This window comes from Amblyomma maculatum, chromosome 8 (genome assembly GCF_055883805.1).
Source record: "Amblyomma maculatum isolate TAMU_Amacu chromosome 8, ASM5588380v1, whole genome shotgun sequence".
Taxonomy (NCBI): Eukaryota; Metazoa; Arthropoda; class Arachnida; order Ixodida; family Ixodidae; genus Amblyomma; species Amblyomma maculatum.
The window spans coordinates 85,418,263-85,490,351 of record NC_139351.1 but is presented as its reverse complement, the minus strand read 5'-3'; the positions used below and the strand labels follow the sequence as shown (position 1 = coordinate 85,490,351).

Genomic DNA, 72,089 nt, shown 5'->3' with positions numbered 1-72,089 from the left:
AACATTTTGCTGACAATGTAGGCTTAGGCGTCGGCACTAGGCCTCACAGTCACTACTGATGCATCGTGGGCAGGATTTTACGCGCAACCAAAAACAAACCCCGTTCCGCTCAATCACTAGAGGTTAGGTCGCTCTATTACTAAACCAGCCGACCCGGATCGGGTTGCGTCTGTGTCGGCAGCGGTTTGATGGAGGCTCAATGCAAGGTGCCTCAGTCGCGCGATGTTCCTGAGCGATAAGGAGCACCATGGGGTTGAAGTTATCCCGAAGAGTTCCGCTACAAGAACGCTTGACCCCATAAACAATTAACGAAAGCAGAAACGAACTCACTGTATCGCAGAGATAAGACGCAGATGGGACACCATGTATGCCCTTACCTTGTTTAGAAGCGGGTCGTCGTCGTTCCAGAAGGACCGCTTCTCAGGGCCAGCCATCTGGGAAAGTTGAACCTCGCGGACTATGGGCTCCATGATCCTCTCCAGCAGGTTCGGGTGCCGGTGTGGCAGCAACCCGTCCGCAACAGCGGTGCTGAAGCCGGCCGCCATGGCCAGCACTGCGATGGCGGAGCTCAGGAACGCCCTGCTGCTTGCCGGAGCCATCACGGCTGCTCAAAGGTATGGCTGCTCTCGCGCCCTGATGTTCGGGGACCGCGAGGCTTCTACAGCTGACAGCCGCCCCTGAGCGTCCTCCCCGCTGGCCTAGCCCCTGGCACTGCTGTCGTTGACAGGTGGCTGCATTCCTTCTGAGACCCCAGGCCTAGTGATGTGCAACCGAAGGCAGACGGAGAGCGAAGAAGCACGAGACGCTTCTTCTTCTTGCCTCGGTACAGAAGGCTCATTCCGAAGAGTGTTTCAGCTGCTTCTTTTTATGCTTCAGCGCTTGCGGCTAGCTCTTCACGCCGCAATACAAAATTCTGTATTCGATTCAAACCGGCTAAGTTAGTTTTAGTTTAATATAGTGTTATCAAATGGTTTCAAGGTCCTTTTTTTGTCTTTTGTGTTGTGCTGTTGTTGTTGTTGTGGCTGTAGGGAGAAGGAAAAGAAAATGCACGGGCCTGGTACTGGCTCTGTAGCTCAGCCACCCTTATGCAAACAGAAGAGAAAATAGAGAAGAAAGAAAAGAAAGAGGGAGAGAAAGACGCGCGCCGCAACGAGAGCCGTCGTCCACCACCTAAGCGGTGGCGGGTGCAATGACGGCCTGCAACATATAAACATTCGGTGGCTGGCTAGCCCGCGTATTTGGGTTTGCTCGGTACGGTGGCTCCGCAAGGGACAAAACGACAGAAGAGACGAAGAAAGCGGGTTGTTCCGACTAGCATCTACCGCCCCCAGGAGACGAGCAGCCTAGTGATTAGCGGTGCATGCTTTTTCAATGGGCGTCATATTAGACGCGGCACTAGCTTGAGAGAGCCTATAATACTATGACTACTACTACTACTACTACTACTACTACTAAATAATAATAATAATACACAAAGTAATATTTCTCTGCTAATGATTATTATTAATATTATTATTATTATTAGTAGTAGTAGTAGTAGTATAGAGGAAGACTCGTTTCACGAAGTTGGCACTGAATTGTCTGTAGGTAACGGCCGAATTAACTGGCTAAATATTATCTTCACAGTTTTAATTATTAATAACAATAATTGGTTCACAGGAAGGGAAAGGCGCAGTATCTGTCACACTTGTGTCTGTGGACACCTCAACTACTCTGTAGCCCGCGTCCAGCATGACGCCCATTGAAAAAGCATGCGCCGCTAATCGCTAGGCTGCTCGGCTCCTGGGGGCGGTGGATGCTAGTCGGAACAACCCGCTTTCTTCGTCTCTTCTATCGTTTTGTCCCTTGCGGAGCCACCGTACCGAGCAAACCCAAATACGCGGCTAGCCCCCGCCGCAAGCGGCATTGACCTACCGTCCCAACCCCGTAGGGCCTGGAACTGCCACCCTCTTTTTCTGTGTGTGTGTCCTCATTCTAATCGCGCAATTCTGCAGTGGAAACTAGCCACCCATTTATTGGCGCTTATTAATAAGTATTTATCGGCTAAAGTTTTGTGTTAGTGCAGCGCTCACCGGCCCATGCTAAAGGTTTAGTCCGCTTTTCGGCGAAAAGCCGTCGGCGTCGTAGTAGTAGTAGTAGTGGCAGTAGTAATAGTCTGCACCGCGTGTAAGAAATAATTTGGGCTGCGTAAAAATTTTATCAAGGTAATTTGTGGATCTAGTGACAGATTATTGTTTGGGATGTGATAGCCGATCACGAGTTAATAAAATAGCTGTAAATATTTCATTCATGAAGTAAGGGAATAAAAACAATAATTGGAAAAGGTGGTTAAAGGTGTCAAATGTTCAGAATAAAACGTCAATGTTTAATCTGGCTATTTAAAAAATTTAGTGTGTGTGAGTGGTGGGTTACAAATTTAAAAAATGACAATGTCAGTGCACGTTAAAGAACCCCAGGCGGTCGAAATTTCCGGAGCCCTCCACTACGGCGTCTCTCATAGCCTGAGTCGCTTTGGGACGTTAAACCTCACAACCAACCCAACCAACATTCGAAAAAGGGGATAAAGGTCTCAAAATGTTCAGAATGAAAAGTCAGTGCTTGATGCTAATTACAAAATTTAGAGCGTGTAATTTACCAAATCAATATTTGCAATAATTGAGAGAGAAAGAGAGAGTATAACTTTCCATTTAGACCAGCGCATGAATGAGGTCCACCCCATTGCTTGGGCCGGATGGCGGAGAGCCCCGCCATAGACGCACGCCGGCAGACTTTGTTGGCCGGCGGCGTCCCAGACCACTTGGACAGCGGCTACCTGGATCCCAGTGTCCGCGAGTAGCTCAACGCAGTCTTTCAGAGTTGCTACGTGAGATCTATGCCCCTCCCGGGAGAAAAAAGGCAGTCGCAGATGATGTGTAGGAGTGTACCTCTCGAGTCACAGTTTATGCAAAATTCTTATCTTTCTCCTGGCATCAGTATACAGAGGAAATGATTACGTACCCCCATTGTACGACTCTAACGCGCGGCGGCATATCTCATCTACTGTAAGATCGCCCTGGTTTTTCTACTGGACGCTCCGAGATCAAACCCTACCGCCTGAACTACCGTTCCCTTCTAGAAAGTGATGCTAACACACAGATATTTTCCATGTATGGCTTCCTTAATGGCCTGGTCAGAGCAATATGATTTGAGTGACGACCTGTGCAATAAAGATTCTGTCTACTCCCCTTTACCCTCATCCATGGCCATGAGCCTTCCCCTTCATTAAAGGGCATTCAATCAATCAATCATGCAATCAATCTCCTGGGAGCATCTTTCTCCTTATGGTGTTAGGGATGCATCTTTTTGGCAGCAGGGGTACCATAGATTGTCCCGTACAACCTAAGCAATTTCAGATTCGGGCTAGGCGCCCCTGCAAGTCTTGACCCTTACTTTTTTCCAGTATGAATCTGCTTGCGGACATTAGGTGCAGCCGTTCTATATTTTCGAAGTACGTATCGCTTCCGCGATCTCATCCCACGTGCGATGGATGCCCAGTTGCAGGAGGCTAGCGGTGGAAGCACAGCGCGGGAAACCTAGGGCCCTTTTAATAGCTGTGTGAAAGAGGCTCCTCAGTTTCTCTCATTGTGCTGCCTTGAGAGGTAAGTAAGGCTTAAGTTAGGCTTATTCTACTAACGATAAAAGCCTGTATTATGCGCCGAATATTTTTTCCTTCAATTATCTGCCTTTCCTCGAAACACGGCGGATGAAGCTAACTGTTTGAGAGACATGTCGCTGAATTCACTAAATATTTTCTCCGTTATAATCATTGTCTTGGAGGAGGAAACCTAGTATACGGATCTGCGATACCCGGGGAAACTGTTGTCTTTATACTGAAATCTGTACGTCCCGTTTGTCACTGTTTACGACGCACGCACGCGGCACACTGTACAAAACACTACCGGCCGACGTGGGCGATCGGCCGTTATCGTCCGGAATAGTACACAGGGAGCGTTCGGTCACAGCGCATCCTACCTGGCCAGGTGAAATAGGCTGGACATCAACCCGCCTGTTCGATATATTCACACAATCACGTGTGTTCGCTCGCGGACGCGCGCACTTCCCGGCGGCCACAGGAGCAAAGTTACGCGATCCGAGATTACCCCTGCGCTCTGTAAGCCACCAGCAACTCACGGCATGGTTCGGCTAGCGCGGCACAGTGCAGTAGATGTTCGAGAGTTTCTACCGCGCCACAGCCGTCACACACGTCACTGGTGGCGAGCCCGTGGCGCATCCGTCGTTCTCCAGGCCACACACATCCAATGCGCGCACGGAGGATCATTGCGCGCTGCAGCCGAGTCAGCGAGCGGCCGCTGACACTGTGAGCGCTTGAGGAATCGAACCTCAAGTGGAATAAGTGCAGTATTTCGGCATTACGTATGATGCTAATGTGAATTGGACGCCTCACATCAACATTAATGTTCAGAAATGTGAGCGTGTACTTGTTAAGCTCATACCCATAAGTAACAGGAAATTTGGAATACACCGATACTGTCTTCTACTTCTGTACAAAGCCTCTGTGAGGCCAATTCTGGAATTTGGATACATGCTTTTTTTTTACGTTCGAAGAGCTTCGAATGTTCAAAGAGGAGAGCTTCGGGCTCTCTGTGCCGACGTGGGAGCTGCCCTCCGCACCTGGCGCCTAGCCGAGTGTCCTTCAGGACCCCTACTGTGGGAAATAAAGTTTTACCAAACCAAACCAAATCAATTGGATTCCAAGGGAAGGTAAGCGTGGCAGGGCGCGTCAGAAAATTAGGTGGGTGGATGCGACGAAGAAATTCGCAGGGGTCAAGTGGATGCAGCTAACACTGGATCGGGTTAATTGGAGAAAAATGGGAGAGGTCTTCGCCTTGCAGTGGGTATAGTCCGGCTGGTGATGATGACGATGATGATTATGATGATGATGGTGGAGGTGATGGCATTGATGAAGGTTATGCATGTGTCACTTTGTTTTCACGCAGAGCATTTTAGCAAACATTGGTGTCGGCCTGGGTCCTATATGCCCTATTGGTTGCTCAACGTCCTTTGTGGATATAAATTATGATTCTATATTTCCATCTAATGTGAAGCCCTACCTTCAACTCTAATGTCCATACTCCTATCTGATCACCTTGAAAAGTTCCCGGATCACACTGTAATCGCCACTGATGCGTCTGTGACCGTACAGGAGGCAGCAGTTGGAATGCTTTCAGTCTCTTTACTGGAGCTTTTTGGTGCACGTTTCCTGTAACCAGTTAGAAATAAATTTACTATCAGACTGTCTCTCGGTATTGTTGCCATTGGAGTCAGCACGGGATGCTATTTAAAGGCCCGCTGTCCACCCTCCAGTCGAAAATATTTTCTGTCCCGGTGACTGTGAGGCTTCGCCCCCAGAACGCAAGGCCGCAAAATGTTTTTGAAAGGAGTAATAACGCAGTTACAGCCCCCGCAATCTCCCGATTATGTCGTGTTTCTCTCCTTCCGTTCCCTTGCAAAGGTTTTTCACTCTCCTGCCCGGTAGTCTAGCCTCCGTAAGACAAATTCCTCTTCTTCCTCCGCGTTTGGCGGGAGGGGGGGAGTCACCTACGCCCATCCTTCACCCGTCAGTCAGCGAGACGGACCAATGAATGCTGTGCTGCTCTGACGTCAGCCACGCGACCCGACAGGCCACCGTAGAGAGCGGGGAAGCTGGTTTCCCAAAGGAGAGGATAACAGAACTTTGATTTGTGTTTTTGCTGCTTTGCGGCGCGCGTGCGTATCGCTGTAGCATTTTGCACATGCTATGCCGGTACCTGATCGAAACATTGGGCTCCTTTGACTAAAACGTCATACCCTGGACAGTGGCCTTTAAAGAGCCACCTCACTATAGTATTGCATACATAGGTGGGGAAAAAATATACGCTTCATCTGGGTCCCAGGCCACTGGGGTATTTTCCATAATGAAGCAGGAGACTTCTTGGCTAAATCAGTTCTTGATGCAGCTGTTCTATGTGCCATTCCTAATATCATAAATTTTTAAATGTCTCGTTTTCAACGCTATCAATACATAGCCGCCTCGTGCAATGATCCCTTTTTACCTGTAACAGCAGACTATCAACATCTCATGTACTCATGGAAAGTTCGTTCATGTAAATTACGGCAGTGTGAGGTAACGCTGGCTCTTATGCGATACAGGATCCCACGCCTAAATCTTAACTTATGTAGATGCGTTTCAGTCCCACAAGCCTTTGTGATGCTTGAGGCGAGATTACTATTGAGCATTGCTTGCCGAAGATTTTCACATCAGAGAAGGGTACATTTAGAAATTATAATAGCATAATTGTTAATTACTTTGTCGGTCCCGCTTTTTCTTTATTTCTGTGCGAGTGTAAAAGGATTTGCGTTGCCTCAAATTTGTCATTATCTACGTAACTACGTCACAGCTACTGACATATTTCCTTGCTAATTGTATTCCAAATTCACAAACTTCAAAAACTTCGCTCAGTATTTTATTTTTTCTTTTATTCAACAAGGTCGACGACTGGGCAAGTTGGTAAGGGTTCCTATTTAACCAGCCAAAGGTCGAGACACAGGAAAGAAGAGGACAGGAAGAGGCTGGACTAGCCACTGAATGTTTATTGAACAGAAGAAAACAATGAAGACTCCTTCCGAAAGGCACGCGCGCAACCCAACCGGTGGAATGGCAAGAAATTGAGAAGAAGATGAAAAAGAAAATTCAAAGCCAATTCAAAGTCAAGACCTAACTAAAGACTTTTCTAATAGAGCAAATTTCTTACGGGTGTAGTTTACAGCAATGGTAATCAATTCTGTAGAGAGTTGGTTGAAGCATATTACATTGCTAAAGCTGAGGAATTTGCTCTATTAGAAAAGTCGTTAGTTATTCCTTGACATTGAATTGACTTTGAATTTTCTTTTTCATCTTCTTCTCAATTTCCTGCCATTCCACCGGTTGGGTTGCGCGCGTACCTTTCGGAAGGAGTCTTCATTGTTTTCGTCTGTTCAATAAACATTCAGTTGCTAGTCCAGCCTCGTCCTGTCCTCTTCTTTCCTGTGTCTCGTCCTTTAGCTGGTTAAATATGAGCTTTCATTCAATTCCATGATTTTTTAGTTAATTCGAGGTTAATTTTATTTAGTCGGTAATTAGTTTATTACGTTAATTCAGTATTTTTACTACAGTTGGCAGTCCACACTTAACCCTGGCGAGTTTCCCTTCGTGGGTACGTGCAATTTATTAAGGTAGAAGAATAAGAAGAAGAAGGAGGAACGCCACCGATCGCCATTGCCCCGGGGCTCCCGTTGCTGAACCGCAAAGAGCCTGATCCTCCCAGCGCTGCATATTGGAAGCCGGCGCCCACCAGGAGGAAATGAAGCAAGATTCAGATGTCCTGTCTGAAGGCGAGCTGAGCCCGTGAGTTCAGTGGTTTAAAATGTCATCGACTCAATACACGGCTCAGCCAGCGGGATCTCATGACTTATGCAAACTAATTTATAATCTTCTTCGGTCGATGACACCGATAGAAATTATTGGCACAGTGAAAAGTGAGGAATCATTAAAAAAACGTAACCTTGCTTTTCAGTAGACATTTTTGCTGTTTTTGAGACGTTTTGAGGAGTGGAGGCTATGACAGGAGCGGGTAAGTAGACTTCGTGCATAGGAATCACTGTGTGTGGCGAGGTATGATGGCCAATGTTTTAATTGTAAAGGGAAAATACCGCGTCATCTCCTCTCCAAAGGTAGTATCGTCTGCTATTTTTGAGAAGTTTCAGGAGTTGAGGCTATGACAGGAGCGGATAAGTAGGCTTCGTGCATACAGGAATCACTGTGTGTGGCGAGGTATGGCGGCCAATGCTTTATTTGTAAAGAGAAAATACCGCGTCATCTCCTCTCCAAACGCAGTATCGTCAACGTGGGCCTACATCATGATCCATCTACCATAAAATGAGTACATAACTTGCATGCTGTCATTGTTATTGCACAGCCTGCGTGCTTATCCATGATCTGCATCGTCGTTGTGTGCGAAAAATTAGGGGTCTGGCGCTGGCAGCTGGCAGCTGCCATGACCAGGCACTGATTCTTCTGTTGTTTCATGGGGCCTAAAGAGAACACACAGAATCAGAAATGGTCCGAACTGATGGTTATCCAGAACAATATGATTGGGCGTGTTTAGGAGAAGTTCTGTAAGATTTGAATTGCCGCCCTGGGGTGCTTTCGCATTAAAAAATATTGAAGCAGAAACAGCGTTTGCCCCGTGTTTTCCACTCATAAAACCAATTTCAAACTTTGAATGTTTTGACGCCATCTGTCTTCGCAACGACGCATTCGATGTAAATTAGTTCTAGCAACTGCCGCTTGACGGCGTCAATTTTGCGGATACGTCTTCGGAATTCTGATGCACAGCGTGATGCAACGCAATGGCGGCACGTTTTCGACCAAACGAGCTCTATATACTTTCCACTGCACTGTACTGGTCAGCGGCGATCATGGAGACCTTTTTTCATGGAAACACTTCTTTCCTTCATTTTTCACTGCAGCTTCTCGGGAGAAATCCTAAGCGGGGACCAGAAGCGAAAGCGCCGACAGCCGAACGACGTGCCACCCTTGAGTCTGGCAGTCAACCAAGGCATTGCACTGGTCGCCCTCGGAGCGCTCGCCTCTCTCGGAGCTTGGCTGTTCTCCGAGCGAGCTGTCATAGGCTCGCCTCCGCACAAATGTCCTGCCTGCGAGGTAAGGTTGGCCCTGTGACGCTGCTTTCAGGACGAGAATATTTTTATTTCAAGCAAAACCTTGTAGAATATGAAACGCAGAGCAGAGGCAAGTGGGACGAGTGCAATAATTTCAACTAGAGTTTAGTATGTACAACAATACCTGCAGTGAAGGAAAGAAAGCCAACAGTCGGCGAGGCCAAGGAAAGCGTTGGGGATGTTACATTATGTCTTTTTTTTTAATGTTTCCTTGGATAATCACAGAAATTAGTAATGTAATCTTGTTTAGGGGAATGTAATCTTGTTTCCCCTAAACAAGATTACATTACTAATTTCTGTGATTATCCAAGGAAACATTAAAAAAAAAGACATAATGTAACATCCCCAATGCTTTCCTTGGCCTCGCCGACTGTTGGCTTTCTTTCCTTCATGTATTATAACGAGCACCCTCATTTCCCCTTAATTGATGTGCTTGTAGCTTACGGGGGTCTCGGTTCTGGCAGTCTTGAAGCCATAGGTAGCGTAAGAGGGTTCTAGCACAGCTTCCGCCCTCGCTCTTGATCACGTTCTACGTGACGCTGGCGGTAACAAAGGACGTACTACGTCCGCCGCTATGGTTGAGGGTGGCGCTGGTGAACACTCTCAAGGTTCGTATACAGACAACATAAATACCCAAAACAAGTAGCAGGGGGGACAGCGGCCGATGTAGCTCAGTTGGAAGAGCACCGGACGCGATATTCGGAGGTCGTGGGTTCGGTTCCCACCATCGGCACGTTGTTTCTTCTTCTACTCTTCTACTTTGTGTTTAATTATCTTTCCCCTAAACAAGATTACGTTACTAATTTCTGTGATTATCCAAGGAAACATTAAAAAAAAGACAATGTAACATCCCCAACGCTTTCCTTGGCCTCGCCGACTGTTGGCTTTCTTTCCTTCATGTATTATAACGAGCACCCTCATTTCCCCTTAATTGATGTGCTTGTAGCTTACGGGGGTCTCGGTTCTGGCAGTCTTGAAGCCATAGGTAGCGTAAGAGGGTTCTAGCACAGCTTCCGCCCTCGCTCTTGATCACGTTCTACGTGACGCTGGCGGTAACAAAGGACGTACTACGTCCGCCGCTATGGTTGAGGGTGGCGCTGGTGAACACTCTCAAGGTTCGTATACAGACAACATAAATACCCAAAACAAGTAGCAGGGGGGACAGCGGCCGATGTAGCTCAGTTGGAAGAGCACCGGACGCGATATTCGGAGGTCGTGGGTTCGGTTCCCACCATCGGCACGTTGTTTTTTCTTCTACTTTGTGTTTAATTATCTTTCCCCGAAACAAGATTACATTACTAATTTCTGTGATTATCCAAGGAAACATTAAAAAAAAAGACATAATGTAACATCCCCAACGCTTTCCTTGGCCTCGCCGACTGTTGGCTTTCTTTCCTTCATGTATTATAACGAGCACCCTCATTTCCCCTTAATTGATGTGCTAATACCTGCAGTGGTGGCTCAATGGTTAAGATGTCCGACTACTGAACCACAGTTCCGGATTAGAACGTGACCGCGGGGGTCACGATTCCATGGAGGTGAAGCGGAGAGGCCTTCATGTGCTGTGTGATATCAGTGAATGATAAAGAACTCCAGGTGGTAGATCTTATTCCGTAGCTATCCACTATGGCACCGCTTTCTATCTTCAATTTTTTCACTCTTACCTTCGTTCTTTCCCACATGGTGTGGTTCAAATATCCGCCCAGAATTAAGACAGATGCAGCACCATTCCTTCCATATAAGCCAATTTCCATTTTTCTGCTCAATAAACACACTCGACAGTTAAATCCACCACCACAACAAACTCCTCCAAACAGGAAACTTCAACTTATCAGTTAAACACGTGGAAATCTCGCACTCTTCCGCCACTGTATTTGCGGCTTAAAACTTTTTACACCGTTTTATCCCCGTCGTAGGCGGCCAGCTCTGTCAACCGTAAAAGCACTGCAAGACCTGTCTTTCCGAATTTTCACTATTCTAGCAAACGCTTATCGGTATTCTAATCCAAAGACTGTTTATGCTCTCGAACATTCCGAGGAGAAAACTAAGTGATCTAGCTGGTTTATGTAACAATTCCCGGCTATTATCAGTTGATTCCCAGTTGAGTTCTATTGCTAAGAATTAAACTGGGACAATTGTGCACCGTACTGTATCCTTCGATCGGTATGGTTTGGTTTGTGGGGTTTTGGGGGGTTTAACATCCGAAAGCAGCTCAGGCTATGAGAGATACCGTAGTGGAGGACTCCGGAAATTTCGACCACCTGGGGTTCTTTAATGCGCACTGACATCGCACAGCAGACGGGCGCCTTGTTTTTCTCCTCCATCGAAAAGCTGTCGCCGAGGCCTGGATCCGATCCCGCGTCCTTGGGAACAGTAGTCGAGCGCCGTAACCACTGCGCCACCCCGGCGGGGCTATCGTATCCTTCATGATCCATCACCCAACTAATAATAATAATAATAAGCGGAAGCACGAAAAATTCGAGTGTTTTGCTGAGCACGTACTTACTCCTAGTTCCGCAATCAGCGCTTCTTCCTATACCCCGCTACGGTGGCGAAAGGTTAAGATGGCCGACTACCATCCGAGTATCCGAGCTGGAACCCAGCACCGGCAGCTGCGTTTTGATGGAGGCGATACGGAGAGGTGCCCGTGCACTGTGCGACGTCAGTGCACGTTAAATATACCCAAGCGGTAGAAATTACTTTGAAGCCCTCCACTACAGCTCCACTTTCTATCTTTCCACTTTCACTCCAATCTTCCTTTCATTCCTTACGGCGCGGTTGAGGTGTCCACAGAAAAAAAGTCGTGACTGATACTGCACATCTCATTTCTTGTATACCAATTTATTTACGTTTCTTCATATACAGTTGTCGGTTAAGAATTAAGCGCCAACAAGGCAGTCTATAAGCCTAGTTTACTTATCAATCTACATATCTCTGCTGGAAATTTTACTTTTAACTCGTGGTCTACTAGTTGCCTTGTCAACGCACGCTCGTTTATTATTATTTGCTTTGAAATCGCGCTGATAGCCATTTCTCCTGCAACGGTAGCTGCCGGAATGATATCTTGGCATGTCTTCATCGAAGAACGATAGGCTGGTTTAGCTCCCGCCAGAGTTGTACGTTGGTGATTACTAGTAATTAAATAATTTTCGAGCAGTTTCGAAACCAAATAATTCATTTTTCAAACAAAAGCGTTTCGGGCAAATGAATTATTTTTGTTAATTGATCCCCACTTCTGTGTACAATACTCTACAGAAGGAAGCAGGTGTGATATGACAGCGTCAAACTGTTCAAACGTATGACACTGTGCATGGCTGCTTGGCGTGTTGCGCTCCCCGCGTTACGTTGGTAGCTTTTGTTGACATCCTTTGCAATTCCTCCATTTAGAGAAAAATGGGTTTCCAATGGATGACGACGTCAGGAGCACCAACGCCTTTTAGCGGAGGATTTGAACCGGCCTTGCTATGTTTCCACATGAGAATCCGCCGCTAATATTCCAAAGAAAAGGATGACGCGATTTTTTCACCTCTTGAACGACGTTACCAGCAGTGCATTTCCAGTGCCAGCAACGAAGCACGGCGCATCATAAAGGATCTTTGGTTTCGTTTGTTTTGGCTTGTAGAGTTTAACGCCCCAAAGCAAATCAAGCTACGAGAGACACCGTAGTGGAGGGCTCCGGATATTTCGACCGTATCGGGTTCTTTAACGCGCACTAAATCGCACGGTGCACGGGCGCCTTTTCGCTTCATCTGAAAGCGGCAACGCTGTCGGGATTCGATCCCACATTCTTCGACCCAGCATTCGAGCGCCCTAACCGCCAAGCCACTGCGGCGGGCCTTACAAGATGTAGAAACTGGCATGGAATCATTGCGCTACACTCTTAATCTGGTTCCACATACCAAATGGAACTTTTAAAAATGTTCCACTTATAAGCGGAACATTTTTAAAAGTTCCACTTATAACTGGAACCTATGTGGAACCAGATTAAGAGTGTACTAGGAGTAGGTGCTCAATGTGTTCGTACGGGATAACAGCACCCTATCATCTATCACTTCCATGTAGAGTGTGTTCAGTGTAGTAGCAGCCGATGTTTTCACGAGGAAACCTGGAAAATAGAGGCGACAACTAAAAAAAAATAGCTCACCTCGAAAGTTTTGTGCGAGTAACCAAGCTTAACCACGGCGTATTAGTTTTGTGCACTTTGAGCGAATTTGTGTCATGGTACTGAAGTCCGAAGAAAAGTAGCGCGATTGCAATCGCGTACAGCTCCGTAATTATCAGTTACTTTTTGTAGCTATTATGACCGCTGTAATCTGTTAAATTTACAATGGAACTTTGGGTGTTGGTATGGGGTAATTGTAATTGTTTACTTATTTCCGCTAGCGTGTGCAAGTCTGGCATCTACTAGTCTTACAGCCAGGAACTTTCCCTGCTTGTGTTTCGGTCCGCTTCACAACACGAAGGGGAATCCGCTAAAAACGCAGGAGGCCGAGGCGTACCTAGGCCGGGTGTCCGAGCCACGTGTGTCGCCGTGCGACGACTTCTACGAACACGTCTGCGGCCGTTGGGGCGCCGCGCCGTCCTTTGAAGACGCGCTGAAGACCGAGGGGCAGCGTGCACTGCGCGACAAGCTGACCACCTACCTTACCAGCTTACCACCCAAGTACGCGACGTTCGAGAAGCTTTCCGCTTACTACCGCTCCTGCTACAAGGTAAGCTATTACCACGGGTCAGTGTTGTCACTATTAATGCGTAAGCATTACGTGGCTATGCTTGAGAAGCTCGTCATTAAATAATTCTCGGCAGGATTGCGTCGAAGTGAGGAGACATAAGAAAAAGCGAATGGTTTTTGTCGATAGAGGATGAAAAAATGTCGGCAGGGAAAAAGATTGGTGCATATGGAATCTTTATTTAATTAAGTAGAGCCAATTAATTCAATTAGACGTCGAAATAAACAGTCGGGATAATGTCGATTACGTTCAAAGTGATCGCGTGGTACCTCACTTCCGGTCACGAGACATGTGAGGACGGTGGAACAGTGACGTAGTCATGTCGACATCGAACGTGACATCAGTGTGTGACGTCATAAAACCGGAAATTGGCCTGCTTAAGCTTTTCTCCAATGCGGATCGTTGCGGTGTTCTCATTCGAGTCTTATACATGAACGCATAAAAACAAGCACCCTGGCAATTTTCTATATATCAGTGAAAATAGAGACCCAGAACTTGAGCTGTTGTTGAAGAGCATGCACGCGGGCCTCACGTGTACAGATCTTCTACTTTACTTAGATCCCTATATTATTAGACAAAGTGTAATTACTTCGCTGAAAACTTACAACCACTAACCACAGCAATCAAATTCCTTGAGCCCCGCCGCGCTGTTGCAGTGGTTATGGCGCTCGACTTTTGTGCCTAGGGATGCGGGATCGAATCCTGACCGCGGTGGCCGCTTAGCGATGGAGGTGAAAAGCAAGGCGCTCGTGTGCTGTGCGATGTCGGTGTACGCTAACAACTCCATGTGGTCGAAACTTCCGAAGCCCTCCACGACGGCTTCTCTTATAGCCTGAATCCCTTTGGGATATTAAAACGTTCTAATCCAAACCAAACCAAATTCTTATAGATTGAGGAATAGAGATTGAGGACCAAATGCTCGAAGGGGGAAACTTTCCGCCAGCACAGAAACATGTAAAGTCACTTTTATACCGAAACCTGGCAAAAAGCTTAACATCGAAAACCTTTTACCTATTTCCCTTACGTGTGCCTGGGTAAGCTAATGGAGCACTTATTTCTCACGCGTTTACAGAACTACGTGGAAACCCATCGCCTCATGAAGTACACAATGATCGGATTTAGGCCACATCTGTCCACGCAGGACGTGATGCTTCAACTCTCTAGAGAAATCATAGACCCGGGGAATGGCCACGGTACGCGGACCATCCTGGGGTTGCATTTGAAGACAGCGTTCGATAACGCCTCCCACCAAGTTATATTTTCCAACATCTCGGAGCTAAACGTAGGGCGACACATAAACCTACGAGTATATTAGAGATTGTTTGTCCGACGGGACTGCAGAGCTTACCATAGGGGAACTCAAGTCAGAGCGCATACCGCTGAGAAACAGGGCCACTACGTACGGATCGGTGCTTTCCCCTTTTCTCAGAGCCACCCGGGTCACGCTCCCTAAAAAAGCTTGACGCCATAGGTAGTATTAGATACATCCTATACGCTGATTTCGTCACGATTTGGATGAGTCAGGGATCAAACTGGCAAATCGAGGAAGCCCTGCAAGAGGCGGCGGACGCCGTAGAGGCCCACGCCCGTTGTTCAGGACTGGAATGCTCCCCACAAGAGTCGGAACTGTTGGTCATCCGTAATAACGGAAGGGCTTGCAAAACAAATGCGAACTAAATACAGCTAGATATCCCGGGAAACGAAATCCCGGAGTTAGAAACGATGCGAGTGCTTGGGATGTTTGTACAATCCAACAGATGCAACAAGGTAACGCTGGAAGGGTTGTCGGCCTCAATCCAGCATACCATACGGTTAATTAAGCGCGGGGTGACTTAGCGCAAGGTGTGGAAGAGCGCGATGCATGTCGGCTCATTCAGGCTTTTGCCCTTAGTCGGCTTGTGTATGCCACCCCATACCTGGACCTCAGAAAAAACGGCCGATAGTGAAAAGTTTATTTGCCTGATACGGCAGGCATACAGCGGCTCTCGGTCTCCCCAGAATCACGTTCACCGTGCCACTTTTGTCACTAGGGGTCCACATCCACAACATCCTCGAAAAGCTCACTAAGGCACAATTGCCATAGCGAGAGAAGCGGCTCAGGCAGAATGATGCGGGGCTGCGTATCCTGAGAAGCTTAGGTATAAGGGGCGAGGACCTTTCAATCCAGGTGATCTTGCCGGTAGAGATGCGGAACGCATTAGGGTTAAACCACTCCCCAAGAACATGCAAGCGGTTCGCCACGAAAGTCGGAGGAGGGCCAGAGCGAAGACGGCAGGCAAAACGTATCCAGGGAATGATAGTGCCGTGTATGTTGATGCGGCTAAATACAACATTACATGAAAGGACGCTTTCGCTGTGAGCGCGGTGAGCATATCCCGTAGGGTAGCAGCCACGGTGGTCACGGGCCGAGTACAAGACGCGGAAGAGGCCGCAATGGTCCTAGGAATTGTCCACAACGAAACCAGCACCCTTCTCAGTGATTCCAAAACGGCCCTTCGTGACTTCGCTAGGGGCTGTATCTCCGCCACAGCATTCAAAATTTTTAGCGCGTTGCCAAAATATAGGAACGTAGTGGATCTGGCATGAGTCCCGCCTCACTCGGGCGTCCCGGCGAACGAGGCCGCTGAAGTCCATATTAAGCTGACTTTTCTATTCAGCTGTTTTCCGATCAGAATTCGCACCGCTTCTGGTACGATCCTGCCCTTTGCGTAATTGTAGATGGCTGTTTTGTTGTCACTAATTATGACTTTTGCTTCCGTTCCTACGCAAGCGAGCGCTATCGCAACTTCTTCAGCTGTTTCGGAGTTGCGGCTTCTGATAGTGGCTGCCGATAATGGGGCGCCTCGGCCGTCGACTACCTAGGCTACCGCCGCGCCCGACTTCCCACTCGCCGCATCAACGTATGCAACTGCCTTGCTGTCCAGTCGTCGTTCTGTCCAGTCGTGACGTCATGATAAGATGTGACGTCATTATGACATCACTTCTCGTTATTAGTTATTAGCCATAACCGAGCGTGATGTGTGAAGTCATATCCTGTCATGACGTCAGAGCTGCTGACGTCACTGGTACCGCCAGGGGAGGGCTCTGGAATAATTTCGACCAACTGGGGATCTTTAACGTGCACTGACATCGCACAGCACACGGACGCCATTTCATTATTAGCATTCAGCTATTTCACGCTGTACTTGTTCAAAGAGGCGATGACAGGGTCTTTCGATGTATTGCCGTTTTACATTTCTGTGAATAATATACAGGTCTTTGATTCTACTCGCAAAGCTTCGGTGCCTAGCGCACGGCTCATATTACAAAAACGCGATAGAAATTGGAATCGGGGAACTCCTTCCACCGAGAGCGACCGTCATTTTGAAGTGCTCGTATGACGTCACAAGAAAATAGACGGCGGAGCCTCTTGAGCAATGCAGGCCGCAATACCAAAGGACACGCCTCCTTTTTTTTTATTCGTTGACGATTGGCACAGTGGTCGTTCCTCATGCAGAAGTACTTGATGTACATGTTACTGCACAAAAACGATGTATAGAGTAACGTATGTTTTCTTTGGCATAGTTCAGGCACTGTCGTAGTCAGTGGGCGGCATGGTTAGGTTCCTTCGCTTATCAACGCAGTGATCTGTCGCATTACACCGGTGACGAAGCCAGCATAACCAGCGGTCGCCTATAGCCATAGTGTGGGGTTTTCGGCCTCGCGACGCCTGCGGAACTGACCAGCGGATGGTCGCCCTATATTTGTTTTGGTCATATCAGAGGCCGAGCGAGATCTTGACGCCTGTTGATTAACGGTCTGGACAGCGCTTGTCTGCAGCCTACCCGTGTTAGAATAAGAAGGACAGCGAGCAGCTATACTCTCACTTCTCTTCAGCACCGACCTTGGGGAGAAATGTCGATAGGCGCCTAACTGCCGGCCCGTTCCGCGACAAGTAGGTCTAGCGCGAGTACGCGGTGTTCGGGTCCGCGATTTCGGCAATTATGGAGCGCACATTCACGAGCTTTAGCGGTTGCATGGGACAATCGAATGTAGTTATAGCAAAAGTGACCCCATTTCGACGACTGCTTACATCATAAAGCGCGTGCACATTAAGCGGGAAGCGTCGTTCGGACCCTCTCTGGCGAGCAATAGGGTAGCCGGCAGCTACCGGCACCGCATGTGGGCGGCGTAGGCAGGGGACGTGGCATCATAGACGCTTCTTGCAGCATTGTTATAGTTTGTAAACAAATAAATGTGCAAGTAGAGTGGTAAGAAGAGAATATTTTGGCATTTCTAGCCCAGCTTGCATTTTATGCCATGCGAACGGGCTGCGTACACATACAAACGATATGTAAACACGCTGGAGTGTAGTAGCCCACGAATCAGCGCATTCCTGCGGGAGTTTGTGGCTCACGTACTAAATACTAAATTGTGTATGTTTATGTTGAAGCACTCAAAAGTCATTTGCTGGCCAAGTCCCAGAAAAATGCGAGGCTAGCTCGGAAGTCGGTCGCCGTGTTGCAGTCGCGGGCACGCCGCTTTGCGAGCGCAGACGGCGGCGGCTGGGAGGGTCTTGTTCTGCGCGGGCAGTGAAGCGCATTCGAATCGAGCTGTGTTTTGCGATGATGGGACTGAAGCGGCGGCGGCGGTGTCATGTTTTCATGCGCTAGCTGTGACCACATTGAACATCGTTTTGATAAAGGCTTTACCAGCCGAAAATAATTAAGTTTGACTAATACGCGCATATAACAGCATCTCAAGAGGTACTGCTTCGTTCAAATGTTTTGTCTGCTCCTCTAATGTCGCAAGCAGTGCTCTCGCGTCTACCTATACCTCTTGGGTTTTGCTCTCCGTTTTTGAACCGAATGAGCGACGGTCAATAACTCAGCGATCAGCAACACAACACTAACCCCCTCCCCCCTTTCACGGCGCACAGGTGGATGAAAACATTGGACATGTCGCTATTTATATGCGTGAGCGCTTGTTGCTAAACAAGCTCTCATATCATAAGAATAATATGCTTCTGATTGTAAGCTTAATACAGCATGAGCGCATCGATTTCGGCCCCCTCGGCAATCTCTAGACGGAAGCTCAAAACAAGTCCTCCGAGGGTAGCTAAGGACGCATATTATAGTGAAAAAGTCTGAAAGAGAAAGAAGAATAAGCAAATAAATATTTTTGCTGCAGAAACAAATACTCTGGTTGACCACCATTCACGGCGCGCATGCGAGAGCGCTGTAGACACCGCGAATAGCAGACATGGGGATGGTATGCCGTTGTGACGTCAGCGGCCAATAGTTGTGAGACCAGGAAGCTGCTTTAGAGATAATAAGAAAAAAAATAGTTTTAAAAATATCTACTGCACCGAATGAGCTCAAATTTCAAATAAGTATGAATTGAGATGTTTAGAGTGAAATGCAACAATTAATTTCTGCTCAAATATTAGCTGTCATGACGCCTTTAAGCTGAAATGCAGCACTTTGTCCGATATGCGTTGCTACGAACCTACTTATTTCATGGAGCCCTCAAGAAGTTGTAAGCCAAATTCATTCACAGTGCAATTCACTCGTTCACGCTTCGCTTTTCATTATCGCCTCTCGCAGGACTTGGAGAACCGCCATGACATTACCTATTTCGTTGAACGCTTCTCAGAGACAACCGGCCTGCGTTGGGACACGCTCATCGCCAAGAAAAGTGGCCACGAACTGGTCGACGTGCTCGTCGCAATGAGCGCACGATTCGGCGTCTCGGTGCTCATCAAGGTCCTCACGTTCGAGCTTAAGTACAGCTTCGTGGTTTCTCCGCTCGAAGACAAAGAACTGGTCAGCGCGTCGATGATGAGCGCGCTTCTGGAGAAGGTAGTCGTCCTGGTGAACCACTCTCTGGTCGGAGATCCGCTTAGAGTCACAACCCGCACGCAGGAGCTCCATCATAAGGTCCTGAAAGCGTACAGCGAACGCGACCACAATGAGTCCAGGCTCTTAGGTGCTGCCAAGAACGCCTTGCCCCACCTGGGACTCGGAAACACTGCAAGCTGGTTGCAGGCTGTCCAGAGACACACGCGTTTGAATGTCACAAACAACTCGACAGTGGCCTTGGACGCTCCTAAGTTGCTCAGGACAACCCTGCAGCAATTCGCCATTGCAGACGACACGGCCCGTTCGGTTTACCTTTTCGCGCACGTCGTGAACGCTGTTTCAGCAGTGCACGACCTCAACGCCAAGGTGGACGGCAGGCCAGAGATTGCCAGCCAGGAGTGTCTGCAGCGCCTCAACGCCAAAGAACTCTCTGCCGCTCGACGCTCCTTCGCAGTATCCACGCTGGCGCCGCAGCGCACCGTGATCGCCGTCAAGGAGATGATGACCCTGGTCACACTACAGCTCGTCAAGCAGATGTCCCACAACCGGCGCGTAGAGACCTCGGCGCGAATACTCCTTAGCCAGAGCCTGCGCTCATACTCCTACAAGAGCGTCTTCTCGGGACCATACCTCAACATGAGCCGTCTGGAGAGCGCCTATCATGCGTTCCCTGCTATGCCTAACCTGTACCAAGAGAGTTTGTGGCACGGGCAGTTCTTGGTTCCCGAGGAACTGCTGGACACGTGCGTGGGCGGCAGGCTGCTGGCCGACGTCAGCCAAGAGATGTGCTTATCGCCCTACGTACTGCTCCCGCCAATGGTGTACGTGGAGGCCGACAAGTTCATCAACTACGCCTCTCTAGGCTTCTTCATGGCCACGAGAATTGTGAACGCGTTCCTCTCACCCAAGACGAGGACCGAAGAAGAAGAACGCGCCGTCGCCTCTCTGCTAGAGACGGCGACCGAGTGCCACAAGAGGGCGGGCGACGCCAAGCTTGCGGCGGACGTGGTGGACGCCCTGAGCTTCACCCTTGGGCTACGCTCCGCCCTGGAAGCGTACAGAGCCTGGGCGGCGTCGGCAATCAAGTCCCCAGAGAAAACGTCCCTACTACGGACGTTTTTTCGAAGGGCCTGCCTCACGGTCTGCTCCAAAGCGACGTCAGGAAATCGACCCCACGGGAGCAGCTACGGACGCTTCAACTCTAGACAGGCGTGCAACGTCGCCGTCCGAAGCATGCCCGAATTCTTCGTCGCGTTCCAGTGCAGAATCGTGCACAATATGAGCAGAAACGGCATATGCACGTTATTTTAATAATTTTATCGCATTCTTTCATATACGTACGCTCAGATCATCCTTGCCAGTTCCATAGAATGACTCGAATACGTTCAGTGGAAAAAGTGTACTGTACACTCAGAAACGTTTCAATGACAATAATGTTCGCGTAAAATGAAATATTCGAAAACCTATACGAATGTCTTTGTGAAGTTTCACTGCAAATGCCTCCACCGTCCATATTTACACGCTACCGAGTATGTATGTGGTCCTACCGCTCATGGGATTGGTCAAGACCTCAACACAAACTGTGGCCTCGTTATGACCATTGTGCTGAATATTGCATTATTCTACGCGCTTCAATTCTTGTACTTTAATTAATATAGGCCCGCCAGCGGGTTCATTAACGGGCACTTGATCGGAGGTCCTTGTATGTTCAATGACGACTAACGCTGTCCTTAAGTGAAAACATCGTATCAGAGAATGTGTGGTTGGATGCTCTACTACTGATCGAAACGAAGGTTCGATCCCAACAGTTGGATATTTCCAGAGCCGTCCACTACGACGCTGTTCATGGCCAATGTCGCATTTAAACCATATTAAATAAGCCAATCCTGCAGCATGTTCCCCAAACACAGCATCTAACCACGATATCTACGACAGGGTCCCAAATGTCATGTTTGCACCAAGACACGCTGTGTATGCAAATTATGAAAAAAGATGTTACGTCATTCGACCAAACACCAATTAGGCGCTTGCACTTCACTGTTTCCTTCTGTTTGGGGTCTCAGGTATTCATTTTGCGACAGTTGTATACTCTACCGCAATGTCTGAAAGACCGCTTTAACCAAGCCATTGTATGTGCCTGCTCATCTAGGAGCCGATAAAGATGGACAGCGCCAGCATACGGCTTATCAGCTGGCTTCAAACAAACGGTTTCTGTTTGCACATACTTGCTCATAGAGCAGGGTGCATGAATGCTAGAATAAACCCCGCCGGGGTGGCGCAGTGGTTACGGCGCTCGACTACTGTTCTTAAGGACGCGGGATCGAATCCCGGCCTCGGCGGCAGCTTTTCGATGGAGGCGAAAAGTAAGGCGCCTGTGTGCTATGCGATGTCAGTGCACGGCAAAGAACCTCAGGTGGTCGAAATTTCCGGAGTCCTCTACTACGGCGTCTCTCAATCTGAGTTGCTTTGGGACGTTAAGCCCCACAAGCCAGACAAACCAAACCAAAAGCCACCGTGCGCGGGAGAAACGCGAAGGCCTGTCATTCGACTCCCAGATACGCGCTGTTCGCTTGTCGGACACCCGATACTCCACGGGGCCTCGCATAGGTTTGAAGGACTTGTAACCTGTAGACCCTATTCACTACAAAGTTTAGCTGGCGGCAGTTGTGGCAACCCTGTATTGTGTAGACGCCATAACGTTGGGCGGTTTGAAACTAAGAGCACACAAAAAAAATGTCTCCGAAGCGTCGGCGCCGATCGACCGGAATACCAGAAGCAGACTAGCGTTTCTGCATTTTTGCACCCCGTATACGGTGCACCTAGCGCGCCACTTAGAATGTGCAACCAATTTATGAAGACACATATACGTCGCCTCAAATGCAGGCATTGCTATGCATTCCTTATTTTCTTCTCTCATTTCCCTTACTATACTCGGGGACACTTTCTTGGTAATGGGCGCAAAGGTAGGAAGGCGAGGCCTTTAAACGTGTCGCTCCGCCATATAGTTCGACCGCGCGGCTTCCGGCCTGCACAGACGTTGCAGATCATTTCGTTTGCTTCGGCAGCCAGCGTCTCTTGAATCTTGTCTGGTGAAAACGCTTCAAGTCGTTGCGGAGTGAACGAACCAGAACCGGAACCCGCCATCTTGTCTGCAAAGTCGGGGAGTCTCTAAAACCCGCGAGAGACAGATGAAAACCAAATGGAACCAAGACAAGTGTTTTAGGCATAACAGCTTCATTTCGGAAAATCAGTTATAAAAAATATACCGTAACTAACTAGCGCTATGATTTCAATTTGTTTTTGTTTTTTTTTTTTTTGCAGAAACTACTTATGGTAACTAGGGACTATCAGCTGCGTAGGAAGGTGGTGCGTTTTGGCTCTGTAGCTTTAGCTCCACCGAGTATAAACATATTTGAATTGCAAACTGATATAGGGAAGCTTTGACTACATTTGCCTTTTAATGTCATATTTCCGCCAAGCAGTTTTTTTCAGCATAGTGGCCACAAGACAAGATTCGAACAATTCACGCGCCACAGACTTTCACGGAAATTAAAACTTCGCTGCACACCACCCGGCGCATATAAGGCTTTCTGTGGATCAATTTAAGACCAGGCCTTGCAGCAGCTCCACAATGAGCAGCGCCACTGCGGCAGCCTGACCATGAGACAGTGCCTCCTCAGAGGACAGAACATTGCAAAAACCTGCTTTTCATCCAAGTGGCGCAACTCAGATGGTACTCTTCCCCATAAACGTATACCAGGTACACAGGGTAGCAGAGGAGATAGTGTAGAAAGTTAGGAGAGGTCTTGGACAGCGAGATCAGCCATACTCGGCTAGAATTGTAAAGTTGCAGAAGGCGCCGACCTGGCAGACTATCATAAGTATTTTCCCTGTGTGCCTTTTTCCTTGCCCGGAGTGCCAGGTACACAGGGTAGCAGAGGAGATAGTCTAGAAAGGAGAGGTCTTGGACAGCGAGATCAGCCATACTCGGCTAGAATTGTAAAGTTGAAGGCGCCGACCTGGCAGACTATCATAAGTACTTTCCCTGTGTGCCTTTTTCCTTGCCCGGAGTGCCATCAGGTTTTCATATGTGAACGCATCAAAATGTTCAGAGTGCTGTTATAACCGCCTTCATCAGGGCGGCATCAGAACAAAATGCCGGTTTCGAAAATCGGCCACTTCATTAGAAACAAGCTCATATCTGCACGCGTCATGGCCAACAGAACAGTTCCGAAAGCACTGCAGAATCTGCAGTGGAGATATGTGCAGCAGCCCGAGCACTGCGGCTGCACATCACGCACCCCTCATCGAAGACAACCAGCATTCCGTTGAACGCATCAAAGATTACTGGTGACACTTGATACACAGGCACCTTACGGGTTTCGCTTCCATCGACAATTGGCCTCCGTAGCCAGGTTCCTTCCCGGGTCTCCCCGGTCCAATAGTCTGGAGGCCTGGCCAACCGAGCCATCGTGGCGTATTGCACAAGAACTCTGGGCAGTCCGAATTACATGGCGCCCTCTGTTTTATAATTGTTACGTGAAAGGAAAAAATTCTCAACGGGCAAGTTTTTATAAGATGGACACGCTGCGCTAGAAGCAGCCTCAATTGAGTGCCGGAGGAAGCTTCGAGCCAGCACTCTTAACGATCTGACCTTTTAAACACGTTATGACAAGACACACCGCCACCTTACCTTAGGTTTAACATCCTGAAGAGACACTTGGCCAATGCCGATGCTGTCACTGAAGCACGAGGCACAAGCACCAAACCGAGTGTTTATTCAACTCCCACAAGTACACAAGAACAAGCAAGCATAGGCCACCGCTACATATTTACAATATCAGGAATGGCATCGTGCAAGGTGTGTGTGAATACCGTGAAAAAAAAAAACAACCTTACTACGATGTCACTGCAAGCACAGTGCAGTGCTTTATACAGCGCGTAATATGTAGCACTCGCAATTCAAATGTGGGGCAGCGCTTTATAAAACCCCGGAAGCTGCACAAACTAACAAGCAGATTAACAGCCAAACATGTTTTAACATCCAAAGAAGAGAATAATATAAAGCAAGATGCCCATGATATGATGCACACCTTACAGAGTCGCGTTTAAAAAAAAAAGCATGCAGATGGCTACGTGGGGAATGTCCCGCACTCGCATTTCAAATGTGGGGCAGCGCTTTATAAAACCCCGGAAGCTTCACAAACTAACAAGCCGAGTAACAGCCAAACATATTTAAACATCCAAAGAAGAGAATACAAATCAAGATTTCCATGATATGATGCCCACCTTAAAGAGTCGCGTTTAAAAAAAAAAAAAAAAAGCACCATGCAGATGGCTGCGTGGGGAATGTCCCGCACTCTCATTTCAAATTTGGGGCAGCGCTTAATAAAACCCCGGAAGCTGCACAAACAGGCAGAGTAACAGCCAAACGTGTTTAAACATCCAAAGAGGAGAATAATACAAAGCGAGATGCCCATATGATGCACACCTTAAAGAGTCGCGTTAAAAAAAAAAAAAAAAAAAGCACCATGCAGATGGCTGCCTGGGGATAAGGTGCAAACGTTTCGTTCACAAAATCTCGAAGCGAAGTGCACCGACAACTCCACGCCTCCTCCGCCAAGCCCGGTCTCCTTCAAAGGTAGAAGAGGGTGGATGAGAGGTTCTTGTGGTGCTCCCCGTGCAGCGATTGGCCGGCGAGGAACGCCAGCTTGTGGGCATACTGGCACGGGGCGGGTACGCGGATGGTGCCGGGCCAATTGAAATATAGGTGGGTGAGCTTGTACGCCAGCCGCTGCATGTGATCCGGCTTGAGACCGGTCGTGTCGTGAATTATATTGTAATGCGTGGGCGCCACAGTCCCCTGGCGAACACTCTGCGACACCAGGAAAAAATCGTATCGCTCGGGGCGCGTCACCTCGCTGTCAACCACGGTACCCGGAGGAGGGTTTTTCACCTCGCTGCCCGTCACGAAGAATCGCGTCGAGATGCGTTTCGTGACCACGATGAATGCCAGCTTGAGCTCGACGCCAGGGAAGAGAGCTTGCAGGGCGATAACAATTTGGTCGATCTCCCATTCCTTCACCTGCGGGCAAAAGACGAGGTATTCTCTCTCAGATTTTCTATGCCTCAATCCCCTCCCCCAGCAAACTTACCACTCTAAAACAGCGCAAAAGAACAGGGACGAGAGAAAGAAACGTACAACACGAGCGCTGACTTACAACTGATTTATTGAACATAAGTGAGCAATATATAAGAAGAAAACTGGGTGATAAAACCAGAAGTAGTCGACGTCAAACACGGTGCAGGGGGCCGTAAAAGCGATAAGAGCGTGGTGTTCTTTTGCGCTGTTTTAGAATGTATACATACCAACTCGCCCAGGCTTCTATTTTGGCAAACTTACCACCCTTGCTCTGTTTAAAAAAATCACTTGTCAGAGCATTCGCAGCGAACACACACAAGACACGCAGGAAAACATGGGGAGAAAATTTCAGGGAAGCATTTGTAACCTTACGCGCAGCAAAGCGAAAGCTGCTGAAATGCTGTCCTGCTGCAGCTGCGATCTTTGGAAAAACCCTTTGATTCCTCGGGAGAGAGAGAGAGAGGGAAAGAAACGGGAGGAGAGAGATAGGGGAGAGAGGCAAGGGTAAAGAAGGAGAGGAAAGAAACGAAAAAGGGAGAGCCTCTCTGGCTGAGAGAAAGAGACCCCATTCCTCTCTCCCAATTAGAGTGTAGAGTCTCTCCCTATTTACCCTCTCTAGACAGAGGGACTGAGGGGAGGGGGAAGAGGGAAGAGAAAGAAATTCTTTTAGAGGGACCACAAATCAGCATTTGTGTCTTCTCTTGTCCATGTTGTTTTGATGCATTTCCGAAGTGCCCTTTTTGGTGACCCATCTGATACCCTTCTACAGAAGATGCAGCTATGGGATGTTCATTCCGGATAATACCGAAGAACATGTGTTACGCACAACACCATGCCTGTTGGCACAAAACAAAATATTTTTTTACCCCACGAGGGAGTGGAGACGGCCTAAAAAGCAACAGAGTAAAGGAATCTGACCAGATACCTCCCTCACCAAGGACAATGCCGCTGTTCCTGTTCTCAGTTCGCACAGATGGCGTGATAACATCCAAATGATGCTCTAATTTCTTCGTAAATGATAGCTGACCGAGTACTGGCGAGCTCTTCATTGTGAATCTCATTTCGCTAGCAGACGAAATTTTGCCTACTCTATTTTTACAGGGAACACAAGGCTCCCTGCTGGATAGCAGAAGTCTCCTGTCGCTGCAATGCCTTACGCGAAACATTTGATCTGCTACCGAAATTGCTGTCCGCTCTTAACCAGCACGTAAGGCTCTGTGTAACGCAGTCATGATCGCATTAGCGACGTGTAGCAAAAATGCGACTACCCGTGAAAAGTACAGGCTGTGAAAATGAGTTAACCCCCAGCTCATCAAATGTACTGCGGTGCCCTCCCCTATGCTCAATCCTTCACAATCTGATAGAAAACGCTGAGCTCTGATCTTCGAGATATCTTCGAGATATCTTCGAGATATCCCTTTCGCGCCACAGCAGGTACTAGTCTGAAGGTCAGAGAAAAAAGGTCGATCAATCATAATCTCAGCGGGCAGAACCAGTAAGGAAAGCCATGGGCACCACAAGGCTTAGCATAATCATCACACTTCTGAAATCCAAGCAGCTTTCCTCGCTTAACTGCACCGGGAGGGCTTATGGATAAAGGCTCCAGAAAGGAGCCTGTTGGCAAACAGTTACACAATTGGAAACAATTCACATAAATGAGGAGCAGTCGCGCACTTCGTAGGAACAAGTCTGTCAAAAAATAATACTGCCCCAAGGGCTCGCTTCTAAGCCACGACTCTTGGCTAGCTGCATATCTGCATTTGAAATCTCACAGGCGATGGAAAACTTCGTCCTAACGAGTCTCAAGCTTGGGTATGCCACGAGTGCTTCCAGGTGCTCCGCGAGAGGAAAGTTGACATGCTGCACACGCTTCCGCCCGATGTTTCAAGCCCTGCGGAGCCACGAACGTTTGTCACAAAAATGAATGCCCACTAACTCACGGGGTATGTTTTTCTTTTTATTTTATGGATAAGTTCCTTCCACCAAAAACAAAATAGCGAGCGATCACCGCTGCCGTAATACCTACCAGCGTTTAGACCCCTTGAAATGTGCCACGCTGAATTAACGCGAGTGAATGGGACGGACTCGTTACCACACAAGAATCAAGGTGCCCTACACATCAACAATAAATGCACTCTAGCAACGACGAGCGACTCCGTTGAAAACAGAACTGCGGGCGCGCGTACGTCGCATTTCAGACGGGGCATTTCATGATGGTGTCTGTGTTCACGACTGCGGCTGCTCCAGGAAACGAGACTGAGGAACATTCGAAACATGACCCGCAGACTCGTTAGCACGGACTGACATTGGTGAGCAAGATGGTGCGGACATGACTAAAGCATGATAGCCGCTCGAAAACATGCCTTATTTGTTGTAACCCTGTTAAGTGAACTCAAGGATTACTTGAGGTGATTGGCGACAGACCAAGAACCAAAAAAAAATTGAAAACGCCTACCGACAATAAATAAATATTTTCGCAAATAATTTTGCTACTCAGTAGCTTAAACAGACTCAACGAATTTTTGTCTATAATAAACAAATATTCACTGTATAAGAGTAATCTAATCTAAACCGGCAAAAGTGAGGGGTTGACAAAATATTGACGATTACGGTACTTCTTAATGCGAAACTTGAGCTATTTTGAAATCAGTGCCAGTTGAGTATGCACTTAGTCAGCAAAAAGTGTGTTCCTTGAAGGCGCTGTTCAATCCGAGTGCATCCTTCGGCGAGTGACTCACCTAATAGGGTCATGGAATTACTGTTCGCAAAAATGAGATCTTCAAAATGGGACGTTCACAATCTTACGAGAATTGCTCAAAACGCTATTTTCCCAACTTTGCACATTGATCCCTGCTATTGTTATAGAAATCTAGAGGCCCAAACAGAAATTTGTGTTATCCAGAGGTCTTTAATATTAACAGCTGCAAAACTTCGCAAAGAGCCAATGTATAGAAAAACGGCGGTTTCTGATCGGTCAAAATTCAGCCCTTAACAGCGGCGGTGTCCGCGACCATTAAGGCAAACTGTGTCCAAGTTACAAACCTATTTTACATTTTTACAAAAGCAGAACCAGCGAGAAAATGAAATACGCTGAAGAGTTGCAGTAGCGAAAATTCTGAGACATGGCTGCCTTAGCGGAAATTAAGATTGAAAATAAGAAAAAAAAACTTCGATGCGCCGTTTCCTTCTTCGATTTATTTACGATTTAAGTTAAATGTTCACTACACTAGGTATAGACACGAAGGCAATGACAGCCGTAACAGAAAGCTTCCACTGACCGTCTCTAGGTGGCGCGACAATTCACACGCACCCGAAAAGTGCGTACTAAAAAAACTAGTCACTTTTTGACGCAGAGTTTCATGGTACGATCCGAAAGCTCTGGTGTGACCATCAGGGCGCCGCGTATAAAAAAAAAAGAAGAAGAAGAAAAAAAAAAGACTTACTTGCGGAATCTGTCCGTCCGACACGCCGTCCCGAAAGAATATGATTCGGTCGGGCGAAGCCCCGTCGTTGGCCTGCGAGTACTTGCGCAGCGCGTCTTCCAGCATCTTGGCCAGCGAGTTGCCCAGCTCCTGGTGCGTGTCGTGGAAGGCGACGCGTGAGTACCAGCGCGTCAAGCCCTTGTTCATGCTGGCAACGAATGCACCAGCCGAGCGTTTCTTGGAGGAGCCCGAGTCCTTGTACGTGTCATAGCCAATCACCATAGTGTTGACCAGCGGGACCTCCAGGCACCAGGCCTCACCGCCCAGCTTGCAGTTGAGCTGCACTGCCACCTTGGTGGCCACCGAACGCAGGTTCTTCTTATTGCCAATGGTGCGCGCCAGGATCACCTGGGAAGGACAGGGACACGAGGAGGGTCATCCACTCCGCCGTTAATTATCGATCAGCGCTGTCCTGCGATCACGGTTTGAACGTTATTGAATGTAATACAATCTTTTTTTTTTAAATATGGGAAAAAACGCATTATCCTAACTGTACGATTTTGAAAACTTGGTTAGGTTAGGTTAGGTTAGGTTAGGTTAGGTTAGGTTAGGTTAGGTTAGGTTCGTAGATTCCGGCGTAGATTCCGTAGGTTCCGGCGTGTAGAAGACGAGGAGCGGGATGGCTTTCTTGATTAAAATATTAAAAATCCTCTTTGAAGTGTCTCCAAATTCCTCGTTAGAATTGGTAAATTACTCAATTATTCATTCTTGGATACCTGGTGACTGGAAACTAGCCAAAGTGATTCCTTTACGGAAACACAATGGTGGTGGCTATACTTTGGAAAATATCAGACCAATATCTTTAACATCAAACTTGGTAAAATTAATTGAAAGGGTCGTACTCAAACGTGTTACCGAGTTTGTCGAACAAAAACATATTCTTAGTCCCTGTCAAATCGGATTTCGAGCAAAATTTTCAATATGGAATGCACATACCGACCTTGAGAGTCGAATTCTTCTTGCGTGGCGCAAAAAAATGCATGCTGCATTGGTGACTCTAGATATAGAGAAGGCTTATGATAGTGTAGAGCCCCGAATTTTATTGCACAGATTAGAATCGCTATGTTTTCCACAATACTTAATTGATTGGATATCTACATTCCTACAAAACAGACAATTGAATGGAGTACATTCTGGCAAATATCAACAAGCCAGAGGTGTCCCTCAAGGGGCAGTTCTCTCGCCCGTGCTCTAACATTTTAATGAGTTCCAATTCCCACTCATCAGGAGGTTCGCACGTATGTCTATGCGGATGACATCGCATTCTTTACGGCTGCACCTGACATTCAATCCCTCAACAGGCGCCTGCAATCGTACCTAAGCTCCCTTCAAAATTGGTTAGATGACTTAAGATTTAAATTAAATGTTAAAAAGTGCGCGTTCCTTGTTTTCCAAATTCAGGATCCGGTAACTCTTGCTCTAACATTTAAGCAGGAAATGATTCCACAAGTTAAGTCTTTGAAATATCTAGGGGTGATTTACGATGTCCATCTGGCATGGAGGGATCACATTGAACATGTTGCAGCGAAGGGGGCACGTGCTGTGGGTATGTTGCGCCGGTTAAGCAGTCCAAGGTCTGGGATGCGGCGAGACGCACTTTTAATGATTTATGTTATGTATGTCCGCCCAATTATAGAAGTTGGATCTGTTATTTTCTGGTTCACCTGCTTACAAAATTCGTCCGCTTGTTCTTTTAGAGCGGGAAGCGCTTAGATCATGCCTTGGGCTCCCCAAATTCGTGGCTAATAATGTATTATACCTTGAAGCCCGAATACCACCGTTATTAACTAGATTACAATTCTTGACTGTCCAGACGTATCTGAAAATATATGAATCACAATTCCACCGCTCCATATCAATTTTTTGTTGCGAGCCAGACTCCTTTTTTGGAGTCGTATGGCCTCTGTTTCATACCCCGCAGGTAATTCTAGTGCAAAATCTGTTACAACCTTTGCACGTAGTCCTTTCTAACATCCTTCCAACAAAAGTAAGTGCATCGTCGGTTCAAATTATCTATGATGACATTTTCCCAAATAATGCGAAACACTTAGCACCTCAAATTTTAAATGGATTATTAGAAGATCATTTACAAAGTCTTCCCGTTAGCATAACGATAGCAACGGATGCTTCTCAATTTAATGAAAAAGCCGGCGTTGGAATATACTGTCCGGTTTTAGACTGGGCTTTTTCAGTCCGTCTTCCGGATTTTACTCCAATTTTCCAGGCGGAGTTGCTGGCGGTGGTGCTTGCTCTGCGCAAACTAGACCCAACATACTCAACAGTGGCTGTAATTACAGACTCTTATTCTTTGTGCTTGTCGCTTTCTTCGAATATGGACTCGCAAATTTTAAACACCTTCCGTTCATTGCTCCCCTCACATTTGAGCCTCATACGTATAGTGTGGGTACCAGGACACAGCAATGTGACAGCCAATGAGATTGCAGACAGACTAGCCAAAGATTCTCTGAACGGCCCTGTATTGCCCATCCTCCCGGCAACAGCGTACATAACAGCAGCACGATTTCGGCGGCGTGCCTTATTAAGCACGCAGTCTGGATCTATTTTATCCTCGGATGACTACCTGCACCTCAAGTATTCCTGGAATAGGAAATCATGTCAATCAAGGCAGACTGAGGTCTCTCTAACAAGGCTACGCTGTCGTATTCCGCACCTAAATTTCTATATGCACAGGTCTGGTTTGGCGCTTTCTCCTGTCTGCGCATTCTGCGGGGAACCGGAAACAATAGACCATTTCTTGATATTTTGCCGCCGTTTTACCATGATGAGAAAGCGGTACTTAGAGAAGCCGTTACAACAGCTGGGTCTTAATTTGAGCAGCCAAATTTTATTATCGTTCGGTGCCACCATGCTTGGGTACAGCCACAGGTATGTTTTCAACGCCATTCAAAACTTCTTAATAGAAACAAAACGTCTACCTGGCTAATATGCTTTGAAGTTTTAATCTGTACATATAAATCTTACTATTCTCTTACTACGTGCGTTAGTATTTACTCTTATATATTTTGGTTTATCATATTTACATTTCCTTTTCTATTCCCTAGCATTTATTTTTTTTTTCCGATGTAGTTATACATCTCAAAATATATCTCTGCACCCCAATTCTTGGCCGATCCCCCTGTGTGGGTATGTGCCATCACATTAGAGGAGAACAACAACAACATCAACAGCTTCCGCATGCATCGCCTAGGCTCCTCCTCACGCCAGTGAAGTGTGGAGAAGCCACCGCGATAGAGTGCAGTCACCGCACTCCTCATGCTGCGTCCCGCACACGTGGCCCGCTCGCATGCAAGCGAATAGTTGTTCTCAAAAGCTACCTCGTTTCCCCTCATGATCCTATTTCCGCGGGATCGGGCACCTCGCATGTTAGTTTTCTTTGACGCCCGACTGCCTCAATTCGGCGCTGCAGGAAACCTGCGGCGGGCGAGTGTCCGCTGATCACATTAGCGGGGAGTAAAATAGCGCAACTCTGCGGAAGGTTTCTTACTGCTTGCAATTATTATCATAGCGCATGTAACGGGAAAGCGTATCAACTGGGAACGAATCGAGGTTCTATCTACTGCATTCTGGAGCAGGATTAACCGATAGCACACCAAGCAAAGCCACTGGGGTGCAGATATAAAGAGTGCGGTGAATACTTATGCATTATGTTTCGCTTTTGTTGCGAAAGCAACACTACGCTAGTCGTTGAGCCATTTCGCGTGGCACAGCGTGGGCCAAGCTGCACATACGTGAGGAGCCGCGCAATTGGGTATCTCAACCACCGCGCCAGCGCGGCAGGTCTCAATGTCAGGTAGCAAAGAACAACAAATGCGCGCACCTGGGTGTGCAGCCCAAGGTCGACACACGCCTCCTTCTTGATGGTGTCGTATCGGTCCTTGCGGTTGTTGGGCACAACCACCAGGGCCATCTGGAAGTTGCGCCCAGCGCCCAGCTCGTGTAAGGAGCGCACGTAGCTACCCGCTCGGTCGTCGTCCAGCAACAGCAGCTGCGGCTGGTTGATCTCCACACCCATGGGCGGGCACACGCTCATCAGGGTGCGCACAAACTCGGTCACGTGGGGCTGGTCGCGCCGGTGGCAGATAACCATCCACGCCTCGAGGGCCACGGACACGTGCAGACGCCGGTCGCGAGTCTCACGCGAGAAGTCGGCCGTGATCGCATTGTAGCGGCAAGAGTAGGTGCCCAGAGTCACCTTCTCGCACGGCAGCACGCGAGCGTTGATGCCCACCAGCTCGTTGTCAAAGCTGATGGCCCAGCGCTCCATCTCTTCACGAATCACGGGTGTGCCGTTAATGCGCGCGATGAACTCGAGCAGGTTGCGGACCCGCTTGGCAGGATCCACGCGCGTGTGCTGGGCCAGGTCCCGCATGACGGACACGTTGGAACGCATCTGCAAGTAATTAGCCCCGCACGTTTATTACAGAACTTTCTTCGCAGCATGCGTCGCTATCTTGTTACTGGTACCCCCCCCCCCCCCCCCCCCCCCGCCATCAAGCAGTGGACTCAGTGCAATTAAGTATCATGACAAAACACGACAGGGCTGCGTTGTGAAGCGGAGCGAAAGACACTTGGCTAAACCAGAAAAAAAAAATCGTTCAATTCAGTTCCATCTCATATGCAGACAACCATCTTGCTGGTGGTTCGTCAGATAAATATTGTGATACAAACGGTTCTCAGCTGTTTGGTCCCTTGAAGGTCGAATAAACAAGAGTTTACTGAATTCAGCAGCAAAATGACAGCACCACAGGTTTCAAACAGGCCCTTCCCGAACAAAAAAAAAAAATGGTATAGAAAATTGTGTATAATATTTATGCTGGATTTCTCAGTACGGTGTAAATAAAACTAAAAGTCCCACTATCTTCAAATTAACCTAATTTTTACACAGATAGGACATTCTAATTCAATTCTGTATTGGAATGCATTTCTCTGCGATTCTTATTCGCTTTGGATTCAAAAACTTCAATATTCGCACAGACGTAATCTTTACACATACGAATATGAAAGCAGCACTCGGCGTGCACTGATAAGCTTGACTGGCTTTATTAATTAACTCCTCACAGCAGCACAATAAAGCGATTAAAAATTACGAAACTAAAGAGGTGCAGTTCCAACTTTTTTTTTCTGGGAATGGCAACAATTCTTTGTTTGGCCTCACTCCCGTCTTGTACGGGCGGCCGGAGGTGCTTTTGCAAGTGTTCACACAAATTATTTTGTGAGACAGCCCAGACCTTAAGTAAAAAAAAAAAAAAAGAAATACGAGGGACTTCAGCGACTGAAGTAGTGAAAGAAAAAAACCCGAGTGCCGCATTCTGCTATGCAGCTGGCACTGATTAGCAATTTTTAATTTTATTTAGTCATTAAATAAATGTTTGGCACAAGTAACTAACCATTAATTAGATAATTATCTAAGCAGTCATTAGTACTTAGATATTAGTAATTATAATTAGAAATTGATCATTGGCATATGACCATATAAGTACGCATTCACGCATACTGTGGTGGTGCTCTGTGATTGGTCGAGACCTCTATGATGACATCCCGCCTCGGCCAATCAGAGCCGCCACAAAAGCGGGACACATTTTGTCCAGACAGCATGAGCCATTAAAGGCTTTAGTTATCCGAATGACTGCAAGTGACACACGCATGCGACAACGTTCAATCACACGGTAACGCAAGCAGCACGGCCGCCAAAGTCAAGCGAACGATAAAAAACCACATGCACGCAAAGTCGAGAAGATTAGCTAGCGCGCTTAAATGCGGCATACGGCTTTTAAAACGTTTGCGTAATGCGCGAGAATCCGGCAGCATCCACCCGTGCAGCACGGACGCCACTGTGTCCGCGGGACGCCTACGGGACCGTGATGCCCCCCCCCCCCCCCCCCCCGCCCCCTTGTGTGAGAAAGGTCAAGCAGCATCCAATTTGAGTCGCCAACCAACCTCGTCGGTGAGTCCAGTGAGAACGCACAGCTCCGGCACCAGGTAGATGCTCTGCACGCGGCCGGCCCGCAAGTCCTTCTCTTTGGGGCGACACACCAGCAGCGGCTGGCGCACGTCACGAATGGACTTCCCGTATTGGGCCTGCACGTGGCATTGGGGCCAAGGCATGGTCAGTCAACTTCAACAGCCGAACTGTACTCAGTGCAGTGTGAAGGCCTCTCACATGCTGCTCCAAGTAAACCGGTCCTGTGCTAGCTGCATCCACTGACGCCTCCCTGCAAACATCCTAACCTCACCCCCCCCCCCCCTCTCCGACTTTCGGCTACCCCTTGCTACGCTTTCCTTCCCTTGGAATCCAAAAGGTTACCTACCCCTAAGCGACCATCAATCAATTATCCTCTCTTCGTTCTACATGTCCTACCCATAACCATTTCTTCTGCCCGACTTCCACTAGAATGCCCTTAACACGAGTTATTTCTGTGACCCACTCTGCCCGCTTCCTATCTGTTAACGTTACACCTACCACGTATCGTTCTACAGTTCAATCACGCGCACAACAAGTGCAACACATGCGTTACTGGTTGTGACATGGGTTGTACAACTTGTAACTCTTAGTTTGTCAGAGAAACAACATATGGAAGGAAAGCAGGATGTACATGCAGCAGAAGGTAGCAGAGAAGGCGAGGCGGCCGAACGCAACCTCGCTTTTTTCATGCGCTCGGGCAGCATACGTACAGTGTAGTACTCCAAGAAGGTCCTGGGCCCATCCTTGGTCTCAAAGGTACTCAAGGGGTTCTTGTCCCAGTCCACATCGTCCACCCGGTACGTCTTGTTGTTGTAGGGCGTCATGACGATGCAGCCAGCCACCCTGCGCACCACCTCGTCCTTGTAGTTGACGCTCTGCGGCACCATCCCCATGAGGTCCAAGACGCTGTCGCGCCGGAGCACCTTGTGCAGCGTGTCCGTGACCATCATGATGCCCGTCTCGTGCTGGCCAATGGCGGTGATCAGCCCCTGCCACAGCTCGAGGCCGTGCTGCGGAATGGTTGACACGGCATGCTTGTCGAAGTAGTGCCGGTTGATCTGCACGAAGTCCAGGCGCTCCAAGTTGCGTCGCATCTGCGTGTTGAACAGCCGCAACAGGTCCGGGTTGATCGGCGACAGCTCCTGGACCCACTTGATGCGGATGCAGATGATACTGCCATCGGTTAGACGCTTCCCGTACGCTTCGGTGATGTCGTCTGGCAGCCGCTTGGGTGTCTTCAAATCAGACATGCCGTCGAACACGAGGGTCTTGTCGAACAACGCTGCGTTCTGAAGGACCAGGTCACGCCGCATGCGGCTTGACTCCACACTCGGCATGAACTCCAGGTGGTACTGGTGGACGCAGAACTGGGGCATCGACACCAGCCGGAAGTAATTGGTCACAAGCTTGATGGGGGTTCCGGAAGTGCCCGTCTTGTCCTGGATGTGCAGGGGCCGCGTCTCGACCATGGTGTACTCGTCGCGGCGACGCCGACCTGGTGCTGGGCGGGCGCCAGGGTCGCCAGAGCCAGATTTGACGGGAGGCGGGGCACCGCTAAATTGCTGTGGGAAACACGGGAAGGAAGGTTTGTGCGCTACGCTGTGGCTTACTCTATGCCCCTACAGTACACCCTCCTCTTCATAAAGTGCTCTTGTACACTTCGAACTGCCCCCCCCACACACACAACCTTTTCACCAACAATGCGCTGAAAAACACTGCCCTTATGCCTGCTGCTGCGATCAGCAAGCAATATGGAGACGCAGAGCGAGTGCTTACCGCAAAAAAAAAATATTTATTTATACACAGTTCAAGAACTGCAATTCAGTCTCGTTAATTCCAGAAGCAAATGTCATTTCAAGGGAAGCTAAGTAACAGCCAGGTACTAGTTTTGCTTTGTGTATAGGGCATAACGTCCCAAAGAGATTAAAGCTGAGCGGACGTTGTAGTGGAGGGACCCGGAAATTTCGACGACCTGGGTGTTCATTAACATGCAGTGACAATGCACAAAACACAAGCCCCTTGCTTTTTTCTTTTAATAGGTGGAAGAGCGACCACTGCGGCTGGGATTTGACCCCATGTCACCACCGGGTTCAGCAGCTGAGAGCCCTATAACCACTGACCTACCATGGCGGAAAACCCTGTAAAGCACTGACCCACACCTTTCCTTAGACTGACTATAATACAAGCGCTTTTGCAATGCTGCCCACAGACGTGCTATAAACACAAAATGCCGCAGTTTGCCCCGGCTATAGTCTCGCACCAAAAAGCGCCCCTGAAAAAAAAAAGTATTTGAATAGAATTTTTTTTTTTTGCAACTCTGAAACATTACAGCTAATATATCCTAGTAACTACTGACGCGAGTAGGTAAACAACTTTTAAGAGCGAACTTTTGCTAACAGCACGTTAATATATCCCACAGTTGCCTCAGGTTTGCGAAGTGATAATGGCCACTGTGCACAATCTGCCAACGTCATCAGCATTACAGACTGTGTAATTGCAAATGAATGTTTTGTTAATAACCGAAAAATCGTTTTTTTTTCTGACACAAAAATACTTCTCTGAGGAATTGACAGCGTAATTTTTTTAAGACATTCGTTTCGAACTTGGTGCGTCAAGAATAAAAAAGGCTAATCACAATTTCGAAGCGAATGGCAGTAGGACATCCGCACCTGTGAAGACAGCCGTCCATGGTAACAAACAGCACCATGCACTTCACGCTTTCGCATGTTCGTGCTAATAAAAGCTGTTTCCTGCGAGTGATAGGTATACAGGCCTCTTATTCATTAATTACATACAGTGACGGAATAATTTTGGCAACCTAACAAGGATTCACTAACACGCACCGACCTCACACATGGCCCGAGGATGATTTGGCATCAATCGAAACCCGGCCGTGGCTCGGCTCGAACCAGAGTTCTTGGAATTACACATAGACCGCAACGTGAAACGCGCCGCACTCAGAAAATAACATCCAATCTATTCTGCAACTGACTTCTAGTTCCAAGATGCCGACCGATGGTTCTGACGCCACATAATAAATAATAATTGGTTCGCAGAGAGGGAAAGACGCATCTGTCACACTTGTTTCTGTGGACACCTGAACCTGGCCACCAGGGAAGGGAGGAAGATGGGGGTGAAACTGGAAAGAGAAAGATGGTTTGGCTTGGTTTTGGAGTTTAATGTCCCAAAGCGAGTCGGGCTATGAGAGACGCCGTAGTGGAAAACTCCGGAAATTTCGACAACCTGAGGTTCTTTAACGTGCACTGACATCGCACAGTACACGGGCGCCTAGCTTTCAGTCTCCATCGAAAAGCGGCCGCCAAGGCCGGGATTCGATCCCGCGTCCTTGGGAGCCGTAGTCGAGCGCCTAACCACTGCGCCACCCCGGCGGTGCCGAATACCAGCAGAGTTGAGGCGTTTGGCTACTGAATAATAAATAGTAAATTGGTTTACAGCAAAATATACATAAAATAATTGGTTCACAAGAAGGGAAAAGAGCAGTATAGTTGGCACTTGTTTCTGCGGGCACATGACCCGCGCTGTAAGGGAAGGGAGGGAGTTGGAAATGAGTGTGGACAGAGAAAGAGGAGCCTAGTGGATGGCTACGGAGTAATTTCGACCACCTGGGAATCTAACATGCGCTGACATCGCACCGCACACGGACGCCACTTCGTTTCGCCTCCATCGAAACGCAGCCGCCGCGGTCGGGTTCGATGTGTGTTGTGTTGGATTTTATGGCGCATAAGCAACTAAGGCTATCATGCGCCAAGAGCAAGGTTAATGTATGTTTTGGTTGCAAAAGAGGAAATGGATATGTTAAATCTATAGTTTGTTTAAAAAGTTTCCTTCTTCTAGGAAACTGAGAACAGATGCTAGGTTTACAAGTGCTCTTTCTCCTAAAAGCAAGGTGGGATGGAATGGGATGGTATGATTGTAAAATATAGTAAAATGTTTTCTCCGTAGTGCCTCAAGTTTTGAGCATGTAATTAGAATGTGGTTTACAGTGAGTATCTCGTCGCATTCTTCACAACCCGGGAACTCCTGCACAGTAGTCGGGCATGTTACCACTGCCCCACCCCGGCAATAAACTCGGGACAATTTTCCGTGGCAATCGAGCCAAAGCTGGGCTTTCCTAACTGTGTTACTACGCCATGTAGTTCCGAGTACCTGGAGCCAATGCTTGCACAACTTTAAGTTTCCTTGACTCCCACTAAGCAGCAACATGCTCCTTTACGTCAATGATGGCTATGAAGTAGCGACTAATCAACACCGCGCACGACGTACGCTGTCAAAAACAGACGCGCGTTACGTACGCGTGCAGAAATAGGCGGAGAAAAGCCGCAGACGCATCCCACCCAGCCCCCCATACGCCGCTGCGCTTGCGAGACTGTCGACAGGCCGCGCAGCCATTAACATGAATGAACGCTGAATAATAATTTCCCGCTGTACTAGCTAATACTGTAGTAAAAGCATGATACAGTAATAAGTTTAATAGTTTCGTAATGGTATAAAATTTCAGAGTATTATTCTTGTGCGAAGCGATGCTAGTGCGTTTCTGCTCCGTAGCTTCGACCACATTGCCACAGAAAGTTGTCCCCGTGTATAGACAAGAACTAATATCGCGGAATCTCACGAAATATGACAGGCTTCGCACACAACTCTTACGCACAGGTTCGCCTTAAAAACAAAAAAAAACAACGCTTCTCACTTGTCGCACCGCGGGTTTCGGAGGGCCCGCCGCCATCCGCTGGCGATGCACACCGTCGCCAATCGCCATCCTGTCGACGGACGCCGACAGGGCCGGCATGTCCTTGCTAGAGAGGGTGCTGCTGGAGTGGAATGACGACGCCACCGTAGGTGCCGGAGAGGCGTTCCCAGGCCTCCCCGGGGCAGACATTCTTGGCGCAGCAGCCGCCCGAACAGCAGGAGAGTACTGAGAGGATGACGACGCCACCGTAGGTGCCGGAGAGGCGTTCCCAGGCCTCCCCGGGGCAGACATTCTTGGCGCAGCAGCCGCCCGAACAGCAGGAGAGTACTGAGACATCATTGTCGATTGTGATGGCGAGGGATACTGAGCACCAGGTGCATTGGAGACGGGCACATCCCGCACCCTGCCGCGCGAACGGCCACGGGCGCGCCCACCGACGGCCTGCTTGTCTGGGTAGTTGCCGTCCATTGCTATTCAGATGGTCACACGAAGGGGGTTCCAGGAGATTACGTCGAATTTGCAAGGCAGCGAGGGAGCCAGGACGCCTCAGTCGAAGTGTTCGTGCTGTCCCCGGGGCAGCTCAGAGCAGCAGGCCTGTGGCGAGCAACAAGATGATCGTCACACTTGAAATATACGCAACCAGTAAGTAGGAAAGCAACAAACAATGCAAGACACACGTGCCCCTGAGGTACGTTCAGACATCGCAAGCTCGGACAGTGATTTTCGATGGAGGCAAAAAGTAGGCGCCCACGTGCTGTGCGATTTCGGTACACATTAAAGAACCCCAGGTGGTCACAATATCCGCAGCCCTCCACTAAGGCGTCTCATAATCTTTGTTTCTTAACGACGCTAAACAAGCGAAACCAAATCAAACCATTCATAAGGCGTGCTATTTCACGAATTGCGCCACCTCAATGCATTGGGGCAGGACCCACAAAGCGGCAGGGCCAACAATATGTGAACTTGACTGATGAGGCGGTGACCCGTTCGTGCATTCAATTTTATTGCGAAAGCAATACTACTATCACTTTTCAGCCCTTCGCGTAGCGAGGCGGTAGCTACCATTGACTTTCAGCGTGACCTTTGGCGCGCCGCCAAGCACAGCTGCGCAAAAACAGGGGCCCCAACTCACGCCGTCAACTTGCGAGGCGGTAGCTACCAACCGCGGCCTAACTCCCGCTCCTTCCACGAGGGGCGCTACAGCCGGAGTGACGTCATCCCATCTGCGGCAAAAACAGGGGCCCCAACTCGCGCCGTCGGCTCGCGAGGCAGTAGCTACTAACTGTGGCCTTCATGGGGGAAAGCCGCGGTCGGGGGTGACTTCATACAGTAGGATGAATTCGGGCCCCGGCTCGCGGTATCAACCATATGTTGCGATGTCGCCTACGGCCAAGGCAGTTCGTCAGAATGCAAAGAGGAAGCAAAAGCGAGCTACCGAGACTGAAGAAGAACGAGAAGAGCGACTTGCTAAGCGGCGTGCCAACTATGCAGCTCGCCGGCGACGTACAATCTCTTCTTCCACTACGGAAATAACAACCTAAGAGTTGGATTTGATGAGTCTGCTCAACAACAAGCAAGGACGACGAGACCCAAGACGACGCCGTCTCTCTTTGTAGTGCTACCAGTGTAGAACGTTGGAACGCGACGGAACAGCGACAGCAGCGGCTCGACAAGGAACGTGCGTTTCGAAACCGGGAAAAGGAAAAACGAATAAAACAGATCACCAAAGTGTCTTTATAGGATTGACCAGAAAGTACCCCCTATGTTTGTGAAAAATAAAAAAACTGAATCGTTTGTGGCGCCGGTTCGGGTACGCCCTTACACACCGAGAGTTAAGCCCAACGTTGATCTACGGCCGGGCGGAGCTAGGGCCCTTAGCAACGCTGTTGCTAGTGGCCCGAATTTTCATAGCAACGCGTCGCCGTTGCTAATGGCCCGACTTGGCTAACCCTAAATTTTAACGTCACTTCCGCCACACTTTCTCCAATGCATTGGGAATGGCAAGGACCTCTCCTAAGTTGTTTCCTTCTACCATGCTCCTAAGGCTAAGAAGAATTATGGGGCAGCAGCCGCAGCTACCGCCGAGGGTGCAGCGTTGGATACTATAGGAGGTGGCCCAGCGGCAGGTGGAACCAACGCAGTCTCTAGGATGCTTTCATTTCTGCTGGCGTAAAGAATGCCGTTGCAGCCGGTGGCGGAGCGGCAGTTGTACATTCTGCCTTAACCTCACCGACAACCAAGTATATCGTTGCAGCCACGGCAACTCCTTGCCTCGCTACTAGTTATACATAGAATAACCAGGTAGCACCCCGCAATACCTGCTCAGAGTTCGTAACAATATGGCCGGTGAGTGGATCTTCGACTGCAGAGAGGGTTTCGTTCTTTCTGGCAAGGCGACGGCGTAGCAGATGACGGAACACCATGCCTCGGTTTCCCCTCATTCAGCGCGTGCTGTTGCGCGAAGTTTGTCCCAGCGCCGATTTAGAAGACAATGGAGCTCCTTACGCAGGGTGGCCAACGCCGCGGGGATGCTCGGTCCCTGAGAAAATGGGGCCGACAGCGCGACGATGGCATCCGATACTATTCCGATACTTTCTTTCTTCCCGCGCCATCTTCTTCCCTCACTCTTGGAGGCAAATCTTGATGGAGGTTTTCATACTATCCCAGCTTTCTGCATCCTCGTTAGGGGAGACGTAACGCTTTGTAACTTTGACGACTTCCTGCTGGACACGCTCGTCACCCAGAAGTCGCGTGTTTAATTTCCAGCAACCCTTTTCTCGTGGAGTAATATCAGCCGCGAAAAAGCGCGTGATAAGCAGCCTGTGATAACTTAGGGCATTGGGGAATACGCACACAGAGTACAGGGAACCAGCTATGCTAGCAGAGACATAGACGTAGTCAATACGGCTTTCGAGACCACGGCCAGACCAGGTCATGCATGCCGGCGCGATCAGGTTGGAGTGCGCGCCAAGCATCGGTTAAGTCTAACTCCTCAACCAAATCGATCACGCAAGGCCTGGGCGCCATTGTGGTCTCGTCCAAGCCGCCGCGGAGTACCCCGAAGTGAGCGGCGGTCTTCCTTGAAGAGGACGCAGTTAAGGTTTCGCCGGAATCGCAAGTTCACCGGCGTTCTAGACAGAATCCACTTGCATGCCCGGCAGCATGCGGTGCCGGCAGACGCTTTCCTTCTCCACTTTTCAGGTCTCCACGGCAGCGCGCGCATGCGCAGTGCGGAATCTAACTAACGTTCTCCACGCCGGCACGCGTCCACTGGAATGTAAAGCCTGGGATACCCCTACCCTCCTCCGCCTCCTCTCTGTAGCGAGCGCAGCGGCGAAGCACCGGTGGAACGACGCAGCTGGTTGCTATGGTTACGGCGCAAGTGCAGTAGCTGGGAAACAGCGAAAAAAGTAAGAACGCCTCGAGGAGGTGTGCCTCGCCTCCAAGGGGTGCAAACAGGTTGCGCAACGGGCTCTCGGTGTAACATGCAATCGCTGCGCGGAGGAGGTGGTGAAGGGTGGCTGTTCCTGGCCCTACGGGGCTGGGCCGGTAGGTCAACAGCCACAGAATTTTTATCTGCTGTAGGCCATCATTGCACCCGCCACCGCTTAGGTGGTGGTGGACGAGGCTGTTGCGGCGCGCGTCTTTTCTCCCCTTTCTTTTTCTTTCTTTTCTACGAGGCAGCGGAGGTGGCTGAGTTACAGAACCAGTAGCAGGCCCGTGCATTTTCTTTTCCTACAGCCACAACAATCGCTGCGCCATGATTCCCCCTCGTTCTCCACTTCTGCTGCCCGGCGATTCGTTGCTTCGTCGGCAACCGTTGACCAATCATAGTCGGCAAAGACATTTCCGTTCGTTTTCCGACCAAGCAGAATTATGTTTGAAATATATAAAGAAAGCAGTCATGCCAAAACCCGAGAGCATAAATATGCAGGTAAACAACACTCGAACGCCACACAGGTTACTGGTTTAAATAAATCCTGCATTGTAGATAACTTCACGAAATGATGAATAATTAACGCCCCAGAAGAATGCAAACGGAACGGTGCAATCAGGCAAGAACAGCGATGAAGTTCTGGAACAATGCGTTCAAAAGCGCTACTCTAATGCAACGCCAAGTGGCATCTAAGTAAACGCGTTCAATCAACGCGCGGGGTAGCGGCTGTAATTCCATCATTAGAAATATTCGAAAAGAATAGCAAGGAGGTTTACATTCACATTCCTCAAAAAATAGCGTTTTCGTGGCGGTTTCCATTGAATCAACCAGCCAATTTGAACGAAAAAAAAATGTAAGTTATACTTGAGCGAAAATAACTTTTTTTGTAACCCCGGGCATCATGTGTTTTTCAATGCCTGCGACAAATAGAGCGTAATTCCTATAAATGGTACCCGCCTTGCAAACCACTTTTTTGCAAGCGTCCGCTCAAGCAACTTTCTTCAGTTCGCTACGTTAAGATTTTTTTTATAGGGTTTAAGGCCCACAGCGACTCGGACTATGGGAAACGCCATAGTGAAAGATCCGGAAATTTCTGCCACCTGGAGTAAAGTGCACTGACATGGCACAGCACACGGGCGCCTCGCTTTTCGCCTCCCTCTAAAGAACTGCCGCCGCGGCCGGGATTCGATCCCGCATCTCTGGGCACGGTAGTCGGGAACACTAACCACTGCACCACCACGTCGGGGTCACTCGCTTGCGTGCAATCTTCGAACGCTCAGTCGAGCAAACGCTAAATCCAAGACAAATTTCCGGCAGTCGGGAATGATTTCTAAGACGAGAGTGCTCTCCTGAAACAAAACTCTCCGCCAGACACCGTTTTCTTTCGAATAACGTTTTTCTTTTGTCAGTTTGGAGCGCTTGCTCCCCAACGCGTTCGACGACGATTCAAACCCGCGCTGCACCGAAAAATTCTCAAAATGAAATTGCTACGCAAGAAATCCAGTTCACATTATTAACGTACCGAGGTGACACGCTAAAACTGAGCAATAAATAGACTATCTCAACTGAGCAATAAATAGACTATCTTAACTGAGCAATAAATAGACATCTTCGAGAACGCACGCCGAACGCGGGAATACACCTACCGGAACGTGCAATTAGGCCTAGCAAGCATCAGGGAAAAGGCAGGACGCGTTATCCCTCAACCCGCCGCGGAAATTAAAACCCGTAACGGCGCGCCAAAATTCACGCGCAATTCTGGTTCCCAAATGCGCTACTAATCGGCGAGCCCACGAATGCTGGCCCCTTTTCGATGACAAGTCGACAGCACGACCTCTTTTTGTCCTTCCAAGAAATAAACCGTCCCGACCTAATCGTCTAGAAAAAAAAAAAATCCTACGGAGAGAAACTCTGCGCTGAAGCCCGTCCGTGACTTTTAGGGGGTTTACTCAATCGCAAGCGAAACACTACTCACCAATATTCCGGCGACGAGGCCTCTGCGTAGTACGGGAAGCAGGGAAGCTTGCGTGCAAACAAAATGAACAAATCCTTAGGCATTAAATACTGCAGCACAGCGTCACACGCGCACATGCGCACATTGCGGGTAGCACTAATGAAACTCTCTCCTCCGCCGTTTATATAGGCCAGCGTGAGTCACGTGGTAATTTTCCCCGTTGCTAGGTTGTTGCTATGCGCGCAACTTAAAAATAAACAAAAAAAGACTGTGCGCGCAACTTAAAAATAAACAAAACACTGTGAACGCGGCAAGTGTTGGAACGCTAACTGCGTCGCCTGTAGCAATGGCAACCCAGAAAAGGCTTCAAGCATTCGTGTGAATGTGAAAAACTTTTTGCATTGAGCAAATTTCGTACACACATACAATGGACTGATGTTTATGTTTGCCAATAAACTGCCATTTGAGTCGGCGGTCGCGTTTTCTGTAAGCGAATTAACGAAAATCGCCCACTTTCCGTTAGTGCAGTGGGTAGTAGGAAGAGGCTCTTTGAGACGCTCCGTCCTGCAAACGCTTTTTTTTTTTTCGATAACCAACCTTCGGCGACTAGATTAACGCTCGAAAAGACGATTACACTGCCGTAGGCTCGTGTGGCGCGGCGTAGCCTCTCCTTGAAAACTGATTCGTGTATGTGTACAACACAGATGCGTCACTAAGGTGCTCTCTCAAGCAGCGTCTCGGCTGAGGCGTCCGAATGAGAAAATGTATTTTTATTGAACGAGCGAAACCCTATACATGGTACACCGCGAAAATGTAAGACATACGGTCATCGGAGTGCAGTCAGGAACGATCTCTACTCGAATTTATCGAGTGCTGCTTTTTTTAAAAAAATCCACTGAACGCGCTTTGCAATAAACGTGATGGTGAAATTGCGGTGGAACTACTGTATGCACAAGATTTGTTTCAACGAATTCGTGCGTTCCCGATAACCGCTCATTCAGTAGTTTAATTAACGGTCCAAACCCCCTTCGGTCCAAACGCCCGACTACTGTGCCGGAGTACCCAGGTTCGAACCCGACCTCGGCGGCTGCGTTTCGATGGAGGCGAAACGAAGAGGCGTCGTGTGCTGTGCGATGTCAGCGCACGTTAAAGATCCCCAGGTGATCGAAATTACTCCGTAGCCCTCCACTACGGCACCTCTTTCTCTCTTTCCACTTTCACTCCCAACTTCCTCCCTTCCCTTACGGCGCGGTTGCGGTGTCCACAGAAAAACAAGTGAGACAGTTACCGCGCCTTTCCCTTCCTATAAATAAATCAGTTTTTTTTAGCACAACAAACTGCCGCTGTGACGGTAACTCCGACCGAGTGGATCGACGTATGTATACATGCATGGTTTGTTTTGATGGCTTCGTTCCTGGCAGTAGTATGCAACGACGCGCTAAGCTTTATTTAGGTCTGTGTGGATCTAGTTCCGTAGTACAAGCGCCGCCTTTTGAAGCGACGAGATGCCGATTTTTATGCGGGCAAGTGCGCGCCCGATCGAGTCTACAGAAGGGTGACACAGAGTGTACTTGCGATGCCAGAGCGCGTTAAAGAACCATAGGAGGTGGAAATTTCTGGAGCCTTCCACTATGGCGTCTCCCGGGATCCGGTAAAAACGTCCCCGGAAAAAACGTCCCCGGAACAAATGTCCCCGGAAAAAGGTCCCCGGAACAAATGTCCCCGGAAAAAATGTCCCCGGAAGAAACGTCCCCGGCAAAAATGTCCCCGAACGGGGCTGAAGTCTTGCGCTATAGGACGTAGACTGCGCTTCCCCGTGGCGAGCTGCAATGATGAATGATGCATGCTAACTTTATTACAGCGGTTTCACCTGTCGGCTTGGAATTGACCGCGAACATCGAACTGGTGCGGGAATTCATGACAAAAAAAATTATGGCAGCGGTAAACCAGTGAAAGCGCCTCGTCTTCACTTTGTGTGTGGGGAAAAGAGGAGCTGACCACCGGCTTTACCGGAGAAGCTTGGCGCTATGCTTTAATAGGTCCGAGATGCACGACCGGTTAAGCTTCGTCCTGCGTATACCATCATCACCCTTATCACAATTCTACACCAGCATCAGAAGAACGGTTGAATCTTTCGCCAGAAGGTCTGGAAAATAATTCTAGTGACGTCTTCTGCTTTGGGCGGTTCCCCGAGACTACCATACGCCGATCCGCTTGTACCTCTCTAAGTGGACGCTGGTTCCAAATGATGACTACATTTAACTGAAAGCTAAGAAAAAATGGCATAATTTTTTTTTTTTTTCATGCGAGTTCCGGAAGAAACCCTTTTCAGGGCCGGTTTTGGCCTTGGGGACGTTTCTTCCAGGGACGTTTTTTCCGGGGACGTTTTTACCTACACCCTATTACTTATAGCCTTAGTCAGCTTGGATGGGTAAAACTGATTAATCAGATCAATTACAGTATATGCATTACGCGCATGCATTATTCTCACTGTGTCACTGGTAGTTGGCTAGCCAATTCTTTTTTCCTTTTTCTCCTCATTTTTGGATGTTTTTGCTGTTCCTTAATAAACCACTATTTGTTCTGTAGCAAGCAAACACACTGACCACAACTTCATGCATTATGAATGATATAGCTTAAACATTTCTAATCTCTTGCATATTACTGAAAGTCTTTGGCATTGCCTGAATGGTAGCAAGTCACAAAAACCAGAAAAACAATGCGGAACAGTAGATTTCTTTGATCTCCAGCTCGTGATTTTAGTAAAAAATAAACTGTACATGGGAACATTCAGGAGCCCAGCTGGTTCCCAGCTCTAGGTACTACGGAAATTTTAGTTCGTTTTAATCAAGGAGTCGCTTGGTGGATGAATGCTTTTGATGCGAAAAGAACTGCCTGATGGTTGGCTTTAGATGCTCAAGTATGTCTAGAGCATGCAAATTGTAGTGCATTACTGAGCATGTATGTGTCATTTGTGTATGGCCCTATGCTTAAAACACTACCCCATGGTGCACATGCTTGCTCTGGACATTGCCTTCTAGTGCCTAATGTCATAATCATGTCACCAGGTGTCATCAATCCACCCCAGACAACACTCTCAGATGGTGTTAGATAAGTGTACAAATGACAATAGAAGTCACTGTATATGATGGTCATGCTCCACTGGCTGTGATGTATGCCTAAAGCATTGTAGCTGGTTCCTTCCAGGTAGAGCACATTGACCTTTTGCCTTGCACCCCGCAATACTTTGTCTGAATAAAAGCAACTTCTGTGACCCCATTTCCACTGTCTCTGTGCTTTATAACTTGTGAGCAGATCTACTACAAGTTTTGTTTGCATGTAGTAGAAAAAAAAACAGCTCTGAAAGATCCATTATTTTAATTTCTATCATACAGATTGTTAGCTGAATTTGGTAATGCAGGTACTGGGATGTAAATGCACGACACATATAAGGGAAAATAATTCATTTACTATTTACTTCCAGAATTGTGTTGTTCAATACGCTAGGAGATTTGCCTGCATAAGGTGGGGTCAAAGCATGCATTGTTAATGCAAATACAAGTTTTATATAATGGTTATAAAAGTCAGACTTGAAAGAAAAAATAGCACCCCCAAAAACACCAAATTACTTGCAAGAAAAAGGAGACACTGCAATGAGAGAATAAAGGCAGCAAGTCGGTTTGCATAAAGCAAAGGTCCAAATGGCAATAGAATGAAATATGCTTGCAAACACTCCTGTAAACCTTTCAATGTTTGTTTCTACCAGACTCATAATTCTTCACGTTTTATATCACATCCAAAATAACTTTGTTGTGTTTTACCTGCATCAATGGCCATCCAGCAAAGTGGTAAGTTCAAATGGAAGGATCGTGAAATATAAAAGAAAGCTACATCCAGAAAAATGTGACAAAAAAAGTAATTTTATTCAGCAGTATGATGTCAACAATACGCCATTCCTTTTTACATAATCACATGTCAATTCACTGATGTGATGTCATCCAAAAAGTAAGCTCATCCTAGAACAACAAACGGTATAGACACGGTCATTTATAGTAGTGCAGACAAGCCACAAAAGTACAATAGGTAAGGTGCCATTATACATTCCGCCTGTCTAAAGGAGTAAAGGAAATGCTAGGGGTACGGCAGATTTTCTGCTGCAACCTATGAGAATTTATTACTCAACACTCATTCATGAATGTTCACAGTACTGATCTCCTTCAGTGCATGAAAAGAAAATCAACTTCAAAACAAAAATCAGCATGAAAACAAAATTTAAAAAATCAGCAAATCGAAAAATCAAAATAATATGAATCAATGTGAAAAAAATATGCTGTGCACTCCCAAAGTATTTTAACTGGATTAATACCTACACTTGGAGTCAGGTTAAGCGTAATAACAATGGCAACTGTTAGACTAATGAAATGCTTAAAAAATCCAGTTGTATATAACTGAAGTTGGAGGATTAACCAGCTTACCAAAAAAAAGAAAAGCAACCATGAAGAGGCGACAGCAAATCAAGGTAAGAGATCACCAGGCTAGAGACGAACTCTCACGGTTTGAAGATCCAGCTGAAGCAAAGCTCATGACTCCACAGCTCAGCAAACACAGAAAGCGATAAAACATCACTAACAGGACCAGACCAATGGGTGAGTTTATTCCTAGTTCATACAAAACGTCTAACCATCACAGGGCTTAAAAGTGATTGCAAGACTACAAAACATGCCTGACCATTACAAACATGAAAGAGCAAAAACTGGTCGACAAGCTGCATAAAACCATTACAGAGCTCGTGAGAGGCTGAAAAATCCAGTGTATGACTTTCTGGTTTCAAATCACTGTTCACACCTCTTTCTGCCACAGGGCTACAACACTCCATAGCTAACTGCTCAAAAAGTTTCAGACCACTGAATTTTTACGAAAGAGTTGCAGAAACACGAAAAACCTAGACAAAATTCTCTTGTTTGACAAAGCGGTGCTTCTGAAGTTGCTATACTCTAATAGAACTTAAACTGTAGGATTTTAACTTAATTTGATGACCATAAAACATTCCATTCCGGTGCAAATAGATCTTAAACTGTGCTGTTTTTCTGGTCACCATGTCACGCCACGCTTTCCAGTCTCTCACTATCTTCTTAACATCACATAACTTCATCTGCAGTGCCTCGAGGATGCCATCTAACCATCGCGTTCGCTGCCTACCCCTTCTCCGGCGACCCTCAACTTTTCCCAACATCAAATCTTTCTCCAGCGACTCCTCTCTTCTCATCAGATGACCAAAGTAGCTGAGCTTTAACTTTAGAATTTGACCCTCCAATGAGCAGTCAGGGTTTATGGTCGACAATATCGACTGATTTGATCTTCTGGCAGTCCAAGGAACTCTCAAGAGTCTTCGCCAGCACCACAATTAAAACGCGTCAATTCTTCGGCGGTCAGCCTTTTTCACAGTCCAAATCTCGCATCCATACATCACAACTGGAAAGACCATAGCACGAGTTATACGGATCTTGGTTGGCAGACTAATGTCTCTGCTCTTTACTAAGCGGTCAAGGCTAACCATTGCTCTCCTTCCCAGAAGCAGGCGTCTCCTAATTTCATGGCTGCAGTCTCCTTCCGAGGTAATCTTGGAGCCCAAGAACAGAAAATCTGTCACAGCTTCCACTTCTTGTCCATTGATGCTCCAGGACTTGATAGGGCAAGACGCCATGATCTTTGTCTTTTTAATGTTCAGTTTAAGCCCAAGCTTCTCACTCTCTTCTTGTATGCGCATCAGAAGTCTCTTGAGTTCCACTTCACTTTCTGCCATTAAAGTGGTATCATTCGCACATCTAAGGTTGTTGATATGTTTTCCAGCAATCTTCACTCCAGCTGAAGACTCGTCCAGACCGGCCTTCCTCATGATGCGCTCTGCATATAGGTGTGAGCAGTGGAATGCAAAAATGAAAGCTGCATGCAACAAAACGAGTCCAAGAGTCCAAGGCTGGGTGATGGAGTCGGAGACGCAAGGTATGGCATACAACGCAAGCACAGCGGAGGCATTAAGACAGCGGCTGGGCTGGCATCTCTGTATTTTTTTAAGACTACAACTCCCCAAACAAGCGATCTGACGAAAGGCGGGACGGCGGACTCGGGTGCCTTTGGATGAAACTCCACCACTGGACATGAGACACAAACGTTGAATGATGCGTGAATTTTTCGCGAAGTGGCTGCATGCTTGGGACTGCGAGCTTGTGCACGAGGGTTGCTAAGTGTGCGTCCTCGTTGATAACTGTACCGCACACAACACAGATGTCGCACTCAATAACATTGAAGTTCGTTTTCTTCCGCCTAACGCTACAGCTAAGCTGCAGCCTTTAGATCAGGAAGTCATCAGGGCCTTCAAGGCAATTTACAAGAGGAGACTGATTGACACTCTTCTCGTGAAGCTTCGTATGAAGCAGTACTTGAAGACTGACTTGCTGGGGGCAATCCAGATGCTTAAAGCGGCATGGAACAATGTGAAAGGTGAAACGATTGCCAACTGCTTTCAGCATGCAGGCTTTGTTCCAGCAGAGGCCCGTGCAGCAAGTGACGATGCTGACAATGTTGACGATGCCGACGAAGCAGAAGCAGAGCTCCGCGAACTCGATGAGGCGTGGAACGATTTTTCCTGTCATGTTGGTGACATGCCCGCAACAATGACTGTAGAAGACTTTGTAGGCGGCGACGACATTACACCGACCACGGCTGTACTGACGGACATTGAAATCGCTGCACAAATCTCTGAACATCCTGACGAAGCTCAGGCTGACCCTGCAAATGATGAGAACATTCCTACTTCACAAGAAGTCTGCGTTGGATTTACTGCACCGTCACTGCAGTGCTGTTGAGGGCAGTGGGTTTGCCCTTGTTGAATGTTTGCAAACTGTGGAACACGGCGTGATACGAAACGCGATCAACGGAAAAAAGCAGGCCGCGATAACACAGTTCTTTGCGCCTAAATAAATGGACCTAACCCAAGTAAGCAGCCTCCGAATTGCTGTGTCTTCTCTGATTGAATTTTGCTGCCCTTGCATGTACTTTCTACAGAATTTTATATTACGAATTATGAATATGGCGAATTATTTTGCGATTCTTTAACTGTTCGTTATAACGAGGTTTCACTGTACTGTGTTTCGCCGGGGTTCACGAGACCACAACGATAACGCTTCCCAATGGAGAGCTGATACCGTGGGCCAGCAAATATAGGTATCTGGGAGTATGCTTCAGTATGTCTGACGACATCATGGCCCCTCACGTAGAGCATGTTCACCAGGTCTCATGAAGAGCTAGCAGTCTGCTTCGACGAAGCAGCATGTGGGGCTGTAACCATCCGATGATGGTACGTGAGATACAGAAGGCAGTACACGTTCCAGACCTCACTTTTGCCAATGCTGTCGTCTGTCTGTCTACAAAGACATGAGGGTGGCTGAGTTACCCTGGGATGCCATTAACGCGTGGCTATAGAAGCCATCCAAGGAGACACAGGATGGTCTTCCTTTGAAGCGAGAGAAGCCAGCAGCAAACTGGCGTTCGAAGAGCGCTTGCGCATGATGGACGACGCAAGGTGGGCTCGCCGGGTGTTTCGTTACATCCCCCTCGCAAATATCAGGACACCGTGGTGCTCACGCGTCCAAAGCATTAGACACAAATTTGGCTTTTTCGTCCACCTAATCTAGGAGGACAGTGAGATCAAGTGTGCCAAGGCAGTGAGGTCATGGGTCAAAGACAAGCAAACTGCCCAGTGGCAGAAGGCTATGCAGGGAAAGTCCACATTGCAGCTGTATCGGTCACGTAAGACATCCATCACAGTGACCAGGCTGTACGATAACAGTGGTGGAAGTGGGCTCCTCTTCGAGGCGCGCGCGGATGCATTACGCACCCTGGTGCACCGCGTCGACACTTCGACACAAGCCCGGAGGTGCAAGGTGGCCTTTGCTGGGCGTGTGGGGAGGAAGAAGGGGTCACTGAGCACCTAATTTTGCATCGTGCGTGGCTCCAACCGACCCACCCAGAGAGCACCGCTCTCACGGATGCAGTTGGTCTTGGCTGCGACAGAAGTCAAAACAATACCCTCGCAAGGGTGCGGACAACCAAGGACAGGCTGCTCCGGTGGTGGCGACTGACAAAACGCTGACTGTGATTGGTGTAGTGGTTGCAGTGACCAGCAGTGATGGGCTGATGCGAATATGTCGTGGACAATACCCTCGCAAGATTGCGGACAACCAAAGACAGGCGGCTTCACATTCGGCAACTGACAAAGCGCTGATGGTGATGGTGTCAGCAGTGATGGGCTGATGTTATCGCGCAACCCTGGACAGTGCCTATTTTATGTTTTCCTTTTTTTGTGACTGTGCTTTTTCTCTTTTTCTCCTTTTTTTTTGTCATTTTTCGTTTTTTAAATCTTACCGGCTAGTATATGTATGCCATATCCGCCCGTTACAAAGGAAATGGCCTCAACTCATCATCATTATGGCGTAGTTGGGAGACTGGGCAGGCTAGGCCTTTTTTCCTTTGTGCAATGAGCGATTCTGAGAGACGATTGGTGTTGTGTTAGTTCTGTACGCCGCTTGCCTTGAGCTTGCATGCGATTGGTGTTGTGAGCGCTAATTTCGCACGCCACTTGCCTTGAGCTTGCGTGACATTGCAAGTATGATCGAGAATGGTACGTCGCTGCAACTGCCTTGAAGCTGGAAATTTTCAGTTGTGCAAGAGGAGCCTGAAGACCGTTGGCAAGCGTTTTTTTATGAAGCAGGTGTGTTCTCCATCCTCAAAACATCGTGATAAGGGAAGCCTTACATACTTAATTTCAGGAAATGAAAAACTGCTACAAAGATCGCTTGTCGAAGTGCCGATGCGCGTGCTAAAAGACGTGGAAGCGATAGTGCAAATTGTCCACTGAACTTATGCAATATACCCAGTGATCACGTCTACAATGTGCCAGCTCCAGAGACGACAGCACTGTGGCAGGTTGTCTGGTTTATCCATCTAAAGAATTGTTTGCGTGTGTAAACACTGTAGAGAATACCATAAGCAAAGCCAGCAAACTAGCTGCATTTGGCGACCTTTTTGGAAGGTATTGGACAGGCTCACTGAAACTGGAATGAATATTGTTGGCTGCTCACAGCAATGTGATGAATTTACCGCCAAAGTGATACATTTTTATTTAGTCACTCACAATGTACTTGTGTAATGTGCCAAGAAAACAACTGCAGTGAAGGCACAATGCGAAAGAAAGAAGGCAAAGCTTGTTGCAGTTCTCTAACGCTCTTTTTTTTTCTCTTCAAGCATTTTAATAAACTGCTTTTCATTTTGAACATAATTCACCCTATTCCTTGTGTCACGCTGCTTGGTGCATTGTGCACATTATATTAGTATTGTAAAGGTGGAAAAGGCTGCACAGTAAAGGCTACAGAACAAAGGTGGGCTGTGGAGAGCATCAGCTGCAAAGCATCCCACCTCCGCCTTCTACCTCGCCTCGAGGTGCGCGCTTGCGGTGAGCGCAAACGACCATGACCGGCGCGCTAGGTGTTAGCATGAAATTCTCGTGCATTTCGTCACATGGGAATGGATATAACAAGTAACCTCATTTGGAAATAATATAATTTCAGGCGTGTCACTAGCCACAAGAGCAGAACTTTAAACATTATATGAACGAGAACGGACGCAGCCAAGTCCACCATCCTACACAGGCATGACGCGCTTAGTGAGACGCACAGTTTTTTGCGACGATAAAACATAAGCTTCCCTCAGCTTCAATCCTGCGGCTTTGAAGCCGCTGCTTGAAACACAATTGTTCTGCAAGATGCCACAATTCGTATCATCGCATGCTCGTATAGAAGTGCAGTTTCAAAAGCCACCGGGCTGAAAAACACACCGAGCGCACTCCACTATGACGAAAGCTGGTAAGCGTGAATGTGTACTTCCAGCGAGGACACGCGGCCCGAGCAGTCCGCAAGAGCATAGAGCGATGGAGAGAGAGAATGAGGAGGAAGCGTGCAAGAGCGTGGCACCGGAAGGAAGACAGGAGATGGGGTGTCAAACACGCACAAGACAAGGTCACCCTTTTCTTGCTCACCGATCTTTGTAACCGTAAGTGTAGTAAACACCACCAATCAAACCACTATGTGGTTTGATTCAAACTATTGAAAGCAGCCTAACACATGAATTCAGCAGAACCCGTCTGCATTCTAGATTTGCTTTCAGCATATTGCAGGAAGCAAGCATGAATGTGCCATAGATTAGTTGCGTAGAGCACTGTCTTGTACTTGCAAAAACTGTAGCCGTGCTTTTTATTGCCTTAAAAGGATTCACTTTATTTCAAAGGGCCGCAACCAGAAAATTAATGCGAAAAAAGGAACAAAGCGTTGAGTGCTGTGAACCAAGCAGCAAAATTATCATTCTGCTGTCCGCCAATAAAGCTTGTCTGTCCAGGAACATTCGGAATGTGTTCATCAGCTTCTTGTATTATATTCAATATGCACGAATCTTGGTTGCAGCACACGATCTTGTGACTTTACGGGAAACAAGCTTAATTCTGATCATGTAGGCAGACATTGGTCCGAAATATGCAAAGATTAATTCGACAAAATGTGGGTGCCTATGACTCTACTGGATGTCAGCCCCGACCATATGAGGCAGAAACAGCAGGAGCACAGCGGCCTCCCAAGTTGTTTCAAGGTGGAAAAACAAGAGAAAAAGACAAGAGTGTAAGGGAGGCAGTTCACATTCTTTCTTCATGCTCTGGTGTACCGAGAATATGCTCCGGGAACTACAGCATAGATAAATCAGCTTGTAGTGCTGTAGAACAAAAATACGGTTCTCGAATCGGCACATGCTGGGATGATGGTGGGCACCTTGGTAAAAAAAAGGCAATTGACCCCATTGTGACCCACTTCTTCGAACCAGGATTACAGGCAGATGTAAGGAAGGTATGTCACATCGTGCGACCTATGCCAGAGGACAGTCGCAAGCAGAGTGGATAGCCGAAACACTGCTGCACATATAAGCATGCGCAGGCATACCGGAATTAGTTAATGCTAAGTGGTAGAAGGTCCACCTGCACATATCAGAGGACTGCTGGCTAACATGGAGGATGCGGAAACAACAGCTAACCAGTATGTAAACGACCTGAAAGGAGGATTAGGAGCTACGTGCCAAATCGTTCACGAAGCAACGAGGCAGGCAGGAGAACAGTATACAAAGCGTACAGCGGCAATCGAACCAAGCCATGGCAGTTGCATATGTGTAACCAAGTTCTTTTTCTGTTGTCCACTAAGCCGGTCAATCGCGCAATGAAAGAGAAAGGCCTTTACACAGTTGTGGTAAGGAAAAGGCGAAGTAGATTATGCTGTTCACATCGAGGGCATAACAGGCATTTCACGCCAACACACTGAAGAACCATTTGGTCCAGGAGATGCAATTCCAACTCCCAATGCAATGTGTGTTCTATCTAGTTGCTGAAGTACAGTAGAATCTCGGTGATACGAAATTCAAAGGGAGACAAAAATTTTCGTATCACCCGAAATTTCGTATCACCAAAAAACGAGCAAAATCCATTTTCAAGCCTTCCAACAGGTACGAAATATTTATTTTCGTTTGAAGAAATCGCGTATATCATTCTGCACCTTCTTTTCCGCGAGATCTGATAACAGAGAGTTTTGAAAACTGAAAAATTGGGCGGAGGTCACGGCGCGCCGCAGAACATCGATGGCGTGCATCGTTTCTGCTGCCGTCGGCGGTGGGTCATCAACGCTTTGGTCGTCGTCATCTTCGTCACTGCATGGAATGCCAGGCTGTGATGACACTTCCTCCGCAATATCTTCAACTGTGCGCCAAAACTAGAAAACCTAAGACCCATATCACTGACCTCGTGCGTGGGAAAGCTAATGGAACGCGTTATTCAGACGAGACTTACCAAATACATGGAGCAAGAGAACCTCTGGCCATACGAAATGGTGGGCTTCAGGCCGGGGCTAAGCACACAGGACGTGATGCTCAGACTTAGATATGATATCATAACACATGAATCTTCAGATACAAAGACTATTCTCGGACTTGACCTAACCAAAACCTTCGACAATGTCAAGCATAAGGCAGTGCTCGAAGGTCTCCAAGAAGTTGGGGTTGGAATCAGAACCTATAACTATATCAAAGATTTTCTCACTGACAGAGAAGTCACCATGAGCTTTCAAAGCGCCAAATCACACAATATCACCTTGGGTAGCAAGGGAACGCCACAAGGCTCTGTCTTGTCTCCCTTTCTATTTAACATTGCTATGAGAGGGTTACCAGCACAACTAAAGCAAATACAGTGTAATCCACTCATAACGATACCAGATATAATGATATATCGGTTATAACGATCAAATAATTTAGATTTATCAATTTTCCCATTGCCCCTATGTAAAAATAAACCACATATAACGATACGATTCTCGGCGATATATCGGATACAACGATAGAATTTTGACCGCCTGGAAAATATTTACTAGCAAATTTCTTATGAATATTTGCGAAAAATAAAATTATTTGATTAGAATGACGCGAAAAGTGCCGCAAATAGACCGTTGTGGAGAAATCCGCAAGGAGGCGATGCGTACGGCCTTTGGAAGCGAGTGCCATCATCATCGCAATCGCTGAAGAGAGAAGGTGGGGAGAAGGGGAGCGCGTCCTTGGCCGTTGTACGTGGAAGATGGCGCCGACTAAGCAGAAGGCGATCTTTCTCGAGGTGAAGCACCAAATTCACCAGGATTTTCGGCAGGGCTTCAAGGTGGGAAGCCTCACTAAAAAGTACGGGCTTTCGCAGTCGACGATTTCGACCATAATCAAGGCTGCAGATGTCCTCGAGAAAGCCGGCTCCAGCGGCCACGACGACCAGCGAAAGAGGGTTAGAGACCCTTTGTACAGTGATGTGGAAGAGAGTCTCTACCAGTGGTTCCTGAACGCTCGCAACCAGAATGTTCCCATCACAGGACCGATTCTTTGTGCAAAGGCGAAGAAATTCGCTTTTCTTCTGGGACGTGAAAACTTCGAGCCCGGCGGAGGATGGATCCAAAGATTCAAAAATCGCCTCGGCATCGTTTATAGAAACGTGGTCGGGGAAGCTGCCTCGCTGGACGTGTCGGCGAAAGACGAGTGGCTGGCGACGAAACTGCCCGAGCTGTTGGAGCGCTATGAACCGAAGGACATTTTCAATGGGGACAAGACAGCGCTTTTCTACGAAATGCTGCCTTCAAGGACACACGCTCTCAAAGAAGATCCGTGCAGCGGTGGGAAGCACAGAAAGGTCCGAGTGACTGTGTTTTTGTGCGCCAGCATGGACGGTAGCGAGCGTCTGAAGCCATTTGTGATTGGGAAATCGAAGAGGCCCCACTGCTTCAGGAACCATCACATTGCGGTCCGCTATCGGAATAACAAGAAAGCGTGGATGACTCTCGAGCTGTTTCAGGAATGGCTGCTTGAATTTGACGGCCTAATGGAGCAAAAGAAGAGGAAAGTGGTTCTAGTCCTCGACAATTGCACAGCACACAGCATCAGTGTGAAGCTGACGTCTGTCGAGTTGCTCTTCCTGCCCCCGAACACCACTGCAGGTCTGCAGCCCATGGACGCAGGCGTAATTGCCAAGGCCCTCTTTAGACGTCGTATGCTCGAATGGCTGATCTTAAAAATAGACCGTTCGGGATCGCCAGAGGATGCTTCCGGGCCTGCTCACCTGAAGGTGAGCTTGATCGAAGCGGTGCGGTTTGTGTATGGTGCATGGTACGAAGTGAAGCAGTCCACAATCCAGAACTGCTTTAGAAAAGCAGGCTTCGTGCGCCACGACTGTGCGGTCTCAGAAGGGACAAATACAGATGACTTGCTCCCCGAAACTGCCGATGTGTGTGCACTATGGGATCATGTTGCATCTTCCGACAATGCCGGCGGAGCGCTCTTGGACGACTTTTTAAACGCTGACAGCGCTGCTGCTTCGTGTGAGGAATTTACCGATGAGGCCATTGCCGAGGAGCAGCGACAAAAAGCGGCATCGAGCGATGGTGAAAATAGTGACGACGATGACGGCACCATGGACAACGATGGCAGCGACACCACCACGCCAGCTCCATTGTCGTCACGAAGTGCCGTACAGTCCATCCAGTCGCTGATAGGCTTCATCCATGCTACAGGACTGCCGCACATGTACGCACAACAACTGGAGACTATGCAGACAGAAATTATCAAGCGTCAGCTGCTGCTCAAGCAAGCGCGGATTTCCGACTTCTTTAAGCGAGATTAAGTTATTTATTCCCTTTATATATATTACAGCAGTAAAGTGTTGAGTGTTCTTTAGTGACTAGCTTTGTTTTATCCGATTGAATCGTCGCTGGCAAGTAGGCAAGTCTGCATGCACGGGCAAATGCATGTGCGCTCTTTTGCTTTTTTTTTTTGCCGGTCCAGATATAACGATAATCTGTTATAACGATCGGATTTTCCCATTTTCTCAATATCGTTATAAGTGGATTGCACTGTACCGGACTTAAAATTTAGCATGTACGCAGATGACATAAATCTCTCGATAAATAAAGGTAGCGACGCAGAAATAGAGAACTAACTCCAGGCTGCCGCAAATAAGGTGGTTGAGTATGCTGCGGAACGCGGTCTATCCTGCTCGCCGCAAAAGTCAGAACTATTCATCTACAACCCCAAATATTAGAAGAATAAAGCAGACATAAAGATAAATGTTGAAAACTACCCGGTTCCACAAGTAGAGGAAATTAGAATCCTAGGAATGATCCTCCAAGCAAGAGGGCAGAACACAAACACCATCAAAAAATTGGAGAACTATGCAGCCCAAGTTACGGGCATATTCAGAAGAGTAGCGCTTAGAGGACACGGTCTCAAGGAACGTAGTCTTCTCAAAATGACTCAGGCCTACATCATCAGTCGCATATGTTATGCCACACCTTTTCTCAATCTCAAAAAGACAGAACGTGAAAAAATCGACGTCATAATTCAAAAATGCGTCAAACGCGCACTAGGCCTCCCTGTCTCCACATCAACAGAGAAGCTGGAGAAAATGGGGATTCATAATACATGGCAAGAGCTCACTGAAGCTGTCAGAATCTCTCAACTGGAAAGACTAAGTCAGATGGAGACAGGCAGAGCCATCCTAGACTGTGTCGGACTCCAATCAGACCGAGGCCCACAGACAAAAACATCTATCCCACCCAACATAAGTGAACACATACTGGTACCACCCTTACCTCGAAACATGCACCCAGACTACAACAAAGAACGCAGAGAACACAGAGCCAAAGCCATCGCTAAAAGAATGAAACGCAAAGCAGTCGATGAAGTTGCTTATGTAGACGCATCATGCGGACGACACGGAGCAGCTGTCTCGGCAGTAGTAAATGGAGAAGGTGCACCTAAAATTACGGCCTCAACACGCACCCGTGACATTAGTACAGCTGAAGAGGTCGCAATAGCGCTCGCATGCACTGGTACACAGGCCAAAACTATAATCAGCGACAGCAAAACGGCTGTCTGGAATTTTGCAAAAGGACGAATCTCAGAGGAGGCCAAAAAGATTCTTCTCACAAATCCCATTACTAGAACCATATCCATCATATGGATACCAGCACACGAATCTGTCCCTGGCAACGAAGCTGCGCACCTGCTGGCCCGAGATCTCTACCACCGGGCAGCGGTAGAACAGCCCGAATGCAAGGGAATTAAAGATTGCGCTATCGCATACAATGAGATCACAGAATCTTACAAATTGGATCGGAAAGTATACCCTCCCCCAGATCGGTGTCTCACTAACAATGAAGCACGCATCTGGAGGCGATTACAAGCCGATAACTACATCTGCCCTGTCTGGGTCTTCTTAACACAGACCGGGGAGGAAGAAGATTCTAAATGTAAAAATTGCGGACAAAAAGGCACGCTAGATCATATAACATGGCAATGCGCCGATTCCCCAGGCGCCTTCATTAACATTGATAGTAGAGAAGCCTGGGAGGTTTGGCTGCAGAGCGGAGATCCCACCGTTCAGCGGCACGCGACCCGCCTGGTGGCTGAGGCCATGAAGAGTGCTTGTAACCTCACCTGACCTCAGCCTGCGGGGCCCTCCTGACCCGCTCCTCGGCCTGCGTGCCGGGTGCGGGAGATGAAGGGCTCCTTTTCGGTGGAAATAAAGTTTTCATTCATTCATTCAACCGTGCGGAGACCACAGGTGGCGAGGTCGTCGTCCGCGGTGACGAAATCGTCAACGCAACAGTCAACGTCAAGTTGATTCCAGACATCGATGGGAATCGGGTCTGGCACTTGCGAGGCAGTAGCCACAGCGGATTTGAAAACCCCACACTTCGCGAAACAATTGGCGATGGTCGTAAGAACGATGCGATCCCAGGCAATTGCAAGGAAATGCACAACATCCAGAAGAGTGATCTGGAGATTCGCGTCCTTCCTTTCAATCTTCGCGAGGAGGCGGCGCACCAACAAAGCTTTGAAATGGTGCTTAACATTCCTTATAATCCCAGCATCCAGTGGTTGCAAATGACTTGTTGCGTTCGGGGGCAGGAACACTCTGTAGACATCGCCGCCTTCCTTCGCCAACTTCGCTGCTGCCGCGGGTTGCCAAGCCGGTTTTTTCCCGCTGTATTTTTTTTTTCTTCTTTCGCGCGCGTGTGCGTGATCCGTGCTATCAGTGCTGCGCCGCTGCGCACGCTTTTCTCGCTGTGCGTGTGTGCGTGGGCCTCAACCGGTCGTGATACCGAAGTTCGTATCACCCGTAGCGAAAAGAAAAAGTGTTCAGAACATCTGAATTTTTGCGCACTGAACGCAATGCAATTCGGCCGGGGAATTTTATGAATTCGTATCACACCGAATTTCGTATCAGCCGAGTTCGTATCATCGAGATTCTACTGTATGTGCAAAGAAGTACTTTTCAAAGATGCGTCTATAAAAAAGGTACTGGCAGGTACCAATGGAAGAAGAGAAAAAAGAAAAGGCCGCATTCTCAAATCCAAGAGGTCCCTATCACTCCATGAACATTCCATTTTGCATGAAAACAGCTTACTGCAGTATTCACAAAACTTGTGAGGAAAGTTCTTAAAGGAATTGAAGATGCCTATCATTACAATTATGCCTTTTGAGAGCGATGGAAAGCTATGTGGACCACGTGGAGGCTGTCAACCGAGTTCTTGCTCGAATCCAGGAAGCACCAGGAAGGATGGTCCATCCGAAAAGAGCCACTGGGGTTTGAGGAGAGAGAGAGAGTGTACCTCTTTCTTCGTCTAGAGACAAGAAGAGAGAGCAAGCTCTCTCTCTCACGGAAAGAAGAAAGAGTCTCTCTCTACCTCTTTTTCAAGGAATTGGAGCATTCCAAAGATTGCAGCAGGGTGGCCAAAAGGCTTTCGCCTTGGTGCCCGTAAGGAGACTTAAGTAGTCCCTTGAAATTTTTGAGTGCTTTGTTGAGCTTTCTTACTGCAATAAGTATGATTTCACTGTTGAGAAGATACAGTAAAAGCTTGTTAATTCGACGTCGACGGGACTGTGAACAATTGTCGAATTATCCGACTGTCAAATTATCGAATGCAAAAAACAAAAAAAAAACAACGAAATGAGCCCCTGGATGACACCTTTATTTGGTAAAGAAGTTAGTTATCACCATCTGTTTTTTTCAGGTGAATTTAACCAGCGACAATAGCGCTAATCGCTGCCAGATGCTCCGTGGCATGCGCACCATCGGTAATCTGTTCGCAGAATTCTTTCAGAACGAACAGCGCTTCTGCAGCTTCTTTAACCGTGCGCTTCGACGGCGGGAGCAGCTGTTCACAATCATCTTCTGATGAATCGTCGTTGCCGGTACTTTTAACTTCCTAAATTATGTCGTCCTCAGTCAGCTGTCTGGCGACTGCGACGCCATCATCGATGGTGATGTAATCAGCAAGCCGCACAGAAGAAGGCGAGACATTGTCAAAACAGCTGTTGTCCTCTGTGTTTGCGTCAGCCATCACACATGGCAGTGTCTCTGCACGGCAGTCCGGTGATACAAAACCGCTATGACGGACAGCGCTTCTGCAGCTTCTTTAACTGTGCGCTTCGACGGCGGGAGCAGCTGTTCACAATCATCTTCTGATGAATCGTCGTCGCCGATACTTTTAACTTCCTAAATTATGTTGTCCTCAGTCAGCTGTCCGGCGACTGCGACGCCATCATCGATGGTGATGTAATCAGCAAGCCGCACAGAAGGCAAGACATTGTCAAAACAGCTGTCGTCCTCTGCGTTTACGTCAGCCGTCTCGCATGGCAGTGTCTCTGCACGGCAGTCCGGTGATACAAAACCGCTATGCCTGAAGCAGTTAGCGATCACTTCTGGAGGCGTCTTGGTCCATTCATGAGCCAGAATGTTTATAGCGCTGAGGAGCATAAGCTCGTATTTCTTCTCCACTTCCATACACAGAAGCATGCGCTGCGAGACGTGCTTTCTGTATTTGCATTTCACGAACTGAATTATTCCCTGATCCATGGGTTGTAGGGCTGAGGTTGTATTAGGTGGGAGAAACACCAGCTTGACCCATTCAAGGCCCGACACCTTGCAGTGAGCACTGCAATTATCTACAACCATGAGGACCTTGCGCTTCTCCATTCCAAAACGCCGATCAAGCTGATGCAGCCACGTCTGAAAAATTCTGGATATCATCCAAGCCTTCCTGTTAGCGTGATAATTAACAGGAAGGTTCCTCGCGTTTTTAAAGCATCTAGACTTCTGCGCCTTTCCAATCACAAAGAGCGGCAACTGCTCTGTTCTCGTCATGTTGGCAGCAAGTAGAATAGTTACTCTTTCCTTGCTGCGTTTTCCTGCTGTGCACGGGTCACCTTTGAAAGTTATCGTCTTGTCCGGGAGAGCTTTAAATAACAGTGCTGTTTCGTCAGCGTTGAATATGTTTCTCGCGTCATACGCAGCCAGATGTTCAAGCAGGTCGTTGGTCCGCCACTCCTCTATTGCTTCTTCGCTCGCGGCAGCTCTTTCGCCACACACATTCTTGAACGTGAGATTGTGCCGGCTTTTAAAATGAGCGAGCCAACCTTCGGAGGCTTCAAAATCTTTGACATTCATTCTTGCGGCGAATCTTTCAGCCCGTGCACAAATTAGTGGCCCACTCACAGGGAGATAGGCCTCTCGTGCGTTTGTGATCCAACGCAGTATGGCTTCTTCGAGTTCCAGGTGTGCCGCCGTCCGCAGTCTTTTCCTTTTAGCATTGAAGCTTTCACTGTCGAACGCCTCCAAGATGCTCTTTTCATTTTTGACATACGTGACCAAGGTTGTCCTCTTCACTTCATACTTGTTCATCACGTCTTGGCGTGAAACGCCATCCTTGATCACCTTCAATTTTTGCACTTTTGTGGCCAGGTCCTTCGCTTCATACTTTGGCCGCTTTGCTGGTGTCGCCATCGCAGCAGCACTCAGCATCAAGATGCGCAGGCACAGCACTCTATACACACATGCAGCACAGTAAACATGTAGGCAAAGCGTGACAGTAGATGCAAAAAGCACGTGGTGACGACACACGCTGAGGAGAAGCTCGACGACTCCAATGCGCGAAGGTAGGGCTAGGAAAGAACGAACTTCCGGCTGACCTCGCTCCCCTTGCGTCATTCTGCTGATAGCGATGACAGTGCGGATGGCGTACGCTGCCTTTTTTTTTTTTTCAGCTTCACACTAGCGCCGATATTGGCAGTGTTTTTTTTTTTTTTTTACCCCTTCCGCAGCGAAATGCGAAATGGCAGGCTACAGGGCTATGGAGCTACGTCGAATTAACCGACGCATGGCAAAATTTGGTCGAATTAACGAGAGTTTTGCCCCATAGACTCCTATGTATAATTGGAGGGACCTCGCGTGCATCGCGAGGTCCCTCCGAATCGCGAATTAACCGATTTGCCGAATAAACGGGGGTCGAATTAACGAGCTTTCACAGGGAAAGATAACACAGAAGCTGACTGCCTTAGCCAGGGAAAGTCCATTGCTCTCCGACAGACAGATTCGTTACTGATCATGGGTGGTAAGCGTGTTTTAGTCTCAGTACGTCAATGTGTTTCCTCAGTACCACGTGCGCACTGTATTGCACCATGCTTGTATCTGTGCTACGACTTCAGTGTAGTTCTAGCGGCAGTTCCGGGAAAGCATGCACAACTTTCGTCGCATGTGAAATTACGGCAGCAGATAGACAAGGAACAGCGTAAACCTGTAATAAGTTTGCCAAGAGACGCAAGCTCAGGAATGGACTCTACAGGCGTTCAAAAGAGTTCACCAACCAGTCCAGACGGCATTCAGCACGTCGCCAAACATCATAACCGCCACACCACCTGCATTTCGATGCAGAAATCTATCCCAAGGTAAAAACAGCACTACCACAGGGAAACCAGCGTTTCTCCAGGCCCCCCTGAGCATAAACTTTGAAAGAATCATACCCTTCCATGTCATGATCGAAGGTAGGCAGGGCCATTTTAATGCAACAGAGACCTTGTGTGAAGATCAACTGTGTGTCTGTTTACTGTGTTGCAATGTGACAGCAAGTGGACAGGAGCATTTTGGGTGAGCTTATTGGACTTCAGTTTGGCAGGACTAGTAATACAGTCAAACCCGGATATATCGAACCCGGATATATCGAATTTCGGCTATATCGAATTTTGGCTATATCGAAGTCGCGGAACATCCCCTTGAAAATCCCATGTAAAAGTATAGGAAAGCTGCGTCGTATATCGAACTCCAATTCACTGGTCGTTCGATATATCGAACTCCGCCCCACGCACTGGAAGGCGCGCCGCGCCGTCCACAAAGAGGATCGCATCATCCACGGCCGTTTGCCGCATGACGCTTTTCAAGCCGCCGCGCGCGGAATGAGAGAGAACCGGTTCGGCGACGGCCGGTCTAGAGCAGCGCCGCGCCCTTTCCCCAAAGCCGCGCGCGTCTGCGGTGACCCGCGCGGCAGCACGTGACGTCTGCAAGCCATGAGCGGGAAGAACGAGAGGGAGCCGTTTTGACGACGGGCGGCCGGTACGGAGCATACGCAGCCAATGCAGCCGTGGCGTTGCGGCGAGGAGAAACGACGGGATAGAGCGAAGCGCAAGGGTGTACCCATGTACCCATTCTTTCCTTCCTCTTTTTCGGTCTCCGTTCGCTGCAGCGCAGCACGCGCTACGCATGCGCCGGCAAGCCAGCTCGGCGCGTGACAGACAGAAAGTCAGACTACCGCCTGATCGTTATCGTGTCGGATGCTATCTGCAGCGCGCGTTTCTCTTTCTTTTGTTTCGCGGCGGAGAGTGTGCGGCGTCGCGTAAGCTATGTCGGCTACGAACGTTAGAAAGCGGAAGAATTTGGATTTCGCAACCAAGTTGGCGGCCATACAGAGCGTCGAAGAGGGCAAGAAGAAGTCATCGGTGGCAGATGCATATGGCATTTCAAAGAGCACTCTAAGCACGCTGCTAAAAAACAAAGAAGAAATTAAGCTAAAGGCAGGTGAGCAAAGTCGTTCCGGAGTGTGCCGTGTGCGCCCTCCGGCTTTTGAGAAAGTTGAGCAGGCCCTTTATGCATCGTTTCTGGAGGTCCGGGCTAAAAACATCCCCGTAGATGGGCCCATGTTAATGGAAAAGGCGAAATGGTTCGCTACTGTTCTCGGCGAGGAAAACTTTTGCGGCGGAACTGGGTGGCTGCACAGGTTTAAAAACCGCCACAGCATCGTGGGAAAAACTATTTCAGGCGAGAGTGAAAGCGTCAGCAGCCAAGGAATGCAACAGTGGCTTTCCGAAGAGTGGCCAAAGATCGCCGAGGAGTTTTCTCCCGCAGAAATCTTTAATGCGGATGAGACTGGCCTTTTTTGGCAGATGTTGCCAAGCAAGACGCTCGACCTCCGAGGGAGCACATGTCACGGAGGGAAGATGAGCAAAGTGCGCCTCACTGTTTTGCTTGCGGCAAATATGGACGGATCTTGTAAGTTAAAGCCATTCGTGATTGGGAAAAGTGCGTCGCCTCGGTGTTTCAAGAACTGCAAGCAGCTTCCAGTACGCTACGGGTTCAACAGGAAAGTGTGGATGACGCGTCAACTTTTTTCTGAATGGCTTCAGGCATGGGACACGGAGTTGGGCAAGTCAGGCCGCAGAGTTTGCCTTCTCGTCGACAACTGCTCGGCCCATCACACCACGTGCGAGCTGCATAATGTAGAACTGAAATTTCTTCCGCCTAACACGACAGCGAGGTTGCAGCCACTGGATCAGGGCATTATAAAAGCATTTAAGGTCGGCTACAGAAGGAGACTTGTTCAGCGGCTCCTAATTAATCTTAGAATGGGAGTCGATCTGAAGATTGACTTGCTGGGGGCCATTCAAATGATCACTGGCGCCTGGAACGACGTAAAGCAGGACACAGTGGTCAATTGCTATCGCAAGGCAGGTCTTGCAGTGGCCGCAGGTGACTGCCCAGAAGTTTCGGAATTCTCGGACGAAGACGGAAGCTTGCATGCGGCATTCCGCGATCTCTCGCGTTTTCCGGGTGTCGTCCCGCCCGAAATCACAGTTGACGATTTTGTCAACGTCGACAGCGACGTTCAAGCCGTGGCCATCTTGGCTGACGAAGACATTGTGGCGGGAGTAGCGGGCACTCACGAGGACGGCGATTCAAGTGATGATGACCACCACTGTGATCTCGATGAAACGCACCTGTACACAACCGCGGAGCTGGCTTCGGCGTTCAATTTGATTCGGCGCTGTTGCGGTGAGATGGAGGGCACCGGCCTTTCACATCTGGACAATCTGGACAAGATCGAGACCAGCGTTTTCCGCTTTATTGCCCAGAGGAAGAAGCAGTCGAAGATTAGTGATTTTTTTTCTGTGAAATAAAGTGCATCTTCACGTTGTGTGTACAAGTTCAATTCTTGAATGCTCCGAACGGTAAGCTGCCGATATATGCACTTGCATAATGAACCCATTTTTTTTTTTTTAAATTGACATCAGCTCGAGGGGAAGGGTTCATTACGGAGGGTTTTTTTTTTTTTTTTTTTTTTTGCGAGAGTCGTTTATTTGGCCATGAATCAACGAAAGCACCCGGCTCGCTGGAATTGCGATGCCGGCTTTTAACATCGTTCGCTTCAAACGGCAGTTGCTGCTGTCACGCGTTCCAATGATTTTGTGGCAGTGACGCTGTCCACCCCTAGCGTGACGTGATTAAATCGAACTAGCTGTGCAATCAAGCCATCATGGGCACTCTGCCAAGTTCGCTTCCCGCCACTGCAGGAGCTAGTGACAAAAGTATAAAATAAATACGTCGTGACGTCTGCACAGCAGCTTGGTGCGTTGCTAACAAAGGCTGTGCCCTGTGGTGAAGTGAAATGGAGGGACGCTCCGCCAACTTTTTTTTTTTTTTTTTTCACATTCTCGGCGGCGAAAGTAGAGGGTGAGTTCATCATTCAAGTGGGTTGGTTACGCGACAAATACAGTATCATTTTTCACGCTCGCAAGTGGCGTCTTAAGCCGATTTCTGTATATCGAATTTTCGATATATCGAACTATTTCGCGATCCCCTTCGAGTTCGATATATCCGGGTTTGACTGTAGTTTGTGCACCCCTGTTTCCTTTACCATGGTTTCCTCATTTTTGTCCCCGAACGCTTATCAAATAAAAAACAGCCTTCCTCTCATTGTCGATGCCATGACTTGCCCGCAGACATTTGTGATGACCATGCCTTCTCATGAGCTAAACTTGTATTCATTGTAACCCTTATGTACTATGATCCCTTTCTATCATAACCTAACGTAACCAGAGTATGTGCAGAGAAGACATTGGCAAAAGAAACAAGGAAAAATGAAAACTTCACATCTAAGCACATTGTCTCTGTGATGCACATGCAATATATGGTCAAGAAGCATAACCATGATATCAACTCAGCAAAACAATGTTTGCTCACAAAGACACAACAAGCATAACTATATATGTAAACACACTGCTGCTGCACGATAATCCGTGACTAACCGAGTCAAACAGTTCATGTTTAACAGGCCTCCTTTCTGTGGAAATAAGGCTTTGGCAAGCTCAGATGTTTGCCAAAATGAAGGACAATCGTTTCGGGTCTCGCACGGCACCTGTTCGGTGGTCACACGGTCCAAGTAGAGTCTAGCGAGAGTCCAGCAAGAGTCTAGAAAGGCACCCCTTAGTGCCGGCATGGTCCGAGTTTGTTCAGCGGTTGCTCTGATCAGTCGATAGACACGTCCAAATTCTTGCGTGGCTTGGAGCAAACTGCATATCAAAAGCATTTTCAAATTCAATGCGACACTCCGGGCAAGGTTGAGAGAAGACAATAACGAGCATTGACCAACAAACAGCCCAATATATTAACCTTTCATGAAAAGCATATCAGAGATAGGATAAATTCAGGCGTTGAACCAGTGTGCTTAAGGTGGCTCCGATCTCATACTATATATATTCAATGCAATGTTTTTTTTGCACAAGGAGAGGATGGAGCATCCGTAACTGCGTCACTGTGGCATATGGTTTGGCCACATGAAAGTGCTGGCGCCATCTATGAAACCTTCTTGAAAGATGATGTGCCTGGCAAGTCAAAAATGTTTCTCGTTGGAGTTTTTGAAATTTTGTAGGGTTACTCCTCTAATCAGGCACCAAGCGATGACCTTCCAGGGTGACTTTGAATTACCAGCGCAAAAGGAGTGGCGACAAGGTGACCAGAAACTATGCCACCTCTGAAACTGCCGCAGGGGTCACAATTACACAACAGCCAAACATAGCAATAACAGTTATAACAGCAGATTATCGGACATAACAATGATCTATACAGCAGACCCATCGGCTTTGTCATGCTTTCTAAGGTAAAATAAACCACTTGCAAGAATGCTGTCTGTACTGCATTATCAGTTAACTGTTAAATCCGGCAACTAGAAGCCATTCCTAAAATAAATAAACACAGAAAGGTGACAATCACACCAGTCAAACCACACTTAACGATGTGCAAGCGTGGAGCTGGTAGAGCTGACCGACAAATCGAGCCAGCTTTGTTTGGGAGGATACTGATGCAAAGATTCACGATGTACCCATCATTGAAATGATGACAGAGGTGCGCGAGAAGTGGTTGCACACTGACGATAAAGTAGCGAAAATGAAGACCTCACCGACAAGGCGATCACTGCAATAAGATACCCAATATGAATTTGTTCCTGAAAACAGATCAGTAGAGTAAGCCACTTTCCCGTCATTAAATGCCCTGAAGTTTATCTTGCTGCTTTTTTTTTTCCTTGGTGTAACCTAGTAACCAGCATTATCGCTATCGGTTATAACATTTCCGGCACCTCACTATTAGTATTACAAGTGGGTCCCTTTCTTTATAAATGGATATTTCCTGCAAGTCCAGACACTTTCCTCCCCAATTCTTCCATTTTTGGTCAGACTATGTCAGACAGGGAGCCAATAACTATGTAGCATGTCCTCCCGGCGGCCATACTGGGACACGGTTGTGGCTTGCTCGCTCCTTCCTGCGCAAACATTTTTTTTTCCAAATACAGCGACAACTGTAATGGCAGAAGAATAAACAAACATTCATTTACTTCGTGAAGAAGTCAATAATGCTTGTTAGCTTTTTTGTGGAAAGCTGGGCAGTCAGGACCAGTTTTCGGACATGGGACAACCCTTCCAGAGCAAGCGTGTTGCCAGGAGCATCACAACAAGTCTCTAAAACTGCGAGAGCCCCTGCGACTTCTCTACCGGTATGAAGCACCGGGGAGTCATCACACGGGCCGTGCTCATCGAGCGAGCCCTCTTCATCAGACGCTTCATCCGCCACACCGAGGGCATCGCTGGTTATCTAATCATCGCTTAATTGGCCAGCGACAACAACGCAGTCATCGATGGAAGTGTAGTCGGCGAAATTCCCTTCGGTGGGGAGCAAGCTGATGAATGACCCTTCGTCGTCTTCCTAGGCTACTGGCGCCGTAGGCTGCAAACTTGTGTCAGACAGCACAAGACTACAGTGCCTAAAACAATTGGTGACCACTCCTGCTGGCGTGTGTGCCCATACATGAGCCAGAATGTGTATGGCCCTTGGAAGCGTGATGACGCACGCCTGCTTCCGATCCATGAAAAGAAGCATACGCTCCAGAACTTGCTTATGATACTGTTTTTTTACATATTGGATAACGCCTTGATCCATAGGTTGAAGCACAGCGGTAGTGTTAGGAGGCAGAAACACGAGCCAGATCAGCTGCAAGTTGGAGACGTTACATTGTGCAGTGCAGTTATCAATAAAAAACAGCACCTTGCGTTTTCTCGTGCTGAAACGTCGGTCGAGGTCATGCAACCATGCACGAAATATCTCGGACGTCATCCAAGCTTTACGATTTGCTCAGTACTCCATGGGCAGGTGATTAACATTGTAAAAACATGTAGGTTTCTGCTCCTTCCCTACGACCACAAGTTGTAGGTGCTCCATGCCCGTCATATTTGCTCCCAACAACAGGGTCACCAGCTCCTTGCTTCTCTTTCCTCCACTGCACACATCCCCTTTGATTGTAATTGTCTCTCTGGGAGCGGTTTGAAGAACGCAGTTTCATCTGCGATAAAAACGTCGCTCGGGTCGTAGACTGCCATGTGTACTTTAAGCTGGACCTTCTGCCAGTCTTTAACCACGTTTTAGTTCACTTCCCCACTTTCACTAGTCAACCTTCCACTGCACTATCCAACCTTCCAAGCTCTCGTCGCCCGAGAAACTAGAGAAACTGCAGTAGCGAGCGCCACCTTTTGTATGTTAGCAGAATGCAGTTGCAGATAGATAGATAATTGCTGTAGCGAAAACCCACCTTTCTTTTTTTTTTTTTATTATTGTAGAGCAGCGCCGCCTTCCATACGTTTTTGAAATAGCAGTTTCCGCCGTTTCCAGTCCTTGAGGAATGATGGCCATAGCGATGCATGCTCCGAAAATTCACTTCTGCAGCAGCCTCGGGCCATCTCCAGTCCGAATTAACCGGTGCACGCGCAATTTAACGCCGAATTCATGAGAGT

At 48.0% G+C, this 72,089-nt stretch overlaps 1 protein-coding gene and 1 long non-coding RNA gene across 6 annotated transcripts in view; both read right to left on the bottom strand.

Moving 5' to 3' along the window:
- Positions 1-24,859: 24,859 nt before the first annotated feature.
- LOC146181689 (piwi-like protein 1) lies at positions 24,860-40,110 on the bottom strand. Its single transcript, XM_084575831.1, has 6 exons — positions 39,643-40,110; positions 35,645-36,496; positions 34,910-35,050; positions 32,790-33,362; positions 28,913-29,299; positions 24,860-25,412 (listed from the first exon to the last, which is right to left on the bottom strand). Exons 1-6 carry the CDS (start codon positions 40,108-40,110, stop codon positions 24,963-24,965), a joined length of 2,871 nt encoding a protein of 956 aa, XP_084431957.1. The 3' UTR covers positions 24,860-24,962.
- A 28,314-nt stretch (positions 40,111-68,424) lies between these two features.
- Positions 68,425-72,089, bottom strand: part of LOC146181688 (uncharacterized) — a 16,741-nt gene continuing 13,076 nt past the window's right edge. For all 5 annotated transcript variants that reach the window (XR_014700269.1, XR_014700270.1, XR_014700273.1 and 2 more), the window contains one exon: positions 68,425-69,320. This is a non-coding gene — a long non-coding RNA (uncharacterized LOC146181688). The remainder of the gene's footprint in view (positions 69,321-72,089) is intronic.

Excerpts from the sequence above, each read along its gene's own strand:
- LOC146181689 (XM_084575831.1), bottom strand. The coding sequence starts at position 40,110 with ATGGACGGCAACTACCCAGACAAGCAGGCCGTCGGTGGGCGCGCCCGT. Across the intron at positions 36,497-39,642 it reads CGAAACCCGCGGTGCGACAA|CAATTTAGCGGTGCCCCGCC; the intron begins GTGAGAAGCGTT and ends TGTTTCCCACAG. Across the intron at positions 29,300-32,789 it reads ACCTTGGGCTGCACACCCAG|GTGATCCTGGCGCGCACCAT; the intron begins GTGCGCGCATTT and ends TGTCCTTCCCAG.